This window comes from Hyperoodon ampullatus (genome assembly GCF_949752795.1).
Source record: "Hyperoodon ampullatus genome assembly, chromosome: 10".
In the NCBI taxonomy this organism is placed as follows: domain Eukaryota; kingdom Metazoa; phylum Chordata; class Mammalia; order Artiodactyla; family Ziphiidae; genus Hyperoodon; species Hyperoodon ampullatus.
The window spans coordinates 42,428,371-42,500,459 of NC_136923.1; the positions used below are offsets into that span (position 1 = coordinate 42,428,371).

At 40.7% G+C, this 72,089-nt stretch overlaps 1 protein-coding gene across 1 annotated transcript; it reads left to right on the forward strand.

Moving 5' to 3' along the window:
• The first annotated feature begins 11,557 nt into the window (after positions 1-11,557).
• LZTFL1 (leucine zipper transcription factor like 1) lies at positions 11,558-30,225 on the forward strand. Its single transcript, XM_079712147.1, has 10 exons — positions 11,558-11,632; positions 17,945-18,069; positions 20,694-20,888; positions 22,399-22,459; positions 23,552-23,623; positions 24,913-24,978; positions 25,065-25,142; positions 27,619-27,795; positions 28,580-28,683; positions 29,783-30,225. Exons 1-10 carry the CDS (start codon positions 11,630-11,632, stop codon positions 29,799-29,801), a joined length of 900 nt encoding a protein of 299 aa, XP_079568273.1. The 5' UTR covers positions 11,558-11,629; the 3' UTR covers positions 29,802-30,225.
• The last annotated feature ends 41,864 nt before the right edge of the window (positions 30,226-72,089 follow it).

Here is a 72,089-nt window from a genome sequence, read left to right on the forward strand (position 1 = left end):
AAAAGCTTTAAAAAAAATGATGGCCCATTCATTTAATCCATTTCACAAGAAAAATGTAAAATTAGGAGGCATTCAAACTGGCACATCTTTGATAAAATTATCATTATGATTAACTGATTTGAAAAATCACAAAACTATTTTTTACACATCAGAACTAAAAACTAAAACCAAATGGTCTTTCAGCCAATTTGCCAATAAAATCTCTAGCAGGTTTTTTAATTTTTTACTTTAAATATTTAAATATGAGTTTTAGCCCATTGGGCAATTTTGTCAATATGATTAACTTCTAGGTTGGTGTAATTGACATACCTCTCAGTCCACAGAGTCAGATTTGCAAGAATCATCACTTTGATTTTCCAAGTCGCTATTAAATTTTTGTTTTGAGCTCTCATTTCATGGGGAAGGAAGACAATATCCACCAGTTTGTACCCCACTCACCCAACCTTCCACAACTTTTCCCTGAAGCTGGTCTAAATTCCAGTAGGAGAAAGCTCTGTAAATTAATAAGTGCTTTAGACAAATCAGAATTTCGTTTTGGTTTTTTTTTTTTTTTTTTTTTTTTTTGCGGTACGCGGGCCTCTCACTACTGCGGCCTCTCCCGTTGTGGAGCACAGGCTCAGGACGCGCAGGCTCAACGGCCATGGCTCACGGGCCCAGCCGCTCCGCGGCATGTGGGATCCTCCCAGACCGGAGCACGAACCCGCGTCCCCTGCATCGGCAGGCGGACTCTCAACCACTGCGCCACCAGGGAAGCCCTCGTTTTGGTTTTGTTGACATTTTTTTGTGTGTGTTTTTATTGCAGTTAAGAGGAATGGGACTAGGGGAGTAGCTGTGAGAATGAAGAGGAGGGTGGTAATTTTGCAAGTTATTTCAGGAGATGTAATCCCAGGATGTGCAGCAGGAGAGAGAAAAGAGAACTCATGGAGGACTCTGAATCATCTCACTGGTGGATGGTGGTAAATGGTTGGTGATGGAACAGGACCAAGACAGACTGGTGGGTTATGAGTTCTCTTTAGATGTGTTGATTTTACATAGCTTTTGGGACACTCAGTTGGAGAAAACCTAGAAATATAAGTTGTAAGCTTCTAGAAATATAAATTGGGTATGCAGGTGAGAAACATGGCTTGAAGGTGCAGCTTTGATGGTCATCCTCATACGTGAGAGATGAAACCCTAAGAATGAATGCAATTACACAGATGAGGAGGGTGCAGTGTTAAGACAAAGCAGTTGAGGAGAGACCCCAAGGGACACCACTTTTCAGAGGGGAACAGAAGAGGAGCCAATGGTGGAGAGCAAGAAGAAACAGAGAGGAGAGACTAGAGCAGAAAAAGCCAAGGGAAGTGTAAAGAAGGAAGCGGTCCACACAGTGAAATGCTGCCAAGCTGACTCAGAGGACGTATTAGATTTGGCAACTAGGAGATCATTTGATGGCTTCTGAAAAATCTGTTTCAGTAGAGAAGAGGAAAAAAAGCTAGACTGTCGGGTGACTGAGCTGTGAAGTGTGAACAGTCATCCGGGAGTAATCTCCTCAAAGAGTTTCGCAATAAAGAGAAGGAACAAGTTAGGGGAGCCAATTATAGGGAAAGTTTGGACAAAGGACGCATTGGTTTGGGGTTAACGTTTGTTATTGTTTTGTTTCATTTTTAATCTGGAGGAGACGAGCATAATTTTAAACTGAGAAAGGATTAAAGAGAGAGAAAGAGAATGCAGATATACGAGCTAAATATATGTATATATTTATATATATATACATATGTGTGATGGAGTTGAGTCCCAGCAGAGGTAGAAGGAGGTGGATGGGACCATGAGAACTGGATCATACTTAGCCTTAGACAAGAGTTTCTCCTGAGAATCAGTAGGGAAAGGAGAAGTTATGTGGGTGTTGTATAAGATAAGTTGAGAACTTAGATTATCTTTGTAGCCCCTGAGACACACAGCATGCATTTAATAATTTTGCCCTCTATTTCCAGAAAGAAGGGTGGCAATAATAAACCATGATTGATAATTTTGGTGTAAGTCACACCAAAATTGATATGCACCTTTCCCATAAAAGATATTCCATGTAATGCAGTAAAGCAAATGAGCCTAATGGTTTTAATATTCCTGTACAGTGCACCTTTGTGTCCAAAGACACATGCCAGCTTCTTGTTTAATTCTGCTATAAAATATCTGCTCAGTCCTCTGGAGAAAAAAAAAAGAGGAAGAAAGTTAACAGCAGAGAGCTGTGACCAAAGTGAAAATATCTACCTACATGTCAGCAATAGCGTTTGGAGTGACCACCTTTGGGTGGCCTCCTTCCAGGTCTCTTGGTGACCTGAAATTTCTGCCTCATTTCTTGTTTAAGGAGAAAAGAAGTGAGGCTTGACCCTCAGAAGGAAGGCGCCTTGATTGTGGTGAGCATATAAAACAATGACAAATGTAACAAAAGGGTGTTTTAGTATCAGATTTTATTTTCTCTTTATGTCACTAAATTATAAAAGTAATGACTGCTTAATAACGAAATTAAAATTACAGGCATGTATAACATAGGGATCAACCACCTCCCACTCCTGTCACCATTCTATTATTACCCCTGCCTGGATTTGGGTATAAGGAGTTTAGTGCTTCACCTTTCTGAATTTGTCTGTATGTGCATTTACAACTAAGTAAGTGGGATCTTACTATGACTATTCTCCAACTTAATTTTGTCATTTTATTATATATTATAGATATCTTCCCATGTCGGTGCACATGGATTCTTCCTGGGCTTTTTGACAGCTGCAGAAAATTCCACTTTATTGCAGCACAATTTATTTAGTCATTCCCCCAAAAGAGGAACGTTTAAACAGTCTCAGGAGTTTTACCACATCAAAACCACAGTAAATATCTCTGTACATACATCTTTGCACTCTTGTTTTTTCTTGAATAAATTCTTAGAAGTGAAGACAAATCACTGGGTCAAAGGGCATGTGCATTTTCAGTTTTGATACTAATTTCCAGTTTGTCCTCCAAAAAAAGACCCACTATGCCCTTTATCCTCCTACCAAAGTTTTAAAGAATGTGTTTTCCTTATGCTCTAGGCAATACCAAGTGTTAATAATCTTTAATATTTTCTCACTTACTGATGAAGAAAATGTGAGCATAAATGCAGGGACATCAGGGGAGCTTACCCTTCTGGAAAAGCAGAAGGGGATCATCTGTGGGGATTGAAGAGAAGGGAGAGTGATGATGCTTAAGGACTAGGAAACTTTAGGGGACAGCCACTTGGGTGACGTGGAACAGGAGCTGAGCCAGAATGTCTAAGCAGCTGTAAAGGCCAGAGGAAATTGAAAAAAAAAAGTTCAAAAGATTTTATGAAGTAAATACAGTTATTTATGTGAATTCTCTGGTTTTGGAGCAAGAACAATAACAAGAAAATGGATGGCTGGGAGGATTGAAGGTTGGTCAAGTTGGTGTTGTAACAGAGTTAACTGGTGAGAAATAGAAACTTCTCCTGGCGGAGTGATGACCTGGAGGTCTAGAAATGGGACCAGGAGAAGTGAGTCAAGGAGAAGGGATGCTAGAGCAGAAGAAAATAGAAGGTTCACAAGATCACAGTTAGCTCACAATCAGGTGAGAGGCAAGGTTTAAGGAAAGTGCAGGAGTTGGAGCAACTCAGATAGCTGGTGATGATCAGAGAGTCACTTCTGAGTTGTCAGCACGGCAGTGAAGCAGCTTTGGGCTACGATGGGATGTGGGGAACAGAGTAGGTGCTACAGTGAAATAGAGCTCAAGGTTGCCAGAGAACATCAGGCAGAGCCAGGACAAAGGGGCGCTAGCTGGGTCATCCTCTGGGATGGCAGGATAGGCTGGAGCCAGATGTGATAGGCCTCGAGGGTGCTTGAATGCATGAATGATCTGGAGGTTGGTGGAAGATGGGTGATGGAAGACAGGTGGCAGTGGGTAACTAGAGACAAGAGCTGGTTGAGGGAAAGGTCAGTAGGTGACTGTGAAGGAGGCACAGCCTACCAGTCCTTACAAGGGTTTGTGTGTTGAGGGTCGCAGTGGTGGGAAGAAGGAAGTATTTATCTTCTGGGGTTGCTTTGGGGATTAAACTAAATATCACATTTTAAACATGAAGCATTCGTTACTGAAACACACTTCAGTGTGCAAAAAATGACAGCTATAATGACTCACGTCATAGAGAATTTAAAAATACATATCCATTTTAAAGATACAAATCTTCACAATATTGTAAATTCTAACTGAAAAATACATTGGACATATGGACAGTCTGTCAACACACAGGCAGAACCTTCTTATGTGGATACAAACAGAGATGCTAGGAAAAAAGCCAACTCCGTGGTTTTAATGGTTTCTCACACACAAAATCAAATATAGAAATTCACACTTTAAATCTCTTAAAATGCAAAACTGTTGTTGTCTTTAAAGTTTGCGTTGTCTTCTGACTTATGCTCAGGTCTCGCTATTTTAAAATAAGACTAAATGATATCAGATAAGAACAATTAGGGACCATTGATGTCCAATTCTGTTCAGTGAAGCTATTGATTCTGTGAGTGTTAGATGTTCAGAGTTAGTCTCCACCGGTTTGTTCGTGGATGATTTAATAAAGCTGCCCCTACCTCACTTCTCTTCCACTGTACCTGATGGTGCTGGGGAGTCTTTGCAGGCTGACCGAGTGCAAGTCAGATAAATACACTCCAGTCCTGGAAAGACATCCTCCCCTTAGGTTATCACCAGTGCCTTTGATAGGTGTCTTAGCCTCAATCATAGCAGTTAACCACATTTATAACCTACCTTTTTTTTTAGCATTTAAAAAACCTTTTAATTGAAGTATCTGTACACAAATACATACATACATGTATAGGCATTTAAAATTTCAAACTCTTTATTGAAGTTATATATGTAAGGGTATAGCTCATTAACTTTCACAAACTAAAAATACATAACTTGCACCCAGGTCATGAAACAATGTTACCACAGCACTAGTACCCCGATGTCCCCCTCTGCTCCCTTTTAGACAATAACAGATGTAGAGATATAACTTATCTTTATATCCCTTTGGTTTTACGTGTGTTGGGTTATTTTTTTTCCCTGTGAAGGTAATTTGTTTTTCTACTCATGACTTATTCACCAATATTTTTAGCAAAGCAATGACATTTTTGGCAGCGTTAATTCCTAAAAGTAGAGGCTAACCTATTATTTAAGCTTTGTTAGGAATTCACATGCTGGACTGTTTCAGGTTTTGTTGTGTTCCCTCTACCGTCTCTGCCTTGCTTTCCCAGGCTAACTCTTGCCAATCCCTCAAGATTCAATTCAGGGATCTTCCTCAGTGGTTTCCTTGAAATCCTAGATTGAACTAAGTGCCCCTTATCTCGTTTCCCAAAAGGGGACCACATTATATGAACGTGACCTTCTAATGGGTCTATCTCTCCTGCTACACAGTTAGGAGCCTGGACAGCAGGGACCTTGTTTCAATCCTCTTTGCTCTCCCAACATCCAATAGGCATTTAAGACACAGAGCCTAAGGCCTGTAAAATATGTGAGATCTGAAATAAAATACTGCAGATATTATATAATATGTATAATATATGATATTATATAATATGATATATAATAAAATATATAATAAAATGATGTGAGTCCATGATATGAAAAGCACAAAATCTAAATTGGTACTAGTTTTATGGAATATCTTCAAAATGTAACGTTAAGTCAACTGATCAACTAGAATTCAATTTGTAGTTTATATAAAAATTTAAGTGTTAAATCACAAGAACTAAATAATTCATTCTCAAAGACTCATGATTATAAAAGTTATATAAATCAAACTCAGGATTACATTTAATATAGGAAATAGGGATAGCTGGATGTTTGATAATACACGATACATTTTCTAAGAGGCAGCATGCCCAGGGCCAACCACGTCCCCTGCCAAACATACAGTGCCTGGAACCCAGCAGGAACTCACAAATGTTTGTTGAGATGTTCCTGCTAAATTTCATTTCAATTCTGCAAGCATTGCTCAGAGATATTATAGCTGAGCCCTTGCTGGGGGGCTCAGGTTGATCATGTAATAAAGATTCCATCCTGCAAGGAGCTTGAAATGTAGTAGTGGGAAAGACAAACAAGTATAGACCAACCAAGAATGACATTTCCTTTTGCCTTCTATTTACCTATCCCGTTGAGAAAACTTCCATCCATGAACACAGTTTGCACTAGGACATTCAGACTTTCCAAAGGGACTGCATAGCCCCATCTTTGTAGGCAAAACTTCCTGAGCAAATTTAAGTCTGTTTTCCATTTTCTAAGATGGGATGCAATTGGTGAACATCTTTCCATTGACAGTAGTCCAGGTAAACATTTAGCAAAGATCACAGATCTAGGAAGGCCCACATTCCTGAATAAGATACTGGAATAGATACTCCATCGTTGTATATCTTGTTTTGTAGTTTGACCCTTGAAATAATAACAAATTTAAAAGTACGTCTCTGGACAGCTCTTCTGCCTCACCTGATGAAAATTCTGGTTCTTTGTGCAGGACAGCCTTCTCTCCTGCAATCATCATGCCGACCCAGAACTCTTCCACACACCTTTTAAAGCCTAGCCCAAATTCCACCTTCTGAAAGACTCTCCTGAACTTCTCCTCTGTACCGTCAAGAGAGGTAACCTTTCTCTTCCCTGAACGCCCATTCCACTTTTTGTCTGCTCTGAGATCGTTTTGCAAGCTTGCATTTTCCCTTGACTTGATTATAAGGCCATGTTTGAAAGGGACAAATCCCATCTTGCTCATTATTCCCTTCCCCACAATGTCTGTTGTGTATGGGGTTTTCCATGAACAGTTGCTGAACACAAAGGTTGAGCTTGGGGGTCTAACTCAAATGTATACATGCACAGGAGGGTGTGGAATAAGGATTTGGTGCATATCACCATAGTTACAATAAATTTTTCTTGTACCTCAGAAGGAGGTATTCCTCACAACCAATTCCTAACCTTTTTTTTTTAGGTGGTCTTCAGTTTTTGATGTTTTTGGTGTTTGTTTCCTGTGGGGTGTTTTAATTTTGGAGATTTACCAGTGAAACTAATCTATCATTTGGGCTAAGAAATTATCGTCATCCACACAGTCTTAAAGGGAGTTGCAGTACTTTATGGTGAACCACTTCCTTGCCTGACCTCCTTTAAAGCATGTGATATTGATTTCACTAATCTGTTAGCACCCTCTAATACTCTGCGGGTCACTCTGCATCTTGAAACCAACTGACTGAAGGAGCAAATAGAAAAACTGAAAATAGCCTCTTGCCCACTAGAGACCCAATCAAATGCCATAGCTCCTGTAAAGACTCTTTGAATCCTGTGTTCTTCCCTTCTCTAACGTCTTGGCTACTTTCTCAGTTGTAACTGGGCAGGGTGCGGGGAGTTGCAGAGGACGCTGGTAGTATCTCATGTACAAAGCCGTACGCTGAAGGCTCTGCCCCTCCTTCAAGATAATCCACTCCCCCGAAATGATTTTCCCCTAACCATTTCCTGCCTACTCTCAGTTCAGTGTTTCTCAAACGTCAAACATTCCTTTCCCATATAATCTTCAAGATTTTTGCCTTTTTTTGTGTACTACCTGTATTAGTTTTTACTTAATCATTTTCTTTATTATTTCCTCTTTTTTACTTAAATAAAGCCTCACCTTAGTCCCCCAACCTTACCCAAGATTTATAGAGTAGGGGAATCTGGGGCTTCCTAAATCCCTCTACTTCGTCCCTCAGATTCTATCTTGGCCAGAGAACCTCTCACATAAAGGGGCTCTGTAAATAGTGACGAAAAGAGCAATCTGTCAACGCTGCTAAGAAGACCATGATCACCTTCCCATTCCTCCTTTTGCCTAGTCTAGGTTATAAACACCCTGAAATTGGTGGCCCCACTGTTAAGACTAGTAATTTATAAACTCATAAAAGTCTCATTTTGTAGCAATCTAAAAAGACAGAGTTGATCTTCATTTTATTGGTATTGAACTATGCTAAAAGGTATACAATGGCCTTGTTTGTATGCCTCCCATCCAGTCCTTCCAAATGGACATACACATGTATGCACACACACAAACACATTTTTAAAATTGTCACAGTGATTAAAAAAAAATAGAATGAGGCCGAGAAGCTCACTGCTAAAATAGGGTGGAGATGTTCTTCCTCACAGCTTGAACTGTTTGCTTTGGTAATCAACTCAAGCTAGTAAACAACCCAAAGCACGGGCTCAGTCTTTTCCTGAGCCAAATTCATCACTTTAAGACCAAAATACATGTTCATATTTGCTGACACTATTTAGACAGCTTATGTAATAACATTCAACTCAGCTGGGTAGATGGGCTAACAGTGATATTATAACATCCTTGGTACAGAAGATTTTAGATTAAAGTAGAATTTTAAGTTAAAATAACCAGCTGATGTAGCTTTGCATAACAAAGAGTCACCAAGCCCCAAACATTTTCGCCAATGAAATACTTGCATTATCCACCCACTGCTTTGGTTCCCCTGCATTAATAACACTTAGTAAGCACAGGTGTTTGCCGGCAGGAAAATACACTTAAGTTTCCTTAGAAATGCAGACGGGTGAACAACTTTGTTCACTTAAAGGTCATAAAAGTGTTCATGAAATTCCTTCTTTACCTTGCATCCACAGCACCTAGTAAAGTGACCTTTCTCTTTGTGAATTCAATGAATACCTACTGCAGTAAGAAAAAACCCAAATATTTTGAGGATTAACTATTGAAATGGAATATGTCTAGCCTATTGTAGGCACTAAATAATGGCAACTATTATTATCAAATTAGACCAGCACTCATTGAACAGAAATGTAAGGGATGGCATGGTAAAGCAGAAATTTAACTGAGCTTGGAGGGAGTCATAATGGGAGGCTGAGAACCTGCCCTTTAGACCCTGCAGGTAGACAGAGATTCTGCCCAGATACTATTGGGAGGCCAGTGAAGTGGGGCATACCCAAGCCACTGCCACCAGGCCATCCTTCCGTGCCTGGGAGTGCTCCGTTACACACAGGAGAGCTTGTCAGCTGTTCATGTCCCTGAGGATTGAGATCCTTCCATGGGCGACTGCCTGCATATCATTCCTGGATCATCCAAGCAAAGGACTCTTGACTGTGCCCCAAGATTTTGCGAAGCCCCACCCAAATTGGAAAACTGCTCTTTCAACCCCTGCTTTTCAAGTAATGGGACACTCATAAGCTCCCCTAAACAGAGGGTATGGGGCCTTACTTACAGAGGGGAAGAGAAAGACCTGTCACCTGTATTTGGTTGGAACTAAATGTTCAGGAAACTCTTGCCAGTAAGTCATGAGATTTGGATTCCAGACCTGGTTCTGCTGCTTCTCTGGCCAAGACAGTTTACTTTTCTGAGCTGCCTTTCCTCATCTGAAAGTATTATTTCCTTCTAGCTCTTACTTTGTCTGAATTGAAAATTATCCATTTAAATTAATTCCATTTTACCGTATTGACCATTTAACTAGTAAATGTTTTCATTGCCCGACCTCTTTTTCTAAAGACATCATGCTTTCATAAGTTAGCTTTATTCTACAGAATTTATCTGCTGCCACTCTATTCTAGCAGTTAAAGTGTCAAGTTAAAAAAGTATTGACCTCAGTTCTTGGGACAATTACTAAGCTTTACACATAATTTAGTATATAATTTATATTAAATAAAATGAATGTGGTGATAAATGAAAAGAAAAATGAAATTCTTGAAACCAGAATATGATTTAACATGCACTGTACCAGAATAGTTCACACCTGCTTTCTGGTTTTGCTCTTAAAAACATATTTGTATTAGTTTCATCAGTGACTCAAGCTTCAGATGCCCCCACCTAGCCCTCTGAAGTCTGGGACATGTGACCTTGGCTCTCAGTCTCTTCATCCATAAATTAACCAAGTGGACCCAGGTCTCTAAAATCTTGTCTAGGTGTTTAGGTTCCAATTGTGATCCTTTTTTTTTTTTCAATTGTGATCCATTTTAAACTGCATTGTGCAGTAGCCAAAATCAACATAAGCCCCATAAGCATTATCTAAAGTAGCTTATTTCTTCCTGAGCAGGGATAATGCCAAATATCCTCTCCTCAGTTTTGAGCCTCCCAGATTCTCAGAAAGCTCCCGGCTCTGTGCTCCTTCTCATTTCAATGTCTATCATGAGGGGCTTACTTTTTAGCCTCCCCAGTGATTGTATCTGCTCATGTTTCTGTCTTCTGAGCCTCTGAAATGCCCACTGAATGGCCTAGGCCCATATTCATTGGCTTTCACCCACCCAACCCAACACCTCCATCCCCCCCTCCACCCCCCATCCCCCCCTCCACCCCCATCCCCCCCTCCACCCCCATCCCCCCCTCCACCCCCCATCCCCCCACCAGTATTTGCAATAATGCATCTCTTCCTACACCTCTGCTTCTTCTAGGGCAGTGTTTCTTTTTTTATATAAATTTATTTTGGGCTGCATTGGGTCTTCGTTGCTGTGCGCAGGCTTTCTCTAGTTGTGGCGAGCGCGGGGGCTACTCTTCGTTGCGGTGTGCGGGCTTCTCATTGTGGTGGCTTCTCTTGTTGTGGAGCATGGGCTCCAGGCGCGCAGGCTTCAGTAGTTGTGGTCTATGGGCTCAGTAGTTGTGGCTTGTGGGCTCTAGAGCGCAGGCTCGGTAGTTGTGGCGCATGGGCTTAGTTGCTCCGTGGCATGTGGGATCTTCCAGGACCAGGGATTGAACCCATGTCCCCTGCATTGGCAGGCGGATTCTTAACCACTGAGCCACCACGTAAGTCCCAAGGACAGTGTTTCTTAAAGAGTGATCTATCATCAATCCTGGAGGGTCGGTAAAAGCTGCAGATTCCAAAGACCGGAGTGATTTAGGATTTCTGGGGGTTAGGCCAGGGAAGCATTTGTACAACACGCTCCCCTGATGATCTAGGCATAATAGTTTGAAATTCACTGCTCTTTCACCAATTCCGTTTGCAATTTTTTTTTTTAAGGAAAAAGGTGCTATATTAGACATTTTTACCAAGAATATAAGAGGGAAAAAATGGGAGCGGTGGGGAGTGAGTCGTTCAAAGCTCTATCCAGGAACCTAGCAGCACTGGTGCTGCTGGCCTATCTCGGCCAAGTAGGAACACTTGGGAGAGAAGAGAAATAAGTCTGGGACGCCCCACGAGACCGTTAAAAGGTCGGGAGTCAACGGTCGAGGCCACGGCCCTCGGGGCCATCAGGTCACAGGATGTGCAGGACAAGCCATGAGCAGCAAAGCAGACCCAGACGCCGCGCGGCTCCCGGGAGCGGTGGGGAGTCAGGCGGGCGCTCCACTTCCGTTACCATTGGCAACGGCGGCCTCCCCCAAAGTCGGCGTGGCACGAAAAGGAGGGACTTCCCGGCTCTGGGAGCAAATGCGCATGCGGCTGTCGGCCGGTCACAAGGCACTTCCTGTCGCGTGATCTTGAGGACCAGTAAAAGTGCATGATTCCAGGGTCACGTGCGTCGGTTGCCATTAGCAACCGGAGGCTTCTAAACAACCCGCCTTCCCTCCGCGTCCTCTGCGGTCCAACTTCCCTTGGAGACGCCGGGCCTGGCGAAGCTGCGCCTGGCTTCTCCCGCTTTTCCAGACCGCTGACTCCTGTCCGCCGCCATGGTGAGTAGCCGGCCGGGTAACGCCGGCCCGCGCCGAGGAGAGATGCAGAGCCGGGACCCCGGAGTGATGCCCTGGCCTGCAGCGGGTCTGAGTCCGGCCCTGGGCCTCCCTGAGGAGGGGAGGCTGCGCCGGGTGCGAGAGGCTCTGTTAGCCTCGGCCGAAGCCCTTCCGGGATAATCCTAGGTGGAGCCCTCTCCTAGCAGCCGCGCTCCGCCGCCTCGCTTCATTCCTCGCCCCTGCCTGAGGTGCCCCTGCCTGAGGTGCCCGGGCCAAGTCACTCTTCACAGGTGGCTGACGAAGAGAACTGGAGGGAACCGGCTGCCAGCAGAAGGCTCAAAGCGGGATTCTCATTCGATTCCAAAAACTCCAAGTTTATGCGCTCGCAGACGCACGCACACACACACACACACACACCCCACACCCCCACCCCCTTTGGCAGCATTAATTATGTTAACGAGCCGAGGACGAAGAACGTGATTGAATACAACTTCTTGATGTGAGAGTGACTGTAAGAGTCCCAGCCCCTATTTTATAGCTGTGAAAACTTGAGTGACGTTTCTTGTGTTTTGACCTGTTCAAAAGAAGGCACGTTTTTCCTGTATGCTAGAACATATCCCATGAATCACTCCAGCGTATATAGAATGCCAACTTATTTTTTTTTTATTTCTGCTTTATAACAAAGTGAATCAGTCATACATATACATCTGTTCCCACATCCCTTCCCTCCTGCGTCTCCCTCCCTCCCACCCTCCCCATCCCACCCCTCCAGGCGGTCACAAAGCACCGAGCCGATCTCCCTGTGCTATGCGGCTGCTTCCCACTATCTATCTACCTTATGTTTGGTACTGTATATATGTCCATGCCTCTCTTTCGCTTTGTCACAGCTTACCCTTCCCCTTCCCCATATCCTCAAGTCCATTCTCAAGTAGGTCTGTGTCTTTATTCCTGTTTTACCCCTAGGTTCTTCATGACATTTTTTTTTCTTAAATTCCATATATATGTGTTAGCATACGGTATTTGTCTTTCTCTTTCTGACTTACTTCACTCTGTATGACAGACTCTAGGTCTATCCACCTCATTACAAATAGCTCAGTTTCGTTTCTTTTTATGGCTGAGTAATATTCCATTGTATATATGTGCCACATCTTCTTTATCCATTCATCCGATGATGGACACTTAGGTTGTTTCCATCTCCGGGCTATTGTAGAGCTATTATAGAGCTGCTATGAACATTTTGGTACATGTCTCTTTTAGAATGCCAACTTAAATAGCAACCGTTCTTAGAAGAAGGCACAGTACTGAAGTGTTCAGAAAAAAAGATGACTCCAGGGTTGGGGGCACCACTGAAATGGGCTACTAAAATACCTCAGCAACCAGAATTGCTATTTAGCCCACGCTATGTCCCAAGCACTCTCTTGCAGCTGAGGGTACAGCTGTGAACAAAACAGACTATTCCCTACCCTGCTTGAGCTTGTCCCTCTCATTCTCTTGATTTCCCTAAAATATCAGGAACAAGTTGAAAAAATGATGGTGATGTCACAAGAAGGTTGACATTTGCTCCCATTCTGTCTTCTGTAATTCCTTTCTATCAGTTTGCTTAACGACTGAGGTTTTGGAGTCAGGCTCAGTTTCTTCATTAGTAAATTGCAGATAATAAGTATACTTGGGTTGTTAAAATGATAAATGAGATAATGCATATAGAACAAATAGCCCAGTACCTGTTAAAATATTAAGCATTCAGTATATAATAGGTTTTATTAGATTGTGTTCATTTTTATCATTACATTTTCATCCTTATACTTCTCATGGTAAAGCTGTATATGGACTTTGGGGTATGGTCAGGAATAGGGAACCATTTCTGGTACCTTCACCACTCTCCCCTCACTTTATGGCACAATTTCAGGACACTAGCTTGGCAATGCTCTGGTAGGATTCTTGCTCTGTGTTTTAGCTATTTTTTTTAATAGAATCTTTCTGCAACAAAATTCAGACAAATTCTGATTTCCCTATTTGGATACCTCCCACTATCTCTACATATTTTACAGGTGATCATCATATCTTCTCTGATTTAACAGCTGACAAAACTGGTGTCAGTGAGGTTGTGATTTGCTAACAGAAAGTTGCATAGCTAGGCTTAAATTTGGTTTTTAATCCAGTGCTTTCTCTACTTACACCATACATCAACCCATTCCGTTTTCTCTCTAATGATGTGATTCGTGTACATATAGTGTACATATGTGCGTATGGGGAAGCAAAGGTTTATGAGTGCTGTTTCCTGGGCTAATGCTGTTCCTCCTACTGAACTCAGCTGCTTATTTCTGCTCCCTTTCTTCATCCATTTTAGAGGAACTTTTCTGTCTTTTGTCCTAAAGTTCATCCTCAGTTTTTGTAATTTTTTTGTTCTTGGTCTTGGGACAGTCACGACTTTTCTTGACTGAAGAGAAAATAATTAACAGATTTGAATTGGCCACTTACTCTGCACAAGGTACTGTACGAGAAGCTGTGTGGTATAAGAAATGAATCAGGCCCTCAGGAGCTTACAGTCTACTTGAAGGAGCAACACCTGGAAAAAAAGACTACTAATAGTACAAGGTAGTAATTAGTCTGTGGTGTTGCCAAATGAGTAGCAGAGGTGATATGTGCTAATTTTTGGAGGAAGGCATAACTAGAGTTACTGAGGGCATATTGGGAGGCTTCACAGAGTAGATAAAACAGGTTTGGTCTTGAAGGATGGGTAGGAATTTGGTGATTTTCTGCAGCATGCTCGTACTGGCTGGTGAGAGCCAATCGTGTGCATTTCTTCTCATCTCTGTATTCAGTGACATTACCTTAGTAGCTTGAAATCAGCCATGCTGGGAGTTTTTATACCACAGAAATCAGCAAGGGCCACAAATCAGTTTCATACCCCCCCACCCAAAAGCCTGTTGTTAAGCATTTACCAGCACACCACTGGGTTGGGTTCAGATTCTTGAATAAGAATGGGGAGGTACTTTTAGTCAAGGATTGGGGTAATGAGAGTGAAAGTATAAGCAGGAAATGTTAAATCATGCTTCTGATGAGCAGACTAGTCTGACTGAAGTAGAGTGTCCTTATGGTAGAATCCTGGGAAACGGGGTTAGAGAAAGAGTTTGGGAGTATGGAGGCCTTATGAATTTAATACTATAAACAAGGAAGAATAATTGAAAATTTGTTTATGGGATTTTTTTTAGCAAGATGTGACATTGTTTTGAGTTATTTCCAATTGTAGGATATTCTTGCCCATACTTACGTGACTATAAGAGATAACATCTTTTCTAATGTAGGTATTCAGTTCTTTTTTCAAATGCCTGGTGGAGATCTGTCTTGTCACAACTCAGGTGCATATGCAACTATAACATGTTTGTGTTCTTTTATTTATTTAAACTCTGACATTTTCCAAAAAGGATTTGAAACAGCCAAGTTGAGTGGGGGCTGTGGAGTTAGACTGCCTGGTTCAGATCCCTGCTCTCCCACTTACCTATTTCAGTAGCATAGAAAATCTTTCTTCTCTGTATCTCAGTTTTCTATCTGTAAAGTAGGGTTTTTTAAAAATTAATTAATTTATTATTTATTTATTTTGGCTGCTCTGGGTCTTAGTTGTGGCGTGCAGGATCTAGTTCCCCGACCATGGATCGAACCCAGGCCCCCTGCATTGGGAGCACGGGGTCCTACCCACTGGACCACCAGGGAAGTCCCTGTAAAGCAGGTTTATACTACCTTTATCATAGGGTTGTATTGAGGATTAAATGAGGTCATGCCTGGCACATTGTAACCTCTGAATGACTTTTAGCTGTTATCATCATTACTATTATTATTTCTAATGTTCGTCATTAGTTTAGGGAGTTGGCTAATAATCAGTATAAACCAAAACGTAAGAAACGTCTTTCCATTCATGTTGTCTAGCTCTAAGGCAAGATCTTAGTTAATCAAATAAGGTAAAATCATGAAATTTAAGGTAAGTACATATCTCAAATGTGTTGGTTTACATTGGTCAAAATACCTCAACTGGTTGTTCTGAAACATTAGTCTACTGGATAAATGACCATTAGAGAACATCGTAATATCTTGGGTAATTCTTAAATTATTGAACTTTAACATCCTGAATTGTAGAAATATTAAAAACAATGTGGGGGAGAAAAAGACTTGTTAGAGCCGTTCATCCTGCGGTTGGGGGTACACGTCTGTAGGCCAGCCTGTTATATTTGAGAGTCAGATGCATATAGATAACAGTTGACACCTTGAGATAGATCATGTCATCAAGGAGAGGATATAGAATGACAAGAGTAAGGGTCCCCAGGCAGGGCCCTGGGAAGTACAGCTACTTAAGAGGCAAGCCCAAGGGGAGCCTACAGATGAGATCAAGAAGGGAGGTGGGGTTAGCAGCCAAAGTATGGAGCAGGTCAGTGGACAGAAAAGCATCAGCCACGGTAGTTGGATTTGTTATTAAGAAGTTGCTGGTGAGCTTTGCAAAGGCAGTTTGAACAGCATATAGAATGGAGACAGCAAGAGTAGAAGGGAAGTAGAGAAATGCAGCAGTAGCTGGAGGGAATTTCCGGTTTTGTATTTTTTTAGCATGAGTGAGATTTATGTACACAGTCTTCTCTATGGTCCGAGGGGAAGAAGAAACCTATAGAGAGTTGAGACTGGGAATAATTGGTTCAATAAAGTCCCCCAGGAGCTTGAAAGAGAACAGATTAAGGCCACGATGGCCTTCAAAAGGAGGAACTCTCTCAGTTCACTTGTCAGGCACATGTCTGTTGTGTGCCAGGCACTATGAGTCGTCCTGGGGATACTCAGGGAACCAGAGGGACAAGGTCATGGCCCTTGTAGACTTCTGTTCTCAGGGAATGGAAACTGCTGAGAGGAGGTAAGGATGTATGTAGATGCAGCAAAGCCATGGTGTGGGGCTTGGGGGGTGAAGGAGGTCATGCCCAGTGACCTTGAGAATGAGAGTTAGACCTTTGTCTCCCATAGACAGGTTATTCTTAAAATAAAGATAATCCTGACTTATTCAGTCCCCTGCATTAGATGTTCACTTTTATAATTTCCTTCTTTAATTTTCAGTATAGCTATAAAATGAAAAAGCTTCATTAATTTCTAGCTTATAGTTGTCAAGCTCTCATCTGGTTTAAAATCAAGACCAAATAGTGGCTGTTTCAAAACCAAATATTTTTTAAAGCTGTGTGAGATGGGATAAGGTTAAGTTGCTGTAATAGAGATTTAAAAAAAAAAAGAAAAAAACCCAGTACCTTAAAGAATACAGAAGTTTGGGCTTCCCTGGTGGCACAGTGGTTAAGAATCTGCCTGCCAATGCAAGGGACACGGGTTCGAGCCCTGGTCCGGGAAGATCCCACATGCCGCAGAGCAACTAAGCCCATGAGCTACAACTACTGAGCCTGCACTCTAGAGCCCATGAGCTGCAACTACTGAGCCCGCGTGCCTAGAGCCCGTGCTCCACAACAAGAGAAGCCAATGCAATGAGAAGCCCATGCACCGCAACAAAGACCCAACTCAGCCAAAAATAAATAAATTTATTAAAAAAAAAAAAAAACTGGGCTTCCCTGGTGGTGCAGTGGTTGAGAGTCCGCCTGCCGATGCAGGGGACGTGGGTTTGTGCCCCAGTCCGGGAAGATCCCACATGCCGCGGAGCAGCTGGGCCCGTGAGCCATGGCCGCTGAGCCTGCGTGTCCGGAGCCTGTGCTCCACGATGGGAGAGGCCACAACAGTAAGAGGCCAGCATAACGCAAAAAAAAAACAAAAAAAAAAAACAAAAAACTAATATTGTAACAAATTCAATAAAGGTTTTAAAAAAAAAAGAATACAGAAATTTATTTATCTCGTGCTTAACGGCCCTCTCACTGCTCATCACAGTTAGGTACGAGGTCAGTGCTGCTCCACAAAGTTGTTCCAGGGATACCAGTCCCTTTCAGCTTGCCGCTCCCCCAGCCCCCAGGGCATTGTGCTGTCCGCATGGTTCAGTGGAGTCACCACCCCCAGGTTTCAGAGAAATAGGGTGTGGCAAAGGTGTGCCCCGTGTCTTAAGTCCCAGGCTTTAGAAATAGCTCTTATTCTTCTGCTCACATCCATTGCTGAGAAGTAGTCATGTGGCCACACCTGACTTCACGGAGGGCTGGGGAGTGTTTTCTAGTTGGGCAGCCATGTGTCTGGGAAGATGGGAAGAACAGAATTTAGTGGACATCTACCAGTCTCCACCACAGTATAACCTGTATGTTGTCATTGTTGGTTCCTTTATTATATCTTCAAGACTAACAATTAAATTCTTTTTTTTTTCAGGCAGAGTTGGGTCTAAATGAGCACCATCAAAATGAAGTTATTAATTACATGCGTTTTGCTCGTTCAAAAAGAGGCTTGAGACTCAAAACTGTAGATTCCTGCTTCCAGGACCTCAAGGAGAGCAGGTATCAGAGAATTCTAAGGAAACTCAGTGGGAAGGAACATGGATCCCTTCTGGTGGCCAGTATGGGGGTGCTGTAGCAGAGAGGCCTTACAAACCATTGCCAGGATATCATGATCAATTATTCATTGAGAGCAGCTACACTAAGCCTTATGGATATGTGAAACTCAAGAAATCAGATTGTGGTGGGAGCAATCTATTACTAAACACGCATATAATGATAATTGAGGGATTGCAAAGTTTCAGAAGGGCAGTCAGGAAATTGTGAAGTGCTTGTGGGTTACTGATTGGCTTGCTGTATTAAAGATTCCAGAACCTTAATTACTTGAGTTATTAATTAAAAGATTAGAGCCATAAGACATGGCAGTTAGCAAGAAAACACCTATGCAGTTTATGTTGAAGAATTAGAAGAAGAGAAAACAGCAGGAAACCATGAAAAGCTTGCTGACTAGTACCAAAATTATTAGTTGATTTGTAGCAAGAGATGATAATTAGTTTAGTTGGACCAATAGTGGAAGATAATAAAAGTCCATAGAAAATTTAGTAATAGAGGATAATAGGGAAGCCAACCAAAAGGACTGAATAATAAAGAGACATCAGATTACTTGGGGATCAGATTTTGGCACACTTAAATGTCAAGACATAAATGAAAACGGTCTCCAAGTGATCTGTAACTGTGATAAAGTCATTAATTTCACTCAGTAGCAGAGACCCTCAGCTGTAGACTGTTACCTGTTCGATCCATTATTCTAATCTGATAATCTGGCTTCCTAACCCACAGCAGAGGTAAGCAGCAATCTGATTGGTGAGTCTGTGAGACAGCCAGAGAAGGTACCCATTATTTACTTTACACATTGGAGTACCTTAACTGCTGTTCATAATAATGAACTTGGGTTGCTCAAAAAAAAAAAACATTTTTAAGCAGATTTGCTTTGTTCTATTAAAGAATATAGAAAGATTGTTAATATATTTAATAAGGACTTGCATCAAAAATAAAGTTTTGGTTTTTTTAGAGTGGTTAAATTCTGCTGGGTAAATGAAACGTTAAAGAATGGTAAATCAAATAAAAGTTTGGTGTGACTCCCTTCATTATGTCCTTTTGGAATGATGGAGAAGATGACCTGAGGTCGGGGCTGTAGCTCTTCATCTGCTGAGCATCTGAGGGATAAAAGGCTTTGAGGCTGGAGGCAGGGAGCGGAGGAGACTGTGTTACCATAAAACTGTCATCGATCGTAGGAGGCATGCGTGGAAGCTTTCTCAAGAATTCAGCTGTTGGGCATGTTCCTGAGATTGTTGGAAATGATTGTGGAGTTGGGACCATGGGCAAGTCACCACCACCTTCTGAGCCTGTGTTCCATCTGTGAAGTGAGGGAATTGAAAAAAATGGCTCCAGAGTTCCCTTCCAACACAAACGTTTTCTGTGGAAGAGTTGATCTTTAATCCTTTTGATGATGTTTGTTTTTAATGGAGGTTTAATGAAGTTAGGGGTTTTTTTTCTTTTGGGTCTCAAGAATGCTAAGAGAAGCAATATATAATTACCATTGATTTTCTTATAGGCATTTACTAACATGTGAATGGTCATTCAGTCATCGAAATGCTAGACAAATGATATAAAGAAAGGAGAAATTACACCTCTCAGGTGACTTATGAAATAATTAAATGTGATAAAACTAATTTTAGGGGAGATTAAAGTAAAAAAGTTTTTCACTGAAAAGCTAAAGAAAAAAGTAGATAGTTTGGGGAATGTTTCTGAGCACGTACTTGTGTTAAAGAATGTGCACATTTGAAGAGCGAATCACAGTTTAATCATTTAAATAGACATCAAAAATTAATTGAGCTTAAATTATTTTCAAACTGTTTTATTAATAAAGAAGATAATTTCCAGAGGGACTTTCACTAAACCCTTTAATCCCTTAGATCAGGGGTCCCCAACCCCTGGGCCATGGACTGGTACCAGTCTGTGTCCTGTTAGGAACCGGGCCGGACAGCAGGAGGTGAGCGGCGGGCAGGCGGGCGAGCAAGCGAAGCTTCATCTGTATTTACAGCCGCTCCCCTTCGCTCACATTACTGCCTGAGCTCCGCCTCCTGTCAGATCAGCAGCGGCATTAGATTCTCATAGGAGCACAAACCCTACTGTGAACTGTGCATGCGAGGGATCTAGGTTGTGCTTATGAGAATTTAATGCCTGATGATCTGAGGTGGAGCTGAGGCAGTGATGCTAGCGCTGGGGAGCAGCTGCAAATACAGATTATCATTAGCAGAGAGATTTGACTGCACAAGGACCGTAATAAATCAGTTACTTGCAGACTCATATGAAAACCCTATCAGTGAGTGGCAAGTGAAAACAAGCTCAGGGCTCCCACTGATTCTGCATTACGGTGAGTTGTATAATTATTTCGTTATACATTGCAATGTAATAATAATAGAAATAAAGTGCACAATAAATGTAATGAGCTTGAATCATCCTGAAACCATCCCCCCACCCCCCGGTCCATGGAACAGTTGTCTTCCACAAAAGGTTGAGGGCCGCTGCCTCAGATGACATGGTGTGGGTTTCTTAGTTTTCTCTTACTTTGTAAATAGTTGTTGTTGTTTATCCAGAGGTTTTGGATTGTGGTTGTTTTTCAGGCTGGTGGAGGAGACCTTCACCATAGATGAAGTCTCTGAAGTCTTGAATGGGTTACAGGCCGTGGTCCACAGCGAGGTGGAGTCTGAGCTCATCAACACGGCCTACACCAATGTGCTACTTCTGCGGCAGCTTTTCTCACAAGCTGAGAAGTGGTACCTCAAGCTACAGACAGACATCTCTGAACTTGAAAACAGGTACTAAAATTTGTATCCACAGTTATGACAGTAGAGGCCCAAGCATGAACTTAAAAGTTAGTGAGTATCTTTGCTGCTTTGCTTGGACCTGGTGCGTGAGAAAACTTGGGTAAGGTAACAGAAGAGCATCCAGTTACTAAGTGATCTCTTAGGTGCCACTCAGCATCCTCTTCAAAATGCCCTGTTTCCACTATTCCTAGGTGTTATAAAGGCCTCTGAGATTTATGAGATTGCTCTTAAGGCTATAATTAATTATTCCATATGGTATCCCTGGTTAGCCTGATCAGTATTATAATAAGTCTTCAGAAATAGGTCAACTAAGAAAAAAAGATCATGAAACAGTTGAAAAGTTAATTCAAATACCATAAAATCACACTTAGTAGTATTGGAAGTTTATTTCTAAATAATTGCATTAAAATTATATACTGATCTTTAAAATAGGGAAAGTTTAAAAAAAGTTTTATTATCTGAACTATATCAAAAAGCTCATTAATTTTTAAAAAATATGGTAAAGTCAATGAAATTGAAACTCGGTCTAAGAAAAGTCATGCCAGAGATCTGGAAAGACTGATATTGAGCCCAGGGGCCGTTTGCTAAGCACAGGTGCAGCGCGGCTTGCGGACAGTGCTTAACAACACTGGCTGTGGCCTTGGGTAGGGAAGGAAACCATTTAGCTTCACCAACTCTCAGTAGATAACTGGTGAGAAAACTTTGAGAAACTGACCTATTAAGAAGCTTAGGAGAGTAGTTACTGCCATTCACTCTGTAAGCTTTTGTATAGTCAGCCCCCAGGTACCTTTGCAAATAAAAGGAAATGTTCAGGTGGATCACCCCCAAACCATCTGTCTTCCTTGAGAATTTACCATACTCTTTTTCAGTAGATGTGAACTAATTTTATTTTTCTGAGGCTACTCTATTAAAAATCAGTTTTCCTTGAACCTCTACTAGCTAACAATGTATATTATAGAGCAATTTCCCTATAGCACCTCAAAAATACAGTGTTGACTACAAATTTCAGACATAGTTGTATTAACATTGTAATTTAGTTCTAGCGATTATATTGTACACTCAGTAGGTACAAAATAGTAGGTGCTATGGAGATTCAATTTTGAGTGCATGGAACTTAGGTTCTCGACCATTAGTAACTAAATATTTTTGATGTGGTGAAGTTTTGTTCATCTTGCTCTGTTGTTTCTGGCATGTAATAGATTGGTACCAGTGCTTTTATTCTTCTTTTTCTTCTTTCTAAATTTTATTTATTTATTTATTTGGCTGTGCCAGGTCTTAGTTGTGGCACGCAGGATCTTTGTTGTGGCATGCGGGATCTTTTTTTAGTTGAAGCGCACAGAATCTAGTTCCCTGACCAGGGATCGAACCTGAGCCCCCCGCATTGGGAACACAGAGTCTTAACCGCTGGACCACCAGGGAAGTCTTGCTTTTATTCTTCTTGTGTGTATGATACAAGTCTATTCTAAACAAATATTTTTTCATATTTGTTTTTGTCTTCAAGAGAATTATTGGAACAAGTTGCAGAATTTGAAAAAGCAGAATTTACATCTTCAAATAAAAAGGTAATTTTTGGTCCTTATCAGTCCATACCTTAATAGCCAGTGTTTAAAATCCTCAAGTTGCTCAGAGCATTCAGAGATTAAAGTGAGAACTCTCAAGGAAAAGCATTCAACTCAAGATCAGAATTCCAAGCTTGCCTCTCAGATTTTTAGGTGAAAGAAGATAAGTTTTGGAAGTAACTATGAAAAACTTGTTTTTGTCTACTACCTCACACACGCATGCGCACGCACACAACATCCCTGCAGTCCACCCGCCTCCCAGCCATGCAAGCTCTTCACTCAGATGATGCGGAACACAGGCTTTGGGGGCATGCATCCTGGCACTGTCACTCCTCAGCTGTGCGACCTTGAGCAGGTTACCTGAGATGGCTGAGCCTCATTCCCCTCATCTGTCAAGTGGAGACAGTACTAGTAGTTACCTGCTTGTCTCTTTAATCATTCTCATTACCTGCAGTGACCACTTAGCATTCCATTGTGTAGATGCACCATAAATCCTCTGTGGTGTTACATGATAAAACACTGCCAAGATCAATCCATGAACATACACGTACAAAACAATTTTCTAATTATTCCTTTGGAACATATTTCTAGCTAAGAAATTTCTAGGTCAGAGGGCATGAATTGTTTTGTTTTAATGCATATTGCTAAACTGCCAGAATGTTTGTGTCAAGTTACTCATCTGTAATGTAGTTTACCTAAATCCTCATCATTATTACAGTTTTTCTGGGGTTCATGCAGAAATCTCTGTTTTAGCTCCCACAGTTTAAAATCCCAGTCCCTAGATACTAGGATCTTTATCGGCTCTGGCTTTGAGTACCTTCCCTCCCTCCTTTCTCTTCCACCTGTTTTTTGGGTTTTTTTTAAAGATACAAGGAGAATGGGTTTCGTTTTTATCTCTAATTTGCATTGGGCACTGTGGGCCAGGCACTGTCCTAAGCACTAGGGTGTAGCAGAGATCCAAAGCAATGAAAATCTAGCTGACATCTCAGTGAATATGTTTACACAGTGTCTTCCACTTAGAAAGTACAAGAGTTCAGTGATTACACGTGTTTTATTCAGTGGTGATTTCAGTTTGGTTTCTTTGTTTTGTTTCAGCCCATTGTAGATAACATAAAGCCAAAACTTGCTCCACTTAACGAAGGTGGAACAGCAGAACTCCTAAACAAGGTAATGTTGCCATCATTTTGAGAAATGGCAAACTCTCTAAGGATGTATGCTCACTGCCTACCCAGCTCTAGGGTAGAGAGACTGGGTGGAAGGTGTTGATTCAGGCTTTGGTCCACTGAGGGTAATTAGCCCATCACAGTAGTTGTACTTAATGGTACCTGGTGGGCCAGAAGAGGGCACACTTAACTCCCAGAGAGTCTGAAGCAGCTCTTGATTGCATCTTTTCATAATGAAGTGAAGAGCATAGAATTTTGTAAAGTGTTTATTGATGGGCATTTGAAGTTTATGAGCTGTAATAACAATGAAGGGATTTTTTAATTAAGAGGTTTATAAAGATTAATTACTGATATACAACTATTTTTCATGACTCTTGTGTTCTCAGCATTATGCTAGAAGATATTGTTACATAAAAAGAAAAGTAATACCTGGCCTTTTGCCCTCAAAAACCTTGTAGTCTCATTGGGAAGGGATAACTAATATTCTAGAAACAGAGACAGCAGACTGCTAACCTGTGTGCCACAGTTGCCACTAACCTGGTGCCAAAGGTGCCACAGGGTGGCAGAGAAGACACATTTCCATGTGGATAAGAGTAGTTGAGTACAGGCTATTGGGTAAGGTGGTGCCTGAGCTGGGCTGAAAGGTGTAGCAGATTGAATTGTCAGAGGGAAGAGAAATGGTATGGCCAGCAGAGGAACAACAGAGTGGGCAGCAGTCAGAGGCAGAGAGGAGGCTGGCATGCCTTGGAGCAGAGTTCAGGCTCTCCAGCTGGGCAATGCTGCACGTGCTGGGGTGTAGTAAGAAGTGAGACCGCACTGACAGGTGATGCTTGTGACAGAGCTGCTGATGAGCAAGGCCCTTGGACCTCAGCTCAGTTGGAACCACTTAGGGGCTGGGCACAGGGTATAGAATGATGAAGATTGTGTCTTGAGGATAAGCGGCAAGTGGTGTACAGTGTAGGCTGAGAACAAACCCAAGAGTTGCAGGATCAGCTAGGTGAGAGATGGCAGGGGAGGGGGACTTTGCAAAAAGGCTGAGAGTAGAGGGCTGAAAAAAGCCTGAGAGACTGCAAAAGAAGGAACTTGAAGTCTTAGAGCCAGAGATGACTCATACGTGTTGAGGTTGGTGGGCTGGGTAAAACTGGAATATTACCAGTAACCAGGGCATGCAGACTTCTGAGCTTTTATGTAATTTAAATTTAATATAAAAATTAAATTTTTAAGTGAAACAAATAATTTCAAGGATTAAAAATACTTTGGCTAACATAATAAAACTTGAATTTACTCAAAAAGGAAATTTTAAGACTTCAAGAAGAGAATGAGAAATTCAAGTCAAGGCTGAAGACCCTTGAAACACAGGTAACCGAGAAATACTTTAACAAAATTATTGAAAGAGTTACTTACAGACTAAATACTGAATGTATTTTGTTTAATCTTGATTATAGGCAACAAATGCATTGGATGAGAAGTCAAAACTAGAAAGAGCACTGCAAGATTTACAGACTGATCAAGGAACTCAAAAGGTGAAATCAGTTTTAGCATTTTCACATTTTCTAGATGATCAAGTTATAAACTTATATTAAGTCTTAGCTACTATTGATATTATGCCCCACAGCCAGCCACTCCCTGAGAGGGAGGCCACCTCTGTAATTCTGCATCGAGACAAACTTGTCCAGGAAAGGCCAGGTGAGAGCCTGCTGAGGGAAGTGGGGGCAGATACACAGCTCATGTGCTTCACATGTCCCAGAGCCCATTGGCATATGAGATATGCTTAAATTTATTTTTTAAAAGTTCTTCTCCCTTTCACTTTGCCCTTCCAATTACAACGGGAAGAAAGGAAGAGTTTTTAGTTATTATTATACAGAACTTATTATTACTTAAGTTGCCCTTCGGTGAGTGTGACAAAACAGAATGAATTTACTAGTCATGCATCTTCTAATCCACCTATATCTAGCTGTGCTTCTGTAATACAGTGAAATCCAGTGAAGTTCTCCAAGCTTGTCTGAATGGAATGACTGAGTATCACTCCACCCTGGAAGTCATCGTGTGCTCAGTTCTGCCTCCTTTGGCCTTTCCATTGAGATTAGATGCTGTAATAGGATCCTGTCAGCAGGACCATTTGAGTGAATTTTCATTGCAGCACTGGCTTTTCTAGTGGTTGTAGTGCCATTGTAAATGTCTCCTAAACAATCCCCAAACTTACTTCATTAGACTTTGGTTATACTTTTTCTATGGAAAATTTCAAACATATACAAGAGTAGAGAGAATAGTGTAATGCACCCCAGGTACTCATCGCTCTGCTTTACCAGTCAATCATCAAGACATGGCCAGTCTGGTTTCATATTTACCTATAGTTTCTTCTCCCTTCCCCCATGTTTTTTTTTTTTTTTTTTAATTAATTTATTTTTTGGGTGCGTTGGGTCTTCATTGCTGTGCACAGGCTTTCTCTAGTTGCAGCGAGCGTGGGCTTCTCATTGTGGTGGCTTCTCATTGCGGAGCATGGGCTCTAGGCGCACAGGCTTCAGTAGTTGTGGCTCACGGGCTCAGTAGTTGTGGCTCGTGGGCTCAGTAGTTGTGGCTTGCGGGCTCCAGAGTGCAGGCTCAGTAGTTGTGGTGCACGAGCTTAGTTGCTCCGCAGCATGTGGGATCTTCCCGGACCAGGGCTCGAACCCGTGTCCCCTGCATTGGCAGGCAGATTCTTAACCACTGTGCCACTGGGGAAGTCCCCACCCATGTTTTTTTGAAGCCAGTCTTAGACATTACATTATCTTATCTGTAGGTATTTTTTAAATAAAAGGATGCTTCTTATATGGCTAAAACAAAAGGAAATATATATGATTTTCAATCATTATATACCAAGGACCATAAATTTCAATCATTATATACCAAGGACCATAAAACAGCTAAATACTCCAGAACAGCTTTAGTTTCTCAAAAGTAAACCAGTTGCCAACATTTTCGGATGATGAATTTGTTTTAAAAGCCATTGAAGGCTTTGCTCCAATTTTACTTTTAAGATTTGGCAAAAGCAAAATGCGTACAGGCCTTCACTAGATGCAGTGAAATAAAATCTTTTTAAAAACCAGATTTCAAAAATAAGGAATTCTTCTTTTGTTGATAGTAGTACTTCGTCTTCATAGTTAGCAATTATAGACCATTTTCCTGTCATTAATATAACTTTTGTCTTTTATAAATTTTATCTAGTTAAAAACATGATCCAGCCTGGAGGGGTGGGATAGGGAGGGTGGGAGGGAGGGAGACGCAAGAGGGAAGGGATATGGGAACAGATGTATATGTATAACTGATTCACTTTGTTATAAAGCAGAAACTAATAAAAAATAAATAAATATAAATAAATAAATAAATAAATAAATAAATAAAAACATGATCCAGGTAGAGAGAAGATCCAGCTGCTTATATTACACTGACGAAGTGTACAAATATGTGCATATCGAATTAATGTAAAAAACTTAAAATCTTGTAAATTCAGCAAGCCATATAATCAGTAAGCATTAATTAGGCTCTCATAATATTGTAAAACATGTCTGTTACATTTTTTGTATAAATTGTATTAATTTTATTATTTTTCCATCTGTATCATTAAAAATTCTTCACCAGGATTTTTTTACCTTGACTTTTCAAAAATGAAGCCTATTTGCCACCCCAACTCTGGGAAACACAATCTTGTCAAATTTAGGATCCTACCTCTCTTGTCCCTCTTTTGGAATTCCAGCAGTTCACAAATCATATTTTATATACTTGGAAATCAGTGACCACTGAGTGTCTGCTGTGCTCAGGACACAGTGCACTGGGTGCTGAGGGTGAACTGGGTGTGCTGGTGACCCTGACTGGGCTGCAGTGGCAGAGAACGCTGGCGGGGGATGCTGACATGCACACGCAACACACAGCATCATCTGTTTCCATCACCTGTGATGCTGAATCTAGAGCAGTTACTATTTAGGATGTCAGCATGAAATCATGTGAGTGTATTTTTCATACGATTTTATAAAGGCCCAAGAGTTGAGTGACTTGGAAAACACAGTTGCTGCTTTAAAGAGTGAGTTTCAGAAGACACTTAATGACCAGACAGAAAACCAGAAGTCCCTGGAGGAGAATCTAGCGACAGCCAAGCATGACCTACTCAGGGTGCAGGAGCAGCTGAGCATGGCTGAAAAGGTCAGATTTGTCTGTTTATATCCAATTAAGTGATGAATGTAGTGTAACTAAGGGAAACGTTGGACAACTACAGATTCACTTCATGTTTTGTCAAGGTATTAGGCAGTTTGTGTTCTAAAGATTTATCATTTGGGACACTGAGATTCTTCCATCTTTGGCACTAAAGTATCTGTGATAATAAAAACCTACACTCCTTCTGTTCTATGGTAAATACTCCACTGAGGGTGGCGTACAGCCGGCACCCTGAGCACCCATTTTGCTGTTCCTGATCAGCCCTCTTACAGGCTGGCAGAGGGATGGGTGGCTTTTTTCTAAAGGGTTCTATACCTTTTTCTTAATTTATATGAGATATGTGGAGAACTGGTTGTTTCGCTTTAGGGGTTAGACTCCTAAGAATATGGGAGCTAAAATGTAATTAAATTTAAAATCCTCCTCTTCAAATACTGGCAGTATTTTGGGATTTGGAGAAAAGAGCATGCTATTTTACCTGAAAATGAATTTACTTTTTCAAATAGATTTCCCATGTCTATGGCATAGTATGTTTGAGTTATTTGCTAATATTGTACTTGGGAAATGTTACTATTTTATTAGCTTCCCATTTGAAAGAATGTATTTTTAAAGTTTGAATAGTCTTAATTTTATATGAGTATATGTTTTTAAAAATTAGAAAATAAAATAAGCACAATATTAGTAAAATTAGGGCAAAAATACATATTTTCATCAAATATGTTATTTCTTTCCTTAACTATTTCTTATTAATGGGCTGACATTTTTCACTATGCAGGAATTAGAGAAAAAATTCCAACAAACAGCAGCTTATCGAAACATGAAAGAGATTCTCACCAAGAAGAATGACCAAATCAAAGACCTGAGGAAAAGATTGGCGAAGTAAGCCATACTGATCCTGCCTCTCGGATTGTCTCCCTGCTGGGTTGATGTCTGTCCTTCATTAAGTCTAACCTTGTGTCTGGAGAGGTCAGGCCGGTGGGGAGTTGCTCTGTCATTCAGTCCAGAAGCCTGTGTCTGAGGAAGGCAGAGGGGCTTTGGCCAGGCCTCATCTGTAACACCCACCAGGGTTTCTTTTCAGGTTCAGCCGAACCTTTAGCCTCACACAGGGCTACACTAGGCTACTCTGGCCGTGGATTCTCTTAGCAGGATATTTGACAGAAACCACAGCAAGCACACAGGGCAGCACTGGGCATTTCTCCTCAGTGGTGTCCTTGCTGCAGCCCACAACCTGATCATACTGTGCTCTGACATGACAATTTAGGTGCTAGAAAATGAGGTCCATGCGTGGGTGCCAGAGCCAGCATGGCTTAGAAGTTCCATGCCCCACATAGGACCAGTGTCTTTGGTCCAGCCACGTGATGCCCAGGCAGGGGCATGTCCAGGAGGGAGAAACTCAGCTGTACCCAGGGAAGCCGAAGCCATGGTTTCCACCATGGATGTATAGTTGTTCACAGTTCTCCTGGTCCAGATGGAGTCTTGTAATCGGGGTCATTTCTGTCATCAGTGGTTCTGCCTGGAAACTCAGCTGATATTTTACCTTTATCAGGGTTCCAGGGTACCAGAGCTAGAAAGTGAATCCCAGATCATGTTTTTCCTTAGAGAAGAGGGTCTGTTAACCCTGTACTCACAAAGCCATGTCAGCTGTTTGTGTCCATCAGGCCATCGATTAGATAATCACCGCCGAATCCCTAATCTACTATGCTATCACAGATCTAGATGCCACATGTAGAAACTTGGAACCTGAAGGTATCTCAGCAGTTATCTGGTCCATTCTCCACCTGTGGCAGGAATCCCCTGAGTCACCCTCGTCATGCCTTGAATGTATCTGACTTCTACTGTAGCAGTGATTTAAAGTGAAAAATGCAACATTACTGGTTTAGTCACGGGAGGTGTTTCAAGTAAACTTATTTAGTAACAACAACAACAGCAAAAAGTATCATGACATTATGCTGTTAATTTAATATACATCTCTTTCCAGATATGAACCTGAAGATTAAAAACTGAAGAAGATTTCGTCTGGAAGCTGCCACAACATGAAAGTACAAGCTGTTTGTCACCTCAGGCATGTATTTGAAGCAGTTTGTTGTATTCCCTCTCTTTATTTTTCTAATATTTAGACTTTCCTTCTAATATTTAGAACTAGAGTTCCTATTTCAGTTACCTAATTGAGAAGAGAGAAAACCTACTGACTGATTCTGGCCTGTTATCCCAAACTCCTCTCTGCTGAGTGCTCCAGAATCTTAGTTCAAATGCAGTGAGAATTCTTTATAGTAAAGAGGAGGCTTATCCTTTTGCATTAGTGTAAAGAGCACGCCTTTTCAATACATGTTAAAGCTAGCATTGTCTATACTTGTGCATGCCCCAGAGTAAAAATATAGAATTATTAAAGATAGTTATTACAAATAAACCTTATTTTTTAACATGAAATCTAATTTGTTTTCTCTATGTGATCATCAAAAAATATGGATTTATTGAAAATGTGAATACCATCTATTATAGGCATCATTTTTACCAGTTATAATGAAAATTAACAGTGAACATGAGGATTCGGTTAGCTCCTTCAGTCTCTCTAGCTAAATGCTGAGGAGGGTCAGACATTTATTTGCAGCATAACTTATGAGTCCGTATTACTAATGGAGAAGGCAGAGCCATCCTGTACTTATACAGTTGAGAAAGTATCTGGACTCAGAATAAATGTAATCTTTATACTTCAGTTTCCAGAATATTCTTTTAAATTATATGTTAAATGAGAACACTTTTTTTTTTTTTTTTTTTTTTTGCGGTATGTGGGCCTCTCACTGTTGTGGCCTCTCCCGTTGTGGAGCACAGGCTCCGGACGCGCAGGCTCAGCGGCCATGGCTCACAGGCCCAGCCGCTCCGCGGCATGTGGGATCTTCCCGGACCGGGGCACGAACCCGTGTCCCCTGCATCGGCAGGCGGACTCTCAACCACTGCGCCACCAGGGAAGCCCGAGAACACTTTTTTAAAATATAAATTTATTTATCTTATTTATTTATTTTTGGCTGCGTTGGGTCTTTGTTGCGGTGCATGGGCTTCTCATTGCAGTGGCTTCTCTTGTTATGGAGCACGGGCTCTAGGCGCGCGGGCTTCACTAGTTGTGGCTCACGGGCTCTAGGTGCGCGGGCTTCACTAGTTGTGGCTCACGGGCTCTAGAGCACAGGCTCAGTAGTCGTGGCACACGGGCTTAGTTGCTCCATGGCATGTGGGATCTTCCTGGACCAGGGATCGAACCCGTGTTCGATCCTGCAATGGTTAAGAATCCTCCTGCATTGGCAGGAGGATTCTTAACCACTGCGCCACCAGGGAAGCCCCGAGAACACTTTTTAAAAGACCTCTATTTAACATAAAATCAGTTACCAGACCTCAGATTCAACTTTTGATTATAGTTTATTTATTTATGTGCATCTACAGTAACTGCATTTTCAAGAGGTTTTGATTACATTTCCATTGGTCCTGCTTTTTCTTGTATGATTTTGGATAAATCATTAGAAGTTAGGTATCATATCTGCACTTGTGTAATGCAACAATATACTCTAAGGATAAACAAAATAAAGTCCATAAAGCAATAATACCTCAGAAGGAAAGTACTTACTTTTAACACATTATTTAGAAAGTAATTTTTCCCACTTCCAAAAGCAGAGTGTCACACCCTAAATGAATGCCGTCTGCTAAGAAAGGTCATCCCACTTTTACAAATGAAGATTTTATTTACCAAGAAGAGTTTACTGATCCAAGGATAAGGCTTCTTGATATCTTTATTCAAGCTCTTAATACTAGCCTTGAATTTGTTGTTTTTCTTGTAGGTTTTATATTAAAGTACTGAAGGAACAAATGATGAAGGGTAAGATAATTTCCCCCCCAAAGGACACAGAAGGCAGTCTTAAAAAGGTGAATGAATGAGAGAAGGGAGGGGAAAAGATCCACTAACAAGCCAGCACTTACTGCATAGTTGTTCCTCACCCATCCCTCACTATTCAGGTCACTCATTGGGTTCTGTGTCCTTTTAGAGCTTTCACTGAGGGTTCCAGTCTCATCCCATATTTCTTTAGGCAAAAACTGATTCTCTCTCTGAAAACTATTCCATTATTTATGGACCAGAATATTCTATGTAATTCAGAAACAGACCTCCTTAAATGGCTTGTGTATCTTTCAAAAACCATTTATTTTCTCTCTACATGTTTCTTAGTTTGATGTCCATAGGGAAGAAAGTTATGTTGAGAAACCTATGTTGCTAGGTAGAATTTCAACTTGGTTTTCTTTTTTTTTTCTGTAGCAACTTTGAAATATTCTATATATGCAGTTCAGTAATTCAAAAGTATTTATGAAACCTTAAAACCTAAGTAGGCCCTGCATTAAGATAAACAAACATGATATTCTTTGACATAAATTGACGTGATGATTCTTCCACATATAAATACTTTCTGTGCCTGGTTTTGTCACTGTGTGTGTGTGTGTGTGTGTGTGTGTGTGTGTGTGTGTGTGTGTGTGTTAACTCATGTGCCTAGCAAAATGCAATGTTAAATTTTTATTTATTGAATGTTTTCCTAGTCTTAAGATTTATCTCATTTAACCAAGAAAGAAAGCCTTTTTAGTTGCTGTATTTTGGGTTTGTAAGAAAGTTGCCTCAAGTCCTGATTGAACTTTCAGTGTTCTAAGCTGTATAGACTGTGAACTGTGGCTGTTATAATGCAGCTTTAGTTTAGCTTAAATATTCAAGGCTCCTGCTTAATTATGACTCAGACCCTTTATTGACAAAAATAAAATGTAAAGGGTTTTTGTTATTAATTTCTTCTGTTCAATATTTAAGTGTTCATTTTTTCTCATTATGTATTACATTTGAGTCATATTAATGTTTAATGATCATTTGTTTATGTCTTATATAACTCATACGGAAAATATTGCTCTACATTGGATTTGTTATCCTATTTTATAAAACCTTTGCTATTTGTTATTTCCATTCTGATGAGTTGGAAAGGGTTAATAGAGATGTTTACATCTTTATTTTTTTGTTGAAGTATAGTTGATTTACAATGTTGTGCTAATTTCTACTGTAGAGCAAAGTGGCTCAGCCACACACATACACACATTCTTTTTCATATTCTTTTCCATTATGGTTTATCTCAGGAGACTGGGTATAGTTCCCTGTGCTATACAGTAGGACCTTGTCATTTATCCATTCTAAATGTAATAGTCTGCATCCACTCACCCCAAACTTTAGTCCATCCCTTTCCCTCCCCCACTCCCCCTTGGCAATCACAAGTCTGCTATGTCTGCGAGTCTGTTCCTGTTTTATAGGTAGGTTCATTTGTGCCATATTTTAGATTCCACATATAAGTGATATCATATGGTGTTTGTCTTTCTCTGTTTGACTTACTTCACTTAGTATGATAATCTCTATTTGCATCCATGTTACTGCAAATGGCATTATTTCGTTCTTTTCTATGGCTGAGTAGTATTCCATTGTATATATGTACCACATATTCTTTATCTATTCCTCTATTGATGGACATTGTGTTGTTTCCATGTCTTGGCTATTGTGAATAGTGCCACTATGAATATAGGGGTGCATGTATCTTTTTGAATTATAGTTTTGTCTGGGTATATGCTCAGGAGTGGGATTGCTGGATCATACAGTAATTCTATTTTTAGTTTTCTGAGGAACCTCCACACCATTTTCCATAGTGGCTGCACCATCTTACATTCCCACCAACAGTGTAGGAGGGTTCCCTACACTCCAGCATTTGTGATTTTTAGACTTTTTAATGATGGCCATTCTGACCGGTGTGACGTGTTACCTCATTGTAGTTTTGATTTGCATTTCTTTAAGAAATAGTGATGTTGAGCATCTTTTCATGTGCCTACTGGCCATCTGTATGTCTTCTTTAGAGAAATGTCTATTTAGGTATTCTTTCCATTTTTGGATTGGGTTGTTTTGTTGTTGTTGTTGAGCTGTATGAACGGTTTATATATTTTGGAGAATAAACCCTTGTCGGTCACATCATTTGCAAATATTTTCTCCCATTCTATAGGTTGTCTTTTCGTTTGTTTTTATGGTTTCCTTTGCTGTGCAAAAGCTTGTAACTTTGATTAGGTCCCCTTTGCTTATTTTTGTTTTTATTTTTATTGCCTTGGGAGACTGACCTAAGAAAACATTGGTACAATTTATGTCAGAGAATGTTTTGCCGATGCTCTCTTCTAGAAGTTTTATGGTGTCATGTCTTTTGTTTAAGTCATTAAGCCATTTTGAGTTTATTTTTGTGTGTGGTGTGAGGGTATGTTCTAAGTACATTGATTTACATGCAGCTGTCCAACTTTCCCAGCACCACTTGCTGAAGGGATTTTTCCCATTTTATATTCTTGCCTCCTTTGACAAAGATTAATTGACCATAGGTGTGTGGGTTTATTTCTGGGCTCTCTTTTCTGTTCCATTGATCTATATGTGTTTTTGTACCAGTACCATAGTGCTTTGATTACTGTAGCTTTGTAGTATTGTCTGAAGTCCAGCAGAGTTATGCCCCCTGCTTTTTTTTCTTCTTCCTCAGGATTGCTTTGGCAGTTCTGGGTCTTTTATGGTTCCACATACATTTTTGCATTATTTGTTCTGTGAAAAATGTGAAAAATGTCATGGATAATTTGTTACGGATCACATTAAATCTGTAGATTGCTTTGGGTAGTATTGCCATTTTAACAATATTAATTCTTCCAGTCCAAGAGCATGGAATATCTTTCCATTTCTTTGAATCCTCTTTAATTTCCTTTATTAATGTTTTATAATGTTATAATGTTTTCATAAGTCTTTCCCCTCCTTGGTCAGGTTTATTCCTAGGTATTTTTTTTGGATGCAATTTTAAAAGGTACTGTTTTCTAACATTTCCTTTCTGATATTTCATCGTTGTGTAAAGAAATGCAACCTATTTCTGAAGAGATGTTTACATCTTTAAATGCTTGGTGCTTTTAGATATATAGGATTGCCAAAAAAATTGGCTTTAATGATTTCCCTTTGCTTACGTGTAAATACTTAACACATAAAGCTTTGGCATTATAAATTCAAGACATGATTTCTCTCATGTAAGCAAATCTTTCAGAAATAAAAACCATCTCAGCAAAATATTTAGTATTTAGACAAAATAATAGTATTTAGGCAATATTTAAAGAAAATGATTTTCAACACCACATAGAAAAAACATTTCAGTATTTTACAGATAAAAATCCACCGATGTTAAACAAAGCCAAATTAGACTTTGAAAATTATTTATAATTTTTAAAAAGTAACAATATGCCTACTATCAAATTATAGCTTATTAAATAGATTTTCATGAGTACTTAGAAAAGAAACTTATAATCACCAGGAGCCAGCATGGGTTTCCCTAGCAAGAAATCATAGAAGACTAAACTCATTTGTCTTTTACGAGAGAGAGATATGGTATATGAGGATTTCAGCAAGGTATTTGTCAAAGACCTCATGATAACACTGTTGAAAAGGGTCTTACTTGGGTTCTCCCAAATGCAGACTTTGGGATAAGGATTTGGTTGTAGGTAGTTTATTTGGGAAGTGATTCCAGGAAGTCCTGTGGGAGACTGAAGACTTGAGACAAATTGAGAGAGTCACCACTAATACAACTGGGGCTCAGTCCTGCTGGGGACCCCCTGAGACACTAGCAAACATCTCCACATTCTTCCACTACCCCTTTACTAGATTCCCCCTTGCCCTCAGCCAACATTTCTTGTCAGAATTGCTTGCTTAGTGAGCCAGAGCTTCCTCTTTTAGGGGTCTGAGCCCATGATTATTTTGCTCTTGTCGTGCTGTTATTTGTGAAATTTCCCATTTATTATTATCCCCAAGTATCACCAAGAAGCACACCTATGAATCCTGAGTCCAGAAAAACTTCTTCCTGCCTCATTGTGTAGCAACAACCCAAGCTCCTCATCATAATTAGGGTCAGTTATCCTTTGCCAGTATGGTAACTCCTTTTTTTGCCTTCTAGTCCACGGACTTGAAGAGCACCCAAATGGGCAGGCAGCAGTCATAACTTTGGGTCAAGTAGAACCCTTACTGTGTCTAGAAACATGAATCCCCAGTGCCTAAAACTGTGGAATCATGAAACACAAAATCCCCAAGCGAGTAATAAAACGATGGTGAGAGGACCCACTCTGTTTGCACCTCTTGGTTCCCAGAATTATGTGATCTGGTTGTTGGTTCAATATATTGGTTCAATATATATACCATATCATGAAGGACTACACCTCAGCCCCATGGGGCATCATCTGCTATCAAGTAATTCCAACATTTAATAATCTGGCAATTTCCAAGTGATGTAGTATATGATAGGACCAATAGACCTTGTGTCCATGTGCCCATTGTCATACTTCTTTGACTTTAGTCCCTTTCTATGGGTCCTTGGTTTGAGACGACGTTATGCAGGATCCCATGTGAGCCCTCAGTAGTGGTATTGGCAGAGGCATGGTTGACAGGTGAGGCAAACCCGTGTTTGAAATACATATAAGTTCCAATAAAGATGAATCACTGGGCTTCCCTGGTGGCGCAGTGGTTGAGAGTCCGCCTGCCGATGCAGGGGACACGGGTTCGTGCCCCGGTCTGCGAAGATCCCACATGCCGCGAAGTGGCTGGGCCCGTGAGCCGTGGCCGCTGAGCCTGCGCATCCAGAGCCTGTGCTCCGCAATGGGAGAGGCCCGCGTACCACACAAAAAAAAAAAGATGAATCACTGCCTGTCCCAGAGTGGAAGAGATCCAACATAATCAACTTATATCAAATTGGCTGATTGTTCTCTTAGAGTGATAACACTATATAAAGGATTCAGCACAAATTTCTACTGCTAATAGTTTTGACATTCAGCAGTAGCAGTAACTAAATGAGCATTGTTGAGAGGGGACCCATACAGAGCCTCCAACCTTATCAATATGACTACTTCATTTATGGGTTCATTATCCAAACACTGAAGCAGCTGAGGACAGAGGCTGGCTGACATCTGTGGACAAGTCATTCTGTTCACATAGTAGTCCAGCATCTTCTACCATGGATGTTCTCTGATGGATATTGACAAGAGATAAAAAGATCCATCCCTCATACTTAATAGTGAGAAACTTGAAGCTTTCATACTAAGATCAGATACAAGGAAAGGGTGTCTCCTCTCATTATTCATTTTCAACATTGTACTGGAAGTTCTAGCTAATGCAATAAGACAAGAAAAGGAAATAAAAGGTATTCAGATTGGGAAGGAAGAAATAAAACTGTATTCATACACAGATGACATGACTATCTAGAAAATATGGAAAGAATCATCAATAACAACAAAAACCTCCTGGAACTAGTAAATGATTATAACAGGGTTGCAAAATACACAGTTAATATACAAAAATCAATCTTATTCTTTGTATACCAATAATGAACAAGTAGAATTTGAAATTCAAAACACAATACCATATACTTTACCCCAAAGTGAAATACTTAGGTATAAATCTAACAAAAGATGTGAAAGATCTATATGAGGAAAACTACAGAACTCTGGTGAAAGAAATCAATGAAGAACTAAATAAATGGAGAGATATTTCATAGTCACGGATAGGAAGACTCAGTATTGTCAAGATGCCATTTACTCCCAACTTGACCTATAGATTTAATGCAATCCCAATCAAAATCCTAGCAAGTTATTTTGTAGATATGATTTAGTAGATCATTTTGTCTACAAAAGTGATTCTAAAGTGTATATGGAGAGGCAAAAGACTCAGAATAGCCAACACAATATTGAAGAACAAAAAATTTGGAGGACTGACATTAAAACTTACTATAAAGCTATAGTAATCAAGATGGTGTGGTACTGGTGAAAGAACAGACAAATAGATCAGTGGAACAGAAAAGAGAGTCCAGAAATAGACCCACATGAATATCATTAACTGGTCTTTGACATAGGAGCAAAGATCGTACAATGGAGTGAAGATAGTTTTTTCAACAAAGGATGCTAGAACAACTGGCTATCCACATGCAACAAAATGAATCTTGACACAGACCTAACACCTTTTACAGAAATTAATTCAAAATGGATCACAGACCTAATACAAAATGCAAAACTATAAAACTCCTAGAAGATAACATAGGAGGAAACCTAGATGGCCTTGGGAATGGTGATGACTTCTTAGATGGAGCACCAATCCATGAAAGAAAGAATTGAGAATCTGGACTTCATTAAAATAAAAAACCTCTGCTCTGCAAAAGACAGTGTCAAAAGAATGAGATGATAAGCCACAAACTGGAGAAAATATTTTTAGAAGACACATCTGATAAAGGACTGTTATCCAGAGTGTACAAAGAAGACTTAAAACTCACCAATAAGAAAACAACGTGATTTAAAAATGGGCCAAAGATCTTAACAAACACCTCACCAAAAAGATATACAGCTGACAAGCATATGAAAAGATGCTCTACATCATATGTCATCAGGGAAATGAAGAGTAAAACAGTAGTGAGAAACCACTACACATCTATTAGAATGGCCAAAATTCAGAACACTGACAACACCAAATGCTGGCAAAAATGTGGAGCAACAGGAACTCTTATCCACTGCTGGCAGGAATGCAAAATGGTACAGCCACTTTGGAAGACAGTGTGGCAGTTCCTTACAAAACTAAACAAACTCTTTCTGTATGATCCAATAATTGTGCTCCTTGATATTTACCCAAAGGAGTTGAAAATGTATGTCTACACAAAAGCCTACACATGGATATTCATAGCAGCTTTGTTCATATTTGCCAAAATTTGGAAACAACCAACATGTCCTTCAATAGGTGAATGCATAAAATATGGTACATCCAGACAATGTTAAAAAAGGAGCTATTAAGCCATGAAATGCATTCTAAGTGAAAGAAGCCAATCTGAAAAGATACTATATGATTCCACCTATATGACATTTTGGAAAAGACAAAACTATAGAGACAGTAAAAATATCAGTGGTTTCCAGGGGTTGGGGGTATAGGGAGGGATGAATAAGTGGAACACAAAGGATGGGGGGGCAGTGAAAGTACTCTGCATGATACTATAATGGTGGATACATGTCATTATACATTGGCTCAAACCCATAGAATGTACAACACCAAGAGTGAGCCCTAAGATAAACTGTGGACTTTCGGTGATGATGTGTCAATGTAGGTTCATCAGTTGTAACAAATGTTCAACTCTTGTAGGGGATGTTATTATCTGGTGAAGGAGGCTATTCATGTGTGGGGACAGGGAGTACATGGGAACTCTGTACCTTCCACTCAACTTTGCTATGAACCTAAAACTGTTCTAAAAAATTAAATCTTTAAAAAAAAAATCCATCTCCACACACTCTGTGCTTTTTACCGTGAGTCTATCCACATGCCTCTTTCCCAGACCTTCTCATTTTCAGTCTTCCAAACTTGATCCTTCTGGCATCCTGGCCTCCAGTCAAACCATTCACCACTTTGGAAAGTCCATATATGGGGGCTTCCCTGGTGGCACAGTGGTTAGGAATCCATCTGCTAATGCAGGACACACGGGTTCGAGCCCTGGTCCGGGAAGATCCCACATGCCGTGGAGCAACTAAGCCCGTGCACCACAACTCCTGAGCCTGTGCTCTAGATCCTGCGAGCCACAACTACTGAGCCCACGTGCCACAACTTCTGAAGCCCATGCGCCTAGAGCCCGTGCTCCGCAACAGGAGAAGCCACCACAATGAGAAGTCTGCACACTGCAACGAAGAGTAACCCCACTCGCTGCAACTAGAGAAAGACCATGCACAGCAACAAAGACCCAATGCAGCCAAAAATAAATAAATTAATTAATTTTTTTAAAAAAGTCCATATATATTCTTACATCTGACCTCTTCTCCCTCCACACCAGGTTGATTAAGTGTACAGCCTGAAGTTCTGCCCACTGGGGGGATTTCCACCCAAACTGTCTTTCAGCCACTGAGTGGAATTATATATCAGTAGCAAGCCATTTGGGGCTTATCCCCAGCCATTGAGCTGACCCATTCATTTACCAAACCTGGGCTTTTTTTTTTCTTCTCTCTTGCCATAGGTGTGAGCTAAAGGAGAGTTATTAGTGTAATGACATAGGAATCTAGACCATCTGTGTAGTTTGATTGTGCCCTCTGGACCTTCTTGGCCCAATCCTGAGCATAGCATTTTTATTATATTATGGATTGATGATCTGCCTGCTTGACCATATGATTTAGTGGTTCTGACGAGATTTAGCTCATAAGGGATGACTCAGTCTCTACAAGGGCCTAGTAGCATGCCAGGACCTGCTTTTCAAAGTGAATAGTTCTTTGCTGCCTTGCTCCAGAAATCTAGAAGTTTCTGCACCACAACTGTCATTTTGGGAGCTTGTCAGCACCTTCACCTCAGCTGCCTCTTGCACTGTGGAACTTTTAGGACATGTAGCCCAAGGGGAAGGGCACATTCTGTGCTATAGTCTGAAGCACAGAGGGCTACAGAGCCATCTCTGACTGTGTACTCAAAACTGGAAGCCTTCTGAATGACCCAATAAATGGTCAGAGCTATATTCCCATGTGCTGATTTGTTCTAGTAGAGGTACCACTTCCAGCACAGCAGCTGCTCTTTGAAGCTACTTTTTGCTTTGCATTAGTCCTCTGTCATCTTCCATTATCCATTTGTGTTTCATTTTGTTTTGGTGGGTTTTGTTTGTCTGGGGTTTGTTGTTGTTTGCAAGAACTATTCAGTGGGATATCACGGGGATCACTGTCATTAAACCTGGGACATGGTGTTGCCCCTGATTTTGGCCAGGAGGGGTGATAGGGTAGGAGGGGCATTTTGAGCATAAAATAAGCCTTTTCTACTATTACGGTTCTACTCCTCAGGTCAGGAAACAAGTGTGAGGGTCTATCAGTTAAGTATGCTCAACCCAGTTATCTACTCAGGAACCAGGGAAGTAACCACAGGATGGATCCACAGACTCATTGGATCCACTTTGAGATGGACTTGAGCTAGAACTTTGTTTTTGTCTGGCTCCTGTATAGCCCCATTCTAACAGGGACTGTCATGGTGTTTTGGATCCCCTAAGTATATCAGCTCAGGCCCTATGTTCAGCTGTGCTTGAAAGATTTGTATATTCCACTTTCCCAGTGTATAGTTACTCTGATAAATAGCCACAGGGCTCTTTGGGAAAGATTGGGGGGGCATATTTCCTATATATGGTTGCCATAGCACTGTAGGGTTCCTCCTCAGAGGACCCACCTCACCTCCAGTTGATGAGCTCTGGAACTGAGAACTGACTCAGGTATGGGAACTGTAGGAGAGATCATGATTTTCCATTATGGTGACTGACATCAATTTTTTACTCATCAGCTGCTTGTTTGGCTCTATAATGCAAAAAATAACTTCATTGCCCATTCATCTCTTCTCTAGGAACATCATAATCTATTAGCTACTGATCCTCAGCCCCCTGGTTGCTATTCTGGCCTTGCAGCCCATTAGGCTACTGCATTCATTTTTCTCTCAAATGGTTAAGTGCTGCCATTAGACTCTTATTGTGGAATCCTATCCATTGACCCTAGGGAGCCCAGTTGTGCACCAGCATCTCCTACTCTCAGCTCCGGCCAATAGGACAGCAGCCACTAAGTTCTCAACAGTGCTAATGTTGCATTCCTTATTGTTTCAGTGGAGGGAATTATCCTCTGCCTATGGGTGGGCTTTCGTGTCCTATATCCATTCTAGCATGCTGTCCCTCTGACCCTTCTGATCCCTCTTCAGTACTCTGCCAAGGAAGTTATGGAATCTCCAACTCATTTTTGGTACACCATCATCTTTGAGCTCCAAGGAGCCATTGCAGCAATGTATTAGGAGTGGCTTCTAGTGTCCTTGCCAAGGTGCCAAATCCTAAGTCACAGAAATGGGCCCCCTTATCAATAAACTCTTCCTTATTCAGCTTCTGTTCTACCTCCCACTCCATCATCCTCAAGATCCATGCCCATACATGCTCTTCCAGTTCCTGCCAGTCCATGTTAGCCAGTTTCTTCAGCTCTTTTGGGGAATAATTTGTTCCCTCTCCAAGCAGGACAGTATTTCTGTACACAGGCCATACTGATTCTCACCCCTATTTATTGGTTTAGGAGTAAGTGGGGGCAGATCTTGGGGAGGACAAAGGTTATCTTGCCAGTCTTCTTTCTGAAGAGAGGCCTTTGAATGATTTCCAGGTAAGGGGAGAATGTTCTCCTCTAGCAAGGAGGAGTGAGCCACTTGCTAGACCCACCCAAGGGTTCAGGGGGGTCTGGAGTGTCCAGGTTCTTGAGGGCATCTACCCACATGGGCCCAACTCATGTCTCAGAGACCCATTCCTTACCAGTCAGAGCTCTGACTTGAGCAAGAGTCTTTCCAAGCATGAGAATTTCGTTCCCTTTGTAACTGCACCACTTTTTTTTTTAATTCGTATTTTTAAAAAATTTTATTGGATTATAGTTGATTTACAATGTTGTGTTAATTTCAGGTGTACAGCAAAGTGGTTCAGTTATACATATACATATATTCATTCTTTTTCAGATTCTTTTCTCATATAGGTTAGCACAGAATATTGAGTAGAGTTCCCTGTGCTATACAGTAGGTCCTTTCTTATATATAGTAGTGTGTGTATTTTAATCCCAAGGTCCTGATTTATCCCTCCCCCCCAACATTTCCCATTTGGTAACCATAAGCTTGTTTTCGATATCTGTGAAAGTCTGTTTCTGTTTTGTAAATAAGTTCATTTTTATCTTTTTTTTTTTGCGGTACAGGGGCCTCTCACTGTTGTGGCCTCTCCCGTTGCAGAGCACAGGCTCTGGACACGCAGGCTCAGCGGCCATGGCTCACGGGCCCAGCCTCTCCGCAGCATGTGGGATCCTCCCGGAGCGGGGCACGAACCCGTGTCCCCCGCATCGGCAGGCGGACTCTCAACCACTGTGCCACCAGGGAAGCCCCATTTGTATCATTTTTTAAAATTAGAATCCACATATGAATGATACCATATGATATTTGTCTTTCTCTGTCTGACTTACTTCGTATGCTTATCTCTAGGTCCCTCCATGTTGCTGCAGATAGCATTATTTTGTTCTTTTTATGGCTGAATAATATTCCATTGTATATATGTACCACATCTTTATCCATTCATCTGTTGATGGACATTTAGGCTTCTTGCATGTCTTGGTTATTGTAAATAGTGCTGCAATGAACATTGGGGATGCACCACTCTTGTAATGCAATCTTGGGCCTGATTCTCAGCACCTTCTCTCTGCTGCATGTAGGAGACATGGATGGGTCTCTTTAAATGCTGCCATGGGGCATTGTAGTTGTCACTGCATTTCCTGAGGTGACACTTGGCTAATCATGGCCTATCATCCTCTTCCTTTATCCCAGTCCATCCCAGGTGGGAGTTTTGGTAACTGTGACCCAACAGAGCACCAGAGATTATCACCACCACACTTACCATCAGCAGTGGGATCCTGTTGTCAACTGGCTGGCATCCAAGTCCACTATCTCAACCAGGAACTGTTTTCTAGGGCCACTTCTGTTTTAGCTGGGCTCCCCTAAGATCAGACCTTGAGACAAGGATTTTGTTTTAAGGAGCTTACTTGGGAGGTGATCCCAGGAAGCATGGTGAGGGCTTGGGGGCATGACGCAGAAAAGGGAAGAAAGCCAATAGAGGATATATGTTGATGAGCAGGTAGCTAGTGTGGACCACCACGCTCAGTCCCACCTTGAAGTGAGGAGGCTAGGGCATGACCCACCAGCTCCTTATTTAGTCAAGGGTAGCTTTAGTCAAGGGTAGCTCCCGGGATGATAAACCTCAGCACTTGTGCCTGGGTTCAGCATGTGCCAGTAGCCAAGAAAGGCCCCCAGATGAAGACACAATCTTCTGTAGGCCGCCTCCAGGTTAGGATAAGTGGATATTTGTGGGGCATCAGTAGCATGTGGACACGTGGACCCACAATGACCAGAAAAGAAAATGCAATGGACATTCCACACATGCTGTCAATACTCACTCATCAAATGGTAAACTCAAGGGACTTCCATGGTGGTGCAGTGGTTAAGAATCCACCTGCCAATGCAGGGGACATGAATTCGATCCCTGGTCCAGGAAGATCCCATGTGCCACAGAGCAGCTAAGCCCCTGTACCACAACTACAGAGCCTGCACTCTAGAGCCCACAAGCCACAGCCACTGAGCCTGTGTGTCACAACTACTAAAGCCCATGCACCTAGAGCCTGTGCTCCACAACAAGAGAAGCCACCGCAATGAGAAGCCTGCGCACCGCAACAAAGAGTAGCCCCCGCTCGCCGCAACTAGAGAAAAGCCCACATACAGCAATGAAGACCCAGTGCAGCCAAAAATAAATTAAATGAAATAAATAAGTTTTTAAAAAATGGTAAACGTAAATTAGAAGAAATGACAAACGTGCTTGGCCTTTTCAGCTCAGTGTGCCCACATGGCCTGGCCATTGCTGCCTTTAAGTAGTAACAGGTCTGAAGAACGTACCTGGACTGAGTACCCAAACCAGACCCCATCTTTGTGACTCAAGAATCGGGCCCATGGGCTTCCCTGGTGGCGCAGTGGTTGAGAGTCCGCCTGCCGATGCAGGGGACACGGGTTCGTGCCCTGGTCCAGGAAGATCCCACATGCCGTGGAGCGGCTGGGCCTGTGAGCCATGGCCGCTGAGCCTGCGTGTCCGGAGCCTGTGCTCTGCAACGGGAGAGGCCACAACAGTGAGAGGCCCGCGTATCGAAAAAAAAAAAAAAGAATCGGGCCCATTATAGGAGCTCAATCCAAATGTTTGTGAAACTGAACTTCTGGTTCCTGCACAGGCACTGCTTAAGTCATGGAAAACTTTGGGTTGGTTGTCAAAAAGTATGCTGTCTTGTCTGTAAAGTAGTTTTCTGATAACTAAAATTTCTCCATATAAATGAACAAAACTTCTTTAAAATCAGCCATTTGAAACATCTTTAATGTAGAATACAATTTTATGCCCTCTTAAGCAGTGAGTCATAAGCATAATCATCTTTTCCTGATGATTCAAAGTCACTATTGCAAGTATCAATGACTGTCCTTTTTTTTTGAATTTTAGTTTGTTTTTTTACACAGCAGTTTCTTATTAGTTATCTATTTTATATACATTAGTGTATATATGTCACTGCCAATCTCCGAATTCATCCCAACTCTCCCCACTCCCCCCCCACCACCGCTTTCCCCCCTTGGTGTCCATATATTTGTTCTCTACATCTGTGTCTCTATTTCTACCTTGCAAACCGGTTCATCTGTACCGTTTTTCTAGATTCCACATATATGCGTTATTATACGATATTTGTTTTCCTCTTTCTGGCTTACTCTGTATGACAGTCTCTAGGTCCATCCACGTCTCTACAAATGACCCAATTTTGTTCCTTTTTATGGCTGAGTAATATCCCATTGTATATATGTACCACATCTTCTTTATCTATTCGTCTGTCGATGGGCAATTAGGTTGCTTCCATGACCTGGCTACTGTAAATAGTGCCGCAATGAACGTTGGGGTGCGTGTGTCTTTTTGCATTACGGTTTTCTCTGGGTGTATGCCCAGTAGTGGGACTGCTGGGTCATAAGGTAATTCTATTTTTAGTTTTTTAAGGAACCTCCATACTGTTCTCCATAGTGGCTGTATCAATTTACATTCAGACCAGCAGTGCAAGAGGGTTCCCTTTTCTCCGCACCCTCTCCAGCATTTATTGTTTGTAGACTTTCTGATGATTAATCAGAAAGAGATTAATCCTTTGTCCATTGCTTTGTTTGCAAATATTTCCTCCCATTCTGAGGGTTGTCTTTTCATCTTGTTTATAGTTTGCTTTGCTGTGCAAAAGATTTTAAGTTTCATTAGGTCCCATTTGTTTATTTTTGTTTTTATTTCCATTACTCTAGGAGGTGGGTCAAAAACGATCTTGCTGTGATTTATGTTATGGATTGTTCTTCCTATGTTTTCCTCTAAGAGTTTTATAGTGTCCAGTCTTATATTTAGGTCTCTAATCCATTTTGAGTTTATTTTTGTGTATGGTGTTAGGGAGTGTTCTAATTTCATTCTTTTACATGTAGCTGTCCAGTTTTCCCAGCACCACTTATTGAAGAGACTGTCTTTTCTCCATTGTATATCCTTGCCTCCTTTGTCTTAGATTAGTTGGCCATAAGTGTGTGGGTTTATCTCTGGGCTTTCTCTCCTGTTCCATTGATCTTTATTTCTGTTTTTGTGCCAGTACCATATTGTCTTGATTACTGTAGCTTTGTAGTATAGTCTGAAGTCAGGGAGTCTCATTCCTCCAGCTCCATTTTTTCCCCTCAAGACTGCTTTGGCTATTAGGGGTCTTTTGTGTCTCCATACAAATTTTAAGATTTTTTTGTTCTAGTTCTGTAAAAAATGCCATTGGTAATTTCATAGGGATTGCATTGAATCTGTAGATTGCTTTGGGTAGAATAGTCATTTTCACAATATTGATTCTTCCAATAAAGAACATGGTATATCTCTCCATCTGTTTGTGTCATCTTTGATTTCTTTCCTCAGTGTCTTATAGTTATCTGAGTACAGGTCTTTTACTCCTTAGATAGGTTTATTCCTAGGTATTTTATTCTTTTTTTTGCAATGGTGAATGGGATTGTTTCCTTAATTTCTCTTTCTCATGTTTTGTTGTTAGTGTATAGGAGGAATGCAAGAGATTTCTGTGCATTAATTTTGCATCCTGCAACTTTACCAGATTCATTGATTCGCTCTAGTAGTTTTCTGGTGGCATCTTTAGGATTCTCTGTGTATAGTATCATGTCATCTGCAAACAGTGACAGTTTTACTTCTTCTTTTCCACTTTGTATTCCTTTTATTTCTTTTTCTTCTCTGATTGCCGTGGCTAGGACTTCCAAAACTGTGTTGAATAATATTGGTGAGAGTGGACAGCCTTGTCTTGTTCCTGATCTTAAAGGAAATGCTTTCAGTTTTTCACAAGTGAGAATAATGTTTGCTGTGGGTTTGTCATATATGGCCTTTATTATATTGAGGTAGGTTCCCTCTATGCCCACTTTCTGGAGAGTTTTTATCATAAATGGTGTTGAATTTTGTCAAAAGCTTTTTCTGCATCTGTTGAGATGATCGTATGGTTTTTATTCCTTAATTTGTTAATATGGTGTGTCACATTGATTGATTTGCATATATTGAAGAATCCTTGCATCCCTGGGATAAATCCCACTTGATCATGCTGTATGATCCTTTTTTTTTAACATCTTTATTGGAGTATAATTGCTTTAAAGTGTTGCGTTAGTTTCTGCTGTATAAAAAAGTGAATTGCTATATGCATATGTATATCCCCATTTCCCCTCCTTCTAGCATCTCCCTCCCACCCGCCTTATCCCACCCCTCTAGGTGGTCGTAAAGCTTGAGCTGATCTCCCTGTGCCATGCAGCTGCTTCCCACTAACTATCTGTTTTACATTTGATAGTGTTTATATGTCACTGCTATTCTCTCACTTCGTCCTAGCTTACCCTTTCCCCTCCCCGTGTCCTCAGTTCCATTCTCTATGTCTGTGTCTTTATTCCTCTCCTGCCCATAGGTTCATCAGAACCTTTTTTTTTTTTTTTTTAGATTCCATATATATGTGTTACCATACGGTATTTGTTTTTCTCTTTCTGACTTACTTCACTCTGTGTGACAGACTCTAGGTCCATGCACCTCACTGCAAATACTCAATTTCATTTCTTTTGAAACGAAAGAGTAATATTCCATTCTGTATATGTGCCACATCTTCTTTATTCATTCATCTGTCAGTGGACACTTAGGTTTCTTCCATGTCCTGGTTGTTGTAAATAGTGCTGCAGTGAACATTGAGGTACATGTGTCTTCTTGAATTATGGTTTTCTCAGGGTATATGCCCAGCAGTAGGATTGCTAGGTCATATGGTAGTTCTATTTTTAATTTTTTAAGGAATCTCCATACTGTTCTCCATAGTGGTTGTATCAATTTACATTCCCACCAACAGTGCAAGAGGGTTCCCTTTTCTCCACACCCTCTCCAGAATTTATTGTTTGTAGATTTTTTGATGATGGCCACTCTGACCAGTGTGAGGTGATACCTCATTGTAGTTTTGATTTGCATTTCTCTGATGATTAGTGATGTTGAGCATCTTTTCATGTGTTTGTTGGCAATCTGTATATATTCTTTGGAGAAATGTCTATTTAGATCTTCTGCCCATTTTTGGACTGGGTTGTGTGTTTTTGATATTGAACATCATGAGCTGCTTGTATATTTTGGAGATTAATCCTTTGTCACTTGCTTCATTTGCAAATATTTACTCCCATTCTGAGGGTTGTCTTTTTGTCTTTTTTATCTTTTCCTTTGCTGTGCAAAAGATTTTAAGTTTCATTAGGTCCCATTTGTTTATTTTTGTTTTTATTTCCATTTCTCTAGGTGGTCGGTCAAAAAGGATCTTGCTGTGATTTATGTCATAGAGTGTTCTGCCTGTGTTTTCCTCTAAGGGTTTTATAGTGTCTGGCCTTATATTTAGGTCTTTAATCCATTTTGAGTTTATTTTTGTGTATGGTGTTAGGGAGTGTTCTAATTTCATTCTTTTACATGTAGCTGTCGAGTTTTCCCAGCACCACTTATTGAAGAGGCTGTCTTTTCTTCATTGCATACTCTTGCCTCCTTTATCAAAGATAAGGTGAACATATGTGCATGGGTTTATCTCTGGGCTTTCTATCCTGTCCCATTGATATATATTTCTGTTTTTGTGCCAGTACCATACTGTCTTGATTACTGTAGCTTTGTAGTATAGTCTGAAGTCTGGGAGCCTGATTCCTCCAGTTCCGTTTTTCTTTCTCAAGATTGTTTTGGCTATTCAGGATCTTTTGTGTTTCCATACAAATTGTGCAATTTTTTGTTCTAGTTCTGTAAAAATGCCATTGGAAGTTTGATAGGGATTGCATTGAATCTGTAGATTGCTTTGGGTAGAATAGTCATTTTCACAATGTTGATTCTTCCAATCCAAGAACATAGTATTTCTCTCCATCTGTTTGTATCATCTTTAATTTCTTTCATCAGTGTCTTATAGTTTTCTGCATACAGGTCTTTTGTCTCCTTAGGTAGGTTTATTCCTAGGTATTTTATTCTTTTTGTTGCATTGGTAAATGGGAGTGTTTCCTTAATTTCTCTTTCAGATTTTTCATCATTAGTGTATAGGAATGCAAGAGATTTCTGTGCATTAATTTGGTATCCTGCTACTCTACCAAATTCATTGATTAGCTCTAGTAGTTTTCTGGTAGCTACTCTTAGGATTCTCTTATGTATAGTATCATGTCATCTGCAAACAAGGACAGTTTTACTTCTTCTTTTCCAATTTGTATTCTTTTTATTTCTTTTTCTTCTCTGATTGCTGTGGCTAAAACTTCCAAAACTATTTTAAATAATAGCAGTGAGAGTGGGCAACCTTATCTTGTTCCTGATCTTAGAGGAAATGGTTTCAGTTTTTCACTGTTGAGAACGGTGTTGGTTGTAGGTTTGTCATATATGGCCTTTATTATGTTGAGGTAGTTTCCCTCTATGCATACTTTCTGGAGAGTTTTTCTCATATATGGGTGTTGAATTTTGTCAAGAGCTTTTTCTGCATCTATTGAGATTATCATATGGTTGTTTTTTTTTTTTGTGATACGCGGGCCTACCACCGCTGCAGCCTCCCCCACTGCGGAGTACAGACTCGCACGTGCAGGCTCAGTGGCCATGGCTCATGGGCCCAGCCACTCCTCGGCACGTGGGATCCTCCTGGACCGGGGCACGAACCCGTGGCCCCCCGCACTGACAGGCAGACTCCCAACCACTGCGCCACCAGGGAAGCCCTATCATATGGTTTTTATCCTTCAATTTGTTAATATGGTGTAACACATTGATTGATATGCGTATGTTGAAGAATCCTTGCATTCCTGGGATAAATCCAACTTGATCATGGTGTATGATCCTTTTAATGTGCTGTTGGATTCTGTTTGCTAGTATTTTGTTCAGGATTTTTGCATCTGTGTTCATCAGAGATATTGGCCTGTAGTTTTCTTTTTTTTTGACATCTTTGTCTGGTTTTGGTTTCAGGGTGATGGTAGCCTCATAGAATGAGTTTGGAAGTGTTCCTCCCTCTGCTATATTTTGGAAGAGTTTGAGAAGGATAGGTGTTAGCTCTTCTCTAAATGTTTGATGGAATTCATGTGTGAAGCCACTGGTCCTGGGCTTCTGTTTGTTGGAAACTTTTTAATCACAGTTTCAATTTCAGTTCTTGTGATTGGTCTGTTTATATTTTCTATTTCTTCCTGGTTCTGTCTCGGAAGGTTCTGCCCCTCTAAGAACTTGTCCGTTTCTTCCAAGTTGTCCATTTTATTGGCATATAGTTGCTTGTAGTAATGTCTCATGATCCTTTGTATTTCTGCAATGTCAGTTGTTACTTCTCCTTTTTCATTTCTAATTCTGTTGATTTGAGTCTTCTGCCTGTTTTTCTTGGTGAGTCTGACTAATGGTTTATCAATTTTGTTTATCTTCTCAAAGAAGCAGCTTTTAGTTTTATTGATCTTCGCTGTTTTCTTTGTTTCTGTTTCTATTTCATTTATTTCTGCTCTGATCTTTATAATTTCTTTCCTTCTACTAACTTTGGGTTTTGTTTGTTCTTCTTCCTCTAGTTCCTTTAGGTGTAAGGTTAGATTGTTTATTTGAGATTTTTCTTGTTTCCTGAGGTAGGCTTGTATTGCTATAAACTTCTCTCTTAGGACTGCTTTTGCTGCATCCCACAGGTTTTGGATCATTGTGTTTATATTGTAATTTGTCTCTCGGTATTTTTTGATTTCCTCTTTGATTTCTTCAGTGATCTCTTGTTTATTTAGGAACGTGTTGTTTAGCCTCCATATGGTTGTGTTTTTTACATTTTTTTCCTTGTAATTTATTTCTCATCTCATAACGTTGTGATCAGAAAAGATGCTTGATACGATTTCAATTTTCTTAGATTTACCGAGGCTTGATTTGTTACCGAAGATGTGATCTATCCTGGAAAATGTTCCATGTGCACTTGACGAGAAAGTGTAATCTGCTGTTTTCGGATGGAATGTCCTATAAATATCAATTAAATCCATCTGGTCTATTGTGTGATTTAAAGCTTGTGTTTCCTTATTAATTTTCAGTCTGGATGATCTGTCCATTGGTGTAAGTGAGGTGTTACAGTCCCCCATTATTTTTGTGTTACTGTTGATTTCCTCTTTTATAGCTGTTAGCATTTGCCTTATGTATTGAGGTGCTCCTATGTTGGGTGCATATATATTTATAATTGTTATATCTTCTTGGATTGATCCCTTGATCATTATGTAGTGTCCTTCCTTGTCTCCTGTAACATTCTTTATTTTAAAGTCTATTTTGTCAGATCTGAGTATAGCTACTCCAGCTTTCTTTTGATTTCCATTTGCATGGAATATCTTTTTCCAACCCCTCACTTTCCATCTGCATGTGTCCCTAGGTCTGAAGTGGGTCTCTTGTAGACAGCATATATATGGGTCTTGTTTTTGTATCCATTCAGCGAACCTGTGTCTCTTGGTTGGAGCATTTAATCCATTCACATTTAAGGTAATTATCAGTATGTAAGTTTCTATTACCATTTTCTTCATTGTTATGGGTTTGATTTTGTAGGTCCTTTTCTTCTCTTGTGTCTCCCACTTAGAGAAGTTCCTTTAGCATTTGTTGTAGAGCTGGTTTGGTGGTGCTGAATTCTCTTACCTTTTGCTTGTCTGTAAAGCTTTTGATTTCTCTGTCGAATCTGAATGAGATCCTTGCTGGGTAATCTTCGTTGTAGGTGCTTCTCTTTCATCACTTTAAATATATCGTGCCACTCCCTTCTGGCCTGTAGAGTTTCTACTGAGAAATCAACTGTTAACCTTATGAGAGATCCCTTGTTTGTTATTTGTCATTTTTCCCTTGTTGCTTTTAATAATTTTTCTTTGTCTTTAATTTTTGTCAGTTAGATTACTATGTGTCTTGGCATGTTTCTCCTTGGGTTTTCTGTGCTTCCTGGACTTGGGTGGCTATTTCCTTTCCCATGTTTGGGAAGTTTTCAACTATTATCTCCTCAAATATTTTCTTGGGTCATTTCTCTCTCTCTTCTCCTTCTGGGACCCCTATAATGCGAGTGTTATTGCATTTAATGTTGTCCCAGAGGTCTCAGGCTGTCTTCATTTCTTTTCATTATTTTTTCTTTATTCTGTTCCATGGCAGTGGATTCTAGCATTCTGTCTTCCAGGTCATTTATACATTCTTCTGCCTCAATTATTCTGCTATTGATTCCTTCTAGTATATTTTTCATTTCAGTTATTGTGTTGTTCATCTCTGTTTGTTTGTTCTTTATTTCTTCTAGGTGTTTGTTCTTTAATTCTTCTAGGTCTTTGTTAAACGTTTCTTCCATCTTCTCGATCTTTGTCTCCATTCTTTTTCTGAGGTCCTGGATCATCTTCACTATCATTATTCTGAATTCTTTTTCTGGAAGGTTGCCTATCTCACTTCATTTAGTTGTTTTTCTGGGGGTTTTATCTTGTTCCTTTCATCTGGTAAATACTCTTCTCTCTTTTCATTTTGTCTGTCTTTCTGTGAATGTGGTTTTCGTTGCACAGGCTGCAAGATTATAGTTCTTCTTGCTTCTCTTTTGCCATTTCTAATGTGGTATGGGTTTGGAAAATAAATAGAGAAGCTGATTAGAGTTACATATCCTCAGAGTGAGGGCTTAAGGGACTCCCCTGTGAGTGAAGTGCATAGACTTTGTGACATCTTGGCTGCTCCAAAACCTTTTTAGATTGATTTATAGGGGAAAGTTAACCTTCCAGGTGATCAGCTTTGTTTCAAATAGATGTGGTTTCCATGTAATGAATTCTGGGTAAGTGAGATAGTATGCCTTTTATTTATTTCTCTTACTTTATTGCACTGGCTAGGACCTCTAGTATGATGTTGAATAGAAGTGGTAATAGGGAGTATCCTTGCCTTGTTGCCAATTTCTGGGGGAAACTTAAAGTATTTTACCAGTAAGGATAATATTCACAATATTCTGTAGTAGAATAAGGAAGCTCTTTTCTGTTCCCAGTGTGATAAGAGCTTTCATAAGAATTATAAATGGGTGTTGAATTTTGCCAGGTGCCTTTACTGCTTTTGTTGGGATGATGATTTAATTCTTCTCTTTTTTTCCTGTTAATGTCATGAATTACAACACTTAATTTTCTAATGTTAACTAATCTTAGATTCCTGAAGCGTACTCCACTTGGTCATCATGGTGGGTGCTGTGGGCACGTAGACGATGCGGGCAAGGGTTGAACTGCAGCTCATTTGAGTCTTGGCAGAACACCTTGTGATTTTCCCAGTAGCACAATGGTGGGAGGCTGGTGAGGAGCTGCTCCAAGGCCATCTCCCCTTCCCCCACCTAAATACCCTGGGAGGAGGACTCTGATGAAGCTCTCATAAACTCGGGGTAGGCCTGCTTAGCTGCAGTCTACACTTGGCTCCTCAGCAATGTGGCATCCCACAGCTTCTGTTGTAGCTACCCTGCTGTTTTTGTTTTGGTGCTGTCCTTTCTGGTATGTGCATGAAGGGCCCCGGAGAGCTCGCCCATTTTGCCTTCCTCTCTTCCATTGTCTAAGTAAGTAATAAACCACCTGAATGTAAAAGTGGCTTATTGTATCTCTACCATGTGACTCAGTCCAGCCACCGCCTCACCTTGACTGCTGCTGTGTGTTTGGAACAAAGAACTATGGCCCCAGCTACTGGAAACGTCCAAGGCAGTCAGCCCTTTGCGGATTGCCCAGCTAAAGGGAACTACTTCGCCCAGGTTTACACTCCCCTTCAGGGTGACTGCATCCAACTGTTTATGCAGAAGTATAAATCCCCAGCATGGGACTGTGCAGAAGTGTGCCTCATCCTCAGATCGCCCCTCAGGATCGAGAGCCTTTCCACTGGTCCTGCCAGTCCTGCTTCCTTCCCTTCCCAAGGGCACTCCCTAATAGATGTCCAACTCACCAGCACACCTCAGAGTCTGCTACCCAAGGGGCCTGACCTGCAATGGTCATGTTGTACTGTCCTTTTACACCTTGCTGATTCCTATTAGTTGATATATTATTTAGGGTTTTTGCACCAATATTTATTTTAGAGATCGGTCTGGAATTTTCCTTCCTTGTAAAGCAGCTGTTACTTGAAAGCCACCAATAGTCTTTCTGAATCAATAGCTGATTAACATTCAACTAAACCTTTGAATACTTTAACCAGTGTTTACTCCACTTTGTATGTAGAGTCAATTATCTATCATCAGAAACAAGCCCATCTTAAAAGAAAGAGCAGACATATAGTGAGGAACATGAGTGAGTTAGATGGCGGGGGGGTGGGTAATGAACAACGACCACTACCCCCAGGACAGCTGCCCTATTAACCGTGAAAGGTCTTCTTACATTACTAAGGCCACCGATCTGTGTCCCAAGGCTTCACGCAGAAGGTGAGGAACTTGCTGTGTGGCCTAAACGTGGATTCTGTTAACAGTGCCGTTCTGCAAGTGCCTCCTTGGTCAGGCTCCCAGTAGTAGGAACCACCTGCCTTCTGTCACTTTAATTTTATATTTTCTGCTTCCTCTACTCTACATTCTTTTTTTTAAATCGAAGTATACTTGATTTACAATATTATGTTGGTTTCAGGTATACAGCATAGTGATTCAGTATTTTTGCAGATTATACTCAGTTATAAGTTATTACAAGATAATGGCTATAATTCCCTGTGCTATACTGTATATCCTTGTTGCTTATCTATTTTATACATAGTAGTTTGTTAATCCCATACCCCTAATTTGTTCCTCCCCCTTCCCTCTTCCCTTTGGTAACCACAAGTTTGTTTTCTTTATCTGTGAGTCTGTTACTGTTTTGAGTACACATTCATTTGTATTATTTTTTAGATTCCACATATAAGTGATATCATACAGTATTTGTCTTTCTCTGTCTTGTTTTAGTAAGCATAATATTCTCTAGGTCCATCCATGTTGCTGCAAATGGCAGGATTTCATTCTTTTTTATGGCTAATATTTCATTGTGTGTTTGTGTGTATATATATATATATATACACACACACACATATACACACCGCATCTTCTTTATCCATTTGTCTGGTTTTTAATATTTATTAAATACTGGAGTATAGTTGATTAACAATGTAGTGTTAGTTTCAGGTGTACAGCAAAGTGATTCAATTATATATATATATGTATCTCTTTCTTTTCAAATCCTTTTCCCATTTAGGTTATTACAGAATATTGAGCAGAGTTCCCTGTGCTATACAGTAGGTCCTTGTTGGTTATCTATTTTATTATTTTTTAAATATTTATTTATTTACTTACTTTTTGGGCTGTGCTGGGTCTTAGTTGCAGCACACAGGATCTTTAGTTGCAGCATGCGGACTTCTTAGTTGTGGCATGTGGACTTAGTTGCAGCATGTGGACTCTTAGTTGCAGCATGTGAACTCTTAGTTGTGGCATTGCATGAGGGATCTAGTTCCATGACCACGAATCAAACCCAGGCCCCCTGCATTGGGAGCGTGGAGTCTTACCCACTGGACCACCAGGAAAGTCCCTGGTTATCTATTTTAAATATAGCAGTGTGTATATGTCAATCCCAACCTCCCAATCTATCCCTCCCCCCCCATCCTTCCCCCACCTTGGTAACCATAAGTTCATGCTCTAAGTTTGTGAGTCTGTTTCTGTATTATAAATAAGTCATTTGTATCACTTCTTTTAGATTCTGCATATAAGTGGTATCATATGATACTTGTCTTTCTCTGTCTGACTTACTTCACTTAGTATGATAATCTCCAGGTCCATCCATGTTGCTGCAAATAGCATTATTTCATTCTTTTTTATGCCTGAGTGGTATTCCATTGTATATATGTACCACATCTTCTTTATCCATTCATCTGTCGATGTACATTTAGGTTGCTTCCATGTCTTGGCTATTGTAAACACTGCTGCAATGAACATTGGGGTGCATGTATCCTTTCAAACCATGGTTTTCTCTGGATATATGCCCAGGAGTGGGATTGCCAGATCACATTGTAGCTTTTTGGGTTTTTTTAGTTTTTTTAAGGAACCTCCATACTGTTCTCCATAGCGGCTGTACCAGTTTACATTCCCATCAACAGTGTAGGAGGGTTCCCTTTTCTCCACACCCTCTCCAGCATTCATTGTTTGTAGACTTTTTGTTGATGGCCATTCTGACTGGTATGAGGTAATATCTCATTGCAGTTTTGATTTGCATTTCTCTAATAATTAGTGATGTCGAGCATCTTTTCATGTGCCTCTTGGCCATCTGTATGTCTTCTTTGAAGAAATGTCCTTTTAGGTCTTCTGCCCATTTTTTGATTGGGTTGTTTGTTTTTTTAGTATTGAGCCACATGAGCTGTTCGTAAATTTTGGAGATTAATTCCTTGTCAGTCACATCGTTAGCAGATATTTTCTCCCATTCTGTGGGTTGTCTTTTCATTTTGTTTATGGTTTCCTCCATTCGTCTGTGATGGGAACTTGGGTTGCTTCCATGTCTTAGCTATTGTAAATAGTGCTGCTGTGAACATTGGACTGCTCGTATCTTTTTGAATTAGCATTTCGTTTTTTCCAGATATATATCCAGGAGTGGAATTACTGGATCATATGGTAGTTCTATTTTTAGCTTTTGTGAGTTTAAGATTTTTATTTATTATTTATTTATTTATTTTATTTTATTTATTTTTTGGCTGCTTTGGGTCTTTGTTGCTGCGCGTGGGCTTTCTCTAGTTTCAGCAAGCAGGGGCTACTCTTTGTTGTGGTGCACAGGCTTCTCATTATGGTGGCTTCTCTTGTTGCAGAGCACAGGCTCTAGGCGTGCGGGCTTCAGTAGTTGTGGCTCGCAGGCTCTAGAGCACAGGCTCAGTAGTTCTGGCACACGGGCTTAGTTGCTCCGTTGCATGTGGGCTCTTCCCGGACCAGGGATCAAACCCGTGTCACCTACATGTGGATTCTCAACCACTGCGCCACGAGGGAAGTCCGTATTTTTAGCTTTTTGAGGAACCTCTATACTGTTTTCCACAGTGGCTGTGCCAATTTACATTCCTACCACTATACATTCTTGCCACATGTTTTTGGACTCTAATGTAACATCTTTAGACCTGCTCCAGGGTGCACGGTGGGTATTTCCCTTAGATAATTATTACATTATTCTAAACAAATAAACCACCTTATTTTTAACCACCTTTTTGAGATAAAATTTACAATAACATACACCTATTTTAAGGTACAGTTTGATGAGTTTTGGCAGTATGTTAGAAGAAGAATGCGCTGTGGTAACATAATAATAACGGAGTAGAATTAGGAGGATTAAGAGTGTCGGAGGGGGACTTCCCAGGTGGTCCAGTGGTTAAGAATCTGTGCTTCCACTGCAGGGGGCATGGGTTCGAACCCTGGTCGGGAAGCTAAGATCCTGCATGCCACGTGGTGCAGCCAAAAAAAACAAAGAGTGCCAGAGGGATGCTGGATGCAAGATCAGTGGTCGGGTCAGAATAGGCTTCACTGAGAAGACACTGAGCCAAGGCTGTGAGGGGTCATCCCTGGGGGATGAGCACCCCAAACCGAGGGAACAGCAGGGGAAAGGCCTTGGGTGGGAGCGGCCCTGGCGTGTTGAAAGGCAGCGAGGAGCTACATGCCTGAATCATGTCAGCGAGGGCAGCAGGGCAGGATCATGCTGGCCTGGGGGACTGCTGGAGAGATTCAAGGTTTTACTCTGAAAGAAACATTGTGGTTGTGAGCCTTGGAATGATAAAATCTGATGACATTTAAAAGAACCAGTCTGTGGGTATATTAAGAATAGAATAGACTGGGCTTCCCTGGTGGCACAGTGGTTGAGAGTCCACCTGCCAATGCAGGGGACACGGGTTCGTGCCCCAGTCCAGGAAGATCCCACATGCTGTGGACCGGCTAGACCTGTGAACCATGGCCACTGAGCCTGCGTATCTGGAGCCTGTGCTCCGCAACGGGAGAGGCCACAACAGTGAGAGGCCCGCGTACCACAAAAATAAAAGAATAAACTGTCCTTGGGCAAGATTGGGAGCAGGAGCAGGAGCAGCTTAGGAGTCATCCGGGTGAGAACCACTGACTTAGACCAAGGTAGGAGCAGTAGAGGTGGTAAGGGTGTGATTGAGTCTGGATTTTTTTTTTAATTGAACTAAAACTTGCATAAAAGTGCACAGTGCAAAGAATTTTCACAAAGTAAACACTACATGTAGGACCAGGATGAAAAATCGCTTATTATCTGCCCCCTGGGACTTCCCTGGTGGCGCAGTGGTTAAGAATCCGCCTGCACCACCTGCCAATGCAGGGGTACAGGTTTCAGCCCTGGTCCAGGAAGATCGCACATGCCGCATAGCAACTAAGCCTGTGCACCACAACTACTGAGCCTGCGCTCTAGAGCCCGCGAGCCACAACTACTGAGCCCACGTGCCACAGGTACTGAAGCCTGCGTACCTAGAGCCTGTGCTCCGGAACAGGAGAAGCCACTGCAATAAGAAGCCCATACACTGCAACGAAGAGTAGCCCCTGCTCGCTGCAACTAGAGAAAAGCCCACGTGCAGCAACAAAGACCCAACAGACCCAAAAATAAAATAAATTAAATTAAATAATATTTTTAATTTAAAAAAAAAGAATCCACCTGCCAATGCAGGGGACACAGGTTTGATCCCTGGTCTGGGAAGATCCCACATGCAGCGGAGCAGCTAAGCCCATGCACCACAAATACTGAGCCCACGTGCTGCAACTACTGAAACCCATGCACCCAAGAGCCTGCACATCGCAACTATTGAGCCCATGCACCGCAACTCCTGAAGCCCATGCGCCTAGAGCCCGGGCTCTGCAACAAGAGAAGCCACTGCAGTGAGAAGCCTGAACACCACAATGAAGCATAGCCCCCACTCGCTGCAACCAGAGAAAGACCACTCATAGCAACGAAGTCACAACGCAGCCAAAATAAATAAATTAATTAAGTAAATAAATTTTAAAATTTTTTAAATAAATTGAAGTAAAACTTACATAAAAGTGCACAGACTCCCTCTTGCGAGAGCACCGGAATCACAACTAACTGCTGAATAGTCATCAACAGGAAGACACTGGAACTCACCAAAATAGACACCCCACATTGAAAGACAAAGGAGAATCCACAATGAGATGGTAGGAGGGGCGCAATAACAATAAAATCAAATCCCATAACTGCTGGTGGGTGACTCGCAAACTGGAGAACACTTATACCACAGAAGTCCACCCACTGGAGTGAAGGTTCTGAGCCCCCAATCAGGCTTCCCAACCTGGGGGTCTGGCAACAAGAGGAGGAATTCCTAGAGAATCAGACTTTGAAGGTTAGCGGGATTTGATTGCAGGACTTCGACAAGACTGGGGGAAACAGAGACTCCACTCTTAGAAGGCACACACAAAGTAGTGTGCACATCGGGGCCCAAGGGAAGGAGCAGGTCCCATAGGAGACTGAGCCAGACCTACCTGCTAGTGTTGGAGGGTCTCCTGCAGAGGAGGGGGTGTCTGTGGCTCACTGTGAGGAAAAGGACACTGGCAGCAGAAGTTCTGGGAATTACTCCTTGGTGTGAGCCCTCCCAGAGTCCGCATTACCCCACCAAAGAGCTGGGTAGGCTCCAGTGTTGGGTCACCTCAGGCCAAACAACCAGCAAGGAGGGAACCCATCACCACACATCATCAGACAAGTGGATTAAAGTTTTACTGAGCTCTACCCACCAGAGCAACAGCCAGCTCTACCCACCAACAGTCCCTCCCATCAGAAACTTGCACAAGCCTCCAGCCACCAGAGGGCAGACAGCAGAAGCAAGAATAACTACAGTCCTGCAGCAGGTGGAACAAAAACCATCTTCATAGAAAGATAGACAAGATGAAAAGGCAGAGGGCTATGTACCAGATGAAGGAACAAGATAAAACCCCAGAAAAACAACTAAATGAAGTGGAGATAGGAAACCTTCCAGAAAAAGAATTCAGAATAATGATAGTGAAGATGATCCAGGACTTAGGAAAAAGAATGGATGCAAAGATCGAAAAGATACAAGAAATGTTTAACAAACACCTAGAAGAATTAAAGAACAAACAAACAGAGCTGAACAACACAATAACTGAGATGAAAAATACACCAGAAGGAATCGATAGCAGAATAATTGAGGCAGAAGAACGGATAAGTGACCTGGAAGACAGAATGGTGGAATTCACTGCTGCGGAACAGAATAAAGAAAAAAGAATGGAAAGAAATGAAGACAGCCTAAGAGACCTCTGGGACAACATTAAATGCAACAACATTTGCTTTATAGGTGTCCCAGAAGGAAAAGAGAGAGAGAAAGGAACCAAGAAAATATTTGAAGAGATTATAGTCGAACACTTCTATCATGGGAAAGGAAATAGGCACCAAGTCCAGGAAGCGCAGAGAGTCCCATACAGGATAAACCCAAGGAGAAACACATTGAGACACATAGTAATCAAATTGACAAAAATTAAAGACAAAGAAAAATTATTGAAAGCAGCAAGGGAAAAATGACAACATACAAGGGAACTCCCATAAGGTTAACAGCTGATTTATCAGCAGAAACTACAAGCCAGAGGGGAGTGGCACGATATATTTAAAGTGATGAAAGAGAAGCACCTACAATGAAGATTACCCGGCAAGGATCTCATTCAAATTCGACAGAGAAATCAAAAGCTTTACAGACAAGCAAAAGGTAAGAGAATTCCGCACCACCAAACCAGATCTACAACAAATGCTAAAGGAACTTCTTCTAAGTGGGAAACACAAGAGAAGAAAAGGACCTACAAAAACAAACCCGTAACAATGAAGAAAATGATAACAGGAACATACATATCAATATTTACCTTAAACGTGAATGGATTAAATGCTCCAACCAAGAGACACAGGCTCGCTGAATGGATACAAAAACAAGACCCATATATATGCTGTCTACAAGAGACCTGCTTCAGACCTAGGGACACATGCAGATGGAAAGTGAGGGGTTGGAAAAAGATATTCCATGCAAATGGAAATCAAAAGAAAGCTGGAGTAGCTATACTCAGATCTGACAAAATAGACTTTAAAATAAAGAATGTTACAGGAGACAAGGAAGGACACTACATAATGATCAAGGGATCAATCCAAGAAGATATAACAATTATAAATATATATGCACCCAACATAGGAGCACCTCAATACATAAGGCAAATGCTAACAGCTATAAAAGAGGAAATCAATGGTAACACAAAAATAATGGGGGACTGTAACACCTCACTTACACCAATGGACAGATCATCCAGACAGAAAATTAATAAGGAAACACAAGCTTTAAATGACACAATGGACGAGATAGATTTAATTGATATTTATAGGACATTCCATCCAAAAACAGCAGATTACACTTTCCTTTCAAGTGCACACGGAACATTCTCCAGGATAGATCACATCTTGGGTCACAAATCAAGCCTCAGTAAATTTAAGGAAATTGAAATCATATCAAGCATCTTTTCTGACCACAACACTATGAGATTAGAAATCAATTACAGGGAAAAAAACAAAAAACAGAAACACATGGAGGCTAAATAATATGTTAGTAAATAACCAAGAGATCACTGAAGAAATCAAAGACGAAATCAGAAAATACCGAGAGACAAATTACAATGAAAACACAATGATCCAAAACCTGTGGAATGCAGCAAAAGCAGTCCTAAGAGGGAAGTTTATAGCAATACAAGCCTACCTCAAGAAACAAGAAAAATCTCAAGTAAACAATCTAACCTTACACCTAAAGGAACTAGAGAAAGAAGAACAAACAAAACCCAAAGTTAGTAGAAGGAAAGAAATCATAAAGATAAGAGCAGAAATAAATGAAATAGAAACAAAGAAAACAATAGCAAAGATCAATAAAACTAAAAGCTGCTTCTTTGAGAAGATAAACAAAATTGATAAACCATTAGCAAGACTCATTAAGAAAAAGTGGGACAGGACTCAAATCAATAAAATTAGAAATGAAAAAGGAGAAGTTACAACAGATGTTGCAGAAATATAAAGCATCCTAAGAGACTACTACAAGCAACTCTATGCCAAAAAAAGGACAACCTGGAAGAAATGGACAAATTCTTAGAAAGGTATAACCTTCCTGAACCGGGAAGAGATAGAAAATATGAACAGACCAATCACAAGTAATGAAATTGAAACTGTGATTAAAAATCTTCCACAGGGGCTTCCCTGGTGGCGCAGTGGTTGCGAGTCCGCCTGCCGATGCAGGGGACGCGGGTTCGTGCCCCGGTCTGGGAAGATCCCACATGCCACGGAGCGGCTGGGCCCGTGAGCCATGGCCGCTGAGCCTGCGCATCCGGAGCCTGTGCTCCGCAACGGGAGAGGCCACAGCAGTGAGAAGCCCGCGTACCGCAAAAAAAAAAAAAAAAAAAAAAAAAAAAAAATCTTCCACAAACAAAAGTCCAGGACCAGATGGCTTCACAGGTGAATTCTGTCAAACATTTAGAGAAGAGCTAACACCCATCCTTCTCACACTCTTACCAAAAATTGCAGAAGAAGGAACACTCCCAAACTCATTCTATGAGGCTGCCATCACCCTGATACCAAAACCAGACAAAGGTACTACAAAAAAGAAAATTACAGACCCAAATCACTGATGAATATAGATGCAAAACTCCTCAACAAAATACTAGCAAACAGAATCCAACAACATATTAAAAGGATCATACACCATGATCAAGTGGGATTTATCCCAGGGCTGCAAGGATTCTTCAGTATATGCAAATCAATCAATGTGATACACCATATTAACAAACTGAAGAATAAAAACCATATGATCATCAAAATAGATGCAGAAAAGCTTTTGACAAAATTGCACACCCGTTTAGGATAAAAACTCTCCAGAAAATGGGCATAGAGGGAACCTACCTCAACATAATAAGGGCCATATATGACACACCCACAGCAAACATTCTTAGTGGTGAAAAACTGAAAGCATTTCCTCTAAGATCAGGATCAAGAAAAGGATGTCCACTCTCACCACTGTTATTCAACATAGTTTTGGAATCCTGGTCATGGCAATCAGAGAAGAAAAAGAAATAAATTGAATCCAAATAAAAAAAGGAGACGTAAAACTGTCATTGTTTGCAGATGACATGATGCTATACATAGAGAATCCTAAAGATGCCACCAGAAAACTACTAGAGCTAATCAATGAATTTGGTAAAGTTGCAGGATACAAAATTAATGCACAGAAATCTCTTGCATTCCTATACACTAATGATGAAAAATCTGAAAGAGAAATTAAGGAAACACTCCATTTACCATTGCAACAAAAAGAATAATATACCTAGGAATAAACCTACCAAGGGAGACAAAAGACCTATATGCAGAAAACTATAAGACACTGATGAAAGAAATTAAAGATGATACAAACAGATGGAGAGATATACCATGTTCTTGGATTGGAAGAATCAACATTGTGAAAATGACTATACTACCCAAAGCAATCTACAAATTCAATGCAATCCCTATCAAATTACCAATGGCATTTTTTACAGAAGCAGAACAAAAAATCTTAAAATTTGTGTGGAGACACAAAAGACCCCGAATTGCCAAGGCAGTCTTGAGGGAAAAAAACAGAGGTGGAGGAATCAGCCTCTCTGACTTTAGACTATACTACAAAGCTATAGTAATCAAGACAATATGGTACTGGCACAAAAACAGAAATATAGATCAATGGAACAGGATAGAAAGCCCAGAGATAAACCCACGCACATATGGTCAACTAATCTATGACAAAGGAGGCAAGGATATACAATGGAGAAAAGACAGTCTCTTCAATAAGTGGTGCTGGGAAAACTGGACAGCTACACGTAAAAGAATGAAACTAGAACACTCCCTAACACCATACACAAAAATAAACTCAAAATGGATTAGAGACCTAAATGTAAGACTGTACACTATAAAACTCTTAGAGGAAAACATAGGAAGAACACTCTTTGACATAAATCACAGCAAGATCTTTTTTGATCCACCTCCTAGAGTAATGGAAATAAAAACAAAAATAAACAAATGGGACCTAATGAAACTTAAAACCTTTTGCAAAGAAAAGGAGACTACAAACAAGACAAAAAGATAACCCTCAAAATGGGAGAAAATATTTGCAAACAAATCAACGGACAAAAGATTAATCTCCAAAATATATAAACAGCTCATGCAGCTCAATATTGAAAAAACAAAGAACCCAATCAAAAAATGGGCAGAAGACCTAAATAGACATTTCTCCAAAGAAGACATACATATGGCCAAGAAGCCCATGAAAAGCTGCTCAACATCACTAATTATTAGAGAAATGCAAATCAAAACTACAATGAGGTATTACCTCACACCAGTTAGAATGGGAATCATCAGAAAATCTACAAACAGCAGATGCTGGAGAGGGTGTGGAGAAATGGGAACCCTCTTGCACTGTTGGTGGGAATGTAAATTGATACAGCCACTATGGAGAACAGTATGGAGGTTCCTTAAAAAACTAAAAATAGAATTACCATATGACCCTGCCATCCCACTACTGGGCATATACCCAGAGAAAACCATAATTCAAAAAGTCACATGCACGCCAATGCTCATTGCTGTACTGTTTACAATAGGCAGGTCATGGAAGCAACCTAAATGCCCATCAACGAATGGATAAAGAAGATGTGGTACATATATATACAATGAATACAATGAATATTACTCAGCCATGAAAAGGAACGAAATTGGGTCATTTGTAGAGATGTGGATGGACCTAGAGACTGTCATACAGAGTGAAGTAAGTCAGAAAGAGGCAAACAGATATCGTATATTAACACATGTGTGTGGGACCTAGAAAAATGGTACAGATGAACCAGTTTGCAGGGCAGAAATAGAGACACAGATGTAGAGAACACACTTATGGACACCAAGGTGGGAAAGCGGGGGCGGGGTGAGTGGGGAGTGTTGAGATGAATTGGGAGGTTGGGATTGACATGTATACACTAATATGTATAAAATGGATAACTAATAAGAACCTGCTGTATAAAAAAAAATCAAAAAAATGCACAAATCATAAGTGCACAGTGCATAGAATTTTCACAATGTAAACACTTCGTTTAGGACCAGGATGAAAAATCGCTTATTATTTGCCCCCCAGGACTTCCATGGTGGCACAATGGTTAAGAATCTGCCTGTCAATGCAGGGGACACGGGTTTGATTCCTGGTCTGGGAAGATCCCACATGCCGCGGAGCAACTCAGCCCATGCGCCACAACTACTGAGCCTGTGCTCTAGAGCCCATGCACCACAACTACTGAGCCCCCATGCTGCAACTACTGAAGCCCACATGCCTAGAGCCCCTGCTCCGCAACAAGAGAAGCCACTGCAATAAGAAGCCCGCGCACTGCAAGAAAGAGTAGCCCCCAGTCGCCGCAACTAGAGAAAGCCTGTGCGTAGCAGTGTGACCCAACACAGCCAAAAGTTTAAAAAATAAAAGTACTTCTGTCTGCCCCCCCAGAGATTTCCTGTGCTCCCCCTTCTGGTACCATCTCCCTGCAGAGGTAACCATTTTCCTGAGTTCTAGCACTTGAGATTCATCTTGGCTGGTTTCCAACTTTATATACGTGGAATCATACAGTATATATTGTGTCCAACTTCTTTCAATTCTGTTTGTGAGATTCATCTATGTTATTGTATGTTGCAATTGTTTGTTCATCCTCATTGCTGTGTAGTGTTCCCTCAGTGAATAGTCCATAATTTACATATCCATTCTACTGTTGCTGGACACTGGGGGTTGTTCCAGTTCTGGGCTAGTACAGAATACAGAGAATGCTGCCATAACATCTGGGGTGGATCTTCTCGTGGAGATACATACATCTAGGAGTGCCATTGCCCGATAGCAGCATGTACCAATATTCAGGTACTGCCCCAGAGTTTTCCAATTTGACAGCTTATACTCCTACTAGCAGTGTAGGAGAGTTTGGTTCCAGATGTATGGTTTTAAGGTAAACAAAAAGGACAGCAGCTCAGATTGGAAGTGAGGATTAGAGAGGAATCAAGAATGACTCCAAAGGCCTCGGTCTGAGCAACTGAAAGGTTAGACTTGGTATCAGGGATGAGGAGCAGGTCTTGGGAATCGAAGATTGGAAATTCACTTTTAGACAAGTTTGAGATGCCTCCCTCCCCAGACCTCCAAAGGGGGATTTGGGGAGGTGGTAGACATACAAGTCTAAACATCTGAGGTGTGGTCTGGGCTGAAGATACAACGTTGGGAATTATAAGTGAATAAGTGGCTTTTAAACCACAATAAAGAAAGATACAGAGGTGAGTGTAGGTGAGAAGCCCAGTATCACAGATCATGGAGAGAGGAAGAATCAGCAGAGGAGACTGAGCAGTGAATCCAGGAGACAGTGCTGTCCTGGAAGCAAGCTAGGAAAGGTGCCCCAGGAGAAAGGAGTGAGCACCTGGGCCTGAAACAGCTGGGTGGGCAAGGGAAGGAGTCCTGAGAACGGACCGCTCGATTTAGCCACGTCTGGGATCGTTGGTGACCTTGACAAGACAGTTAACTGTAAGAAGCAATGGGAGGAGAGAGACTGAGACAAAGTAGGTGTAGACAAGTCTTGATGAGTTTTGCTATAAGATAGAATAGAAACAAACAGGACAGAAGCCAGAAGGGAAAGTGGGGTCAAGCAAAGGGATTTTTTTTTCTTGAGATGGAGAAGCAGCAGTGTGTTTTCTTGTATTCCTTCCTACTAGAATATATGCCTGGGGTCTGGGTTGTCTTGTTTACAGCTGCATCCCCAGTACCTAGAACAGGGCCCTGCACATAATAATTACCTCTAAATAAACTAATGAATCAGACCTGATAAATGAGAAACTCACATTATATGCTAAATAGTGATAAGGGCCAAGGAGATAGAATGAAGCAGGAAAGAGGGTATAAAACCTGGGAGTGGCAGTTGCCATTTTAGCTGAGGTTATCACTAAGGCCTCATGAGGAGACTTCTGAGCAAAAATCTGAGGAAGTAAGGAAATTGGTCATGTCGTATCTGGGAGAATAACATTCAGGCAGAGAAATGAGCCAGTGCAAAGGCCCCAGGGCAGAACCAATCTGGTGCTGTGCCTGGGGTAGTTAGAACAAGACAAAGTAGTAGGAGAGGAGGGCATAGAAACAGTGAGGGGGTCAGGCCGTACAGAGCTTGTAGGTCACTGCAGGGACTTTGTCTTTCGTGCTGAGTGAGATGGGGAGGCCACCTGTGGGTTTGAGCGGAGGAGTGACCTGATTTGATTTATATTTGATAAAACTCAACATCCATACTGAGTAGTGATGTGTGGAATGCTTACCCTTTGATCTTAGAAACACAGTAAAGTCCCCTGCTCTCCCCACTTCTATTCAACATTGTGCTGGAGCTTCAAACCAAAGCATGAGTCCAGGGGGAAAAAAAGTCATTATCTATAGATGGCAGGATTGTGAACATAAAAAATACACAACAATCTGCAGGTAAATTATTCAAATAAAAAGAGAATCTTAACACTGCTAGAGATAAACAGAGTCACTCTATAAGATAAAAGTTTTACTTCTCCAGGAAGATATAACAATTTAAAGTTTGATTGCCTAACAGCTTCAAAATCTATAAAGAAAAAATGGATGCAATTAAAAGGAGAACTAGACAAATCCACAGTCATAGTGGAAGATACTAACACCCTTCTCTCAGTGATTGACAGATCAAGCAGACAAAAAAAAAAATCAGTGAGAATGTGAGGATAGGAACCATACCAAAGCAAATTTGGCCTAACAGACAAATAAAGCACTGCCCTCAAACTGCTGCATCCACTCTCTTTTTAACCAAATAGAGAATATTTGTAAAGATTGGCCACACTATACCTTTTGAGGCAAGTCTGAACAAAGTTCAATAGACTGAATCAGGACTTTCCTGGTGACACAGTGGTTAAGAATCCACCTGCCAATGCAGGGGACATGGGTTCGATCCCTGGTCCGGGAAGATCCCACATGCTACGGAGCAACTAAGCCCGTGAGTCACAACTACTGAAGCCGGCGTGCCTAGAGCCCGTGCTCCGCAGCAAGAGAAGCCACTGCAATGAAAAGCCTACGCACCGCAATGAGGAGTAGCCCCCGCTCGCCACAACTAGAGAAAGCCCGCATGCAGCAATGAAGCCAACACAGCCAAAAAAAAAAAAAAAAAAAATAGACTGAATTACGCAATGTTCTACTGAAAATTCCCATGTACTATAATCATAAAATTGACCGTCTACAGCAATGAAAATACACAAGTGACAGCTACATACAACATGGATGTGTCCCCCAGACAGGATGTTAAACAACAGAAGTAAAACGCAAAAAGACATTATGATTCTATCTCCAAAAAGTTCAAAACCAGGCAAAACCAAGCTACATTTTTTAGGGTATGTGGATAGATAGTAAAATCATAAAGAAAAGCTAAGAAACAGATAGAATAGTAGTAATCTCTGGGCAGGTGGGGCGTTGGAGAACTGCGGAGAGGAGGGATGGAAAGCGCTCTTGAGCAGTAGACATTATTTCTTCATTTATATGGTGGCTACATGGGCACTAACATTAAAATTATTTGCTATATTACACACATGTGAATGTACTTTCCTATAGGTATCCTATATAGTCGGAATTTTAAAGTACTGAATAAATGAAAACAAAACATGACAGACCATGATAAAATGTAATTCTGGGTAAGTTGTATGTTGGGAAATGGAAAACAGAAGGTCAGAAATCTGGGAAGTATGTCACTCCCTGTGATACAGCAGGGAATCCATGTAGCAAAATCCCTCCCCAAGGGCCTTGAGCTATATCCCGGCAATGTGGCACCTTGGTAAGCAGGGAAAAGATTTCGAGCTCTTCAAGTTCAGGAGGAGAAATTTTTGTTTGCATATACAACAAAATTATCTTTAAGATCTTTTTTCTGTTGACTCAGTGTATTTTAGAGAAGAAATTTGAAAGGTGGAAAATGCCACGTGACTTCTAAACGAACACTCACTTGGCATCCTGCATCTGTGCTTTAAAGCTGCATAGAGGATCCTGCCATGAAACCAGGTTGAAGAACCAGCGTGCTCCTTAAACTTTAACCTTCCTACAGATCCCCCGGGGGTCTTGCTAAAACGTAGGTTCTGACTCAGGAGGCCTGGAGAGGGGCCCGAGAGTCTGCATTTTTCACAGGCTCCCCAGTGGTGCCCATTCTGGGCCAGAGACCACATTTTGCATATCGACAGGTGAAAGAAATCTAGTGTAATTTGAGCTATTGAGCTTGTGAAACGAAGCATGTGTGTTTTCTGGCAGGGTGAGATTCATAGGGCTTCTCCTGTTATGAAATGAGAGAACAGGCACAAAACAGCATAGCAGGACACAGTGAAACTCCTTTGGGGGTCACTAATTGAGACAGCATGGCCCCAGGCATACTCTGACCCTTGAAAATATTTTCACAGGGCTCTTTTTCTCCACCAGATTATGCCTTCTAGTTGGTCTTGATTGCTTGTTCCCAGCAAAAATATTTGAGGTGAAGAAATAAATTTAGCCAACACAAAGTACGGAATGGTTCATCGCTGCTCTCAGGCTGGTGTTTTCATAGCATGTGGCTGGATCTTACTAACGCAGGTGATCAGCTGAGTGGTCATGGTGAGAAGCCACAATGTTTTCCAAATAAGCTTGTTTCTGCATCTATTCCCTCTGACCTGAAAAATGCCTGTTTGTTCCATTTGGGCCTTTCTAAACAATGCCTACTTGGTGCTCTTTACCCAAATGAGTTCCTTCAGACAACAGAAGGATCAGTTTACAGAAAAGCCTTTCAGGTTGCTTTCTTGAAACAGCTGTCCTTTGGAAGTGGGCATGTGGACAAAAGGACACAGCATATTAAATTTATTATTTTCTTTAACCTTACTCTGAGTCTCACAAAGCCCTGAGTTTTTACCAGTACATAATAGTAAAGTATACAAATTCAAACATTTATGCTATGATTTCCCTATCATTTTAGGTTAAGTCTTCTTTGCTTTCAAGCCTTAGACTTCTCATTTTCTTTTATCTCATTTTTAAAGCTGCCATTAAAGTCATCTGTGTCCCATTAGTTTTTTCATATCTCACAGCAGAAGCAGCCCTAGAAACAGAGCCACAGCCTGCAGCTGCCAGCCCAGTCCCAGCTCTGTGCGGTCACCGGACTTCAGTTCTAGCCAGTGATTCTTCGCCATCCTAGGGGCATTCTGCCTCACTTAGATGTGCCAGATAGTCTGAATTTAGTGGAGAAGGTCAGTACTGTCTCTCATTTTGTGAACGTAAATTGCAAACTCAGGTTACATACTCATTTTTTTTCCCAAAGTCTATCAGTAACAAATACAATTAATTGCCTAAGTGCATTTACAGTGCTATAGTATATATCACACATGCCATGTAAAGACTAAATTGAACATGTTCTCTGCAAGTCATAAGGAGGGAAAAACAGTGTTAAATGGCCCCCAATGAAACAATCAGGCAAATCCTGAATGTAGGACGTTCTGCAATTTAAACAATTAGCCTGTTCTCTTCAAAAGTCAATATCATGAAATTTAAAAGGTAGGAAAACTGTCCTAAAAGCAACTCTATTCATAACAACCAAATGCAATATATGAACACTGATTAGATCCTGGAGAGCTATAAAAAGCATTTGGGATCAGCTCCCTGAAATGTTCACTTTGCATACCATCACAGAGTCTAAAGTTATTCACCTCTGTAGAACATTTGAATTCTTATCACTCTTCTAAATTATATGCTATTCTACTTGTCCAGGACCTAAGTTCTACCTTTCTATTTTTTTCAAAATCCCAAAAATTAAACAGTCCTCTGCAGTGAGACCTGTGTCATGGATTAAGTGCTCACCATGATGTTCTGGAGCCTCATTCTGATGCATCTTGAGATAGATAGATAGATAGATAGATTTTTTTTTAATCCTGCATAAGATTGACTGGACTGCATGAATCCATAGTGGAAAATGCTGAGCTCCTAGTACTTTAAGTATGGCTCTGTCTCAGTTTCTTTCTCTTTTCATTCTAGAATTCTAGGTAAGCATATACTACTTTATTGCCCTGCATAGCTTGTCTATATATCTTAACTTCTTTTCATATTTTTTACCTATTTATCTCTCTGTGCAATGTTCCAGAAAATTTCTTATGACATATCTTTGAGTTCATCAAATCTCTCCTCAACTGTGTCTAATCCACTTTTAAACCCATTCATTGGGTTTCTATTTTCAATTATTGCATTTTTTTATTTCTAAAAGTTCCATTTGGCTCTTATTCTTATAATCTATATCATTTCCCATTCCTTGTTCTTTACTTTTCATTTTCTGCTTTACCAACAATGGAGAGAGGAGTGCAGAAATCTCCATCATGATAGCAGATACGTCAGTTTCTCCTTGTAGTCTATCACTTTTTTGCTTCCTGGTTTTTGAAGCTATTTTACTAATTGTATTCAACTTTCAAAATGTTACATCTTTCTAGTGATAGGTGTTCTTTCTATCACTAATAACACTCTTTGGTTTAAAGTCTATTTTGTCTGATGTAATACAGCTCCTCTTAGCTTTCTTTTGGATAACATTATCCTGCTATATCCTTTTCATCATTTTACTGTAAATCTTTCTGTGATCTTTTTTGATTTTTCTCTTGTAAATGGCATGTAAGTGTATGTGTGAATTTTTTTATTCTGATCTTATAGTCTCTTTCACCTGGTCCATTTAATCCATTTATATTTATTGTAATTAATGATACATTTAGACTAGGTACAATAAAACTACCATACTCAATATTGATAATGTCAAAGACATCCTCACCAATTAAACTAACAAGCCTACACTAACTTTAATACCAGATATTAATTCAATATTGAATATTTCCCAGATCATGTGAACCTGAAATTCATTCTGATCAGTTTCCTTTATATTTCCAAGAATTTATATAAGCACTTAAATTTCCTTTAAACCAGTTAAATAGAGCTAATTTACAAATTAATTTTGATAATACCGCCTAGAGGTAAAGACATCATATCTATAATATACACAGACATACATACATCCATGTGGACACAGATATCTCATAGTTTTCCTGCTTGAATTAAAAGGCCTCTTCCCCCACCCCCCTTTTATTTTTCATT

Coding starts and splice junctions, on each gene's coding strand:
- LZTFL1 (XM_079712147.1), top strand. Junction 22,460..23,551: donor TTACATCTTCAAATAAAAAG/GTAATTTTTGGT, acceptor GTTTTGTTTCAG/CCCATTGTAGATAACATAAA. Junction 25,143..27,618: donor CTGATCAAGGAACTCAAAAG/GTGAAATCAGTT, acceptor TATTTTTCATAC/GATTTTATAAAGGCCCAAGA.